The sequence below is a fragment of the Mytilus edulis genome, chromosome 14, assembly GCF_963676685.1.
Source record: "Mytilus edulis chromosome 14, xbMytEdul2.2, whole genome shotgun sequence".
In the NCBI taxonomy this organism is placed as follows: Eukaryota; Metazoa; Mollusca; class Bivalvia; order Mytilida; family Mytilidae; genus Mytilus; species Mytilus edulis.
Genome location: NC_092357.1, coordinates 56221681 through 56282628, shown reverse-complemented (window position 1 = coordinate 56282628; position 60948 = coordinate 56221681). Strand labels below are relative to the sequence as shown.

Here is a 60948-nt window from a genome sequence, read left to right as displayed (position 1 = left end):
CAAATATATGTGAAATTTTGTCTGTAGTACTAGACAGGATACAACTTTACTCATGCCAAGTATTTCTTTATCTGAAACAAAGATAAATTCTGCACAATTTTGTTGAAAAGTGCAAGCTTAACAAAGACTAAAAGGGAAAACAATGGTGGTATTACACCTGAATGTTAAATGTCCTGATTTTGCAGAAATGTACTTCTTGAACTTCAGTATAGTGTAATACATATATAATAGATAAGACCGTTTACAAGAGACATATAATAATGGTAAGTCAATGACAGTTTTATCAAAATTTGTAAGATCAATTTTGTAACATGTACAAATTAATATTAACTCTTGTTTTTGTTTTGGACACACTTCCTTTGTTTGTTTATATCAGTAATGCACTAATCAGTTTTATTTGGCAGTTTATTTCGGAATTTCTCGTTTTAATTTTTCTCCAACTTTAAAATTCACTGTTTTGATTCGATTGCCACTTTTAGGGTTTTCCATGGACGGAACGCGCGCGTCTGGCGTACCAAATTAAAAGTCTGATATTTTTGATGGGTTGTTCATGTTGTTATTAAGAGAAGACTTTACAAATTAACAAATAGTGCCTTATTGTTCATTTCAGTGGTTTTGTAACCTTATTGTTCATTTCAGTGGTTTTGTAACCGGTGTTTAGTGCTTATCCAAGTTCTTTTAACAGGTAGGCAAATATATTGTATCTATATAAGCGTCTTCAGATGGTGCAGAAATGCATGTGCTATAAAAATGATTTCCTTGCCCGTATTTAGCACAAATTTGGCATTAAAATTAGAACGACCATAACATAAGGAACATGTGTACTAAGTTTTAAGTTGATTGAACTTCACCTTCATCAAAAACTACTTTGATCAAAAACTTTAACCTGAAGCGGAACGGACGAACGAACGGACGCACAGACCAGAAAACATAATACCCTTCTACTATCGTAGGTGAGACATAAAAATAGTTTTGAAAGAAAAGAAATAGAATATTTGTGTGTAAAAATATATATGTTTAAAGAGAAAATGGTATACAAGACAACAACTTAACGTAAATAATCTTAAGAACATCTAGACGATCTAGACGTACGGAAACATAGTTTTCAATAACAGACAGGTGTCTATGCAATATTTAAAAAAAAAGTTCCGAATCGGTTGTGCATAATATCTTAACAGAAAATATCAAATAAATGTCAATAACACCAAATTTTCAATATCTAAACATACCACAACTTTTGACTTACAAAAGGAACTTATAATGTGACTATGTTTAGATACATTACAATTATATGTTTTAGACTCTAACATCTCAAACCTCCCAATTTTGAATAGTATTTTTTTTATTATAATTTTAGTCGTTCAAGCCCAACAACAGTCATGCGGTACACAGAAAGTGTAAGTATTTGTTAGTTTTGATTGTTGGCACATGTAAATATTACGGTAAAGTGGTACTTGGGGTCAATTTTATCTGTATACAATTCAAACCAGACAATTAGAAAAAAAAACCTTCATTTACTACAATTCATATTTTGAAAACGTCTTGTGTGTGCACTGAAGTTTCATCAATTTTATTATAAATCTCAGAGTATGAAACTGGATTTTAAGATGACTAAAAAAAATCAATTTAGTAAATTTTCAAGCATGTTATTATCACAAAAAAACTTTTGGAATGTCAAAAGTGTTAACAAGACCGTATAAAACACATATTCATGGTCTAGTTTTTGGTTAAATGTTTCTATATGCATTCGCTACATGCATTTGCTTTTATTTCAGCACAAACTACCACGAAGATAACGATCAATTACGTAGTGACCTATTGAACCCTGCGCGAGGTTTTTATCAGGAATCATTGACCTCAGCCAGATTTTTCCATCCTTTGACGGTATGAAAATATGTTAAACTTTTTTTTTGGGGGGGGGAGGGGGGAGGGGGGGTTCATATTCCATGTTGCAGTCATATTGCAAACCGTGGCAAATCTGTTTGTATGCATTGCCTAATTTGGTATGTATTCCATATATACCACCTAACATATTATAATGCATCTAACTACATGTTCCACTCAAAGAAAACTCAATCGTCACCAAGGATTAGAACAGTCACAAAATGTTCACAACTGCTTCAAAAATAAAATATTTTTAACCTTGATGTTATTTTTCTTTAAACTCTGGAATACATATATATTTTATATACAGGATGGATGGATGTATGGCTGTTTAACGTCCAGTGGCAAATTAAACGCATTTTCAAGACGACTGGCATCGTAATATAATGTAACGTTGTTTCAAAAACAAGCATTTCAGTTACACATTATGATGTTAGAAAAAAAAAATCTGTTCTATTACACGCTCTAATTTCATCATCATACTGTTTACACATAATAATTCTTTTGTTATTTGTATCGTTGGAGTACTGTTTGGTTTTACACTAAGATTTTTTTTCGCAACTTGTCATTGTAGAAAGATCATTTAGCATGTCTCCGAGATAACCAAGGTTCCAGTCTGATGTTGAGGATGTACAGTTTAAACGAGTTCGCTGATGGAGCTCCTATCACACAAGATTTCTTACAGAAACTTGAACAAGATTTCAAAGCAGCTAAAGATGCCGGGTGGAGTCTTGTTCTCAGATTTATGTACCAAAATGTAAGTTATTTGTTGATATGTTACTATATTTCTGTAAAGTAAACAAGAAAATAATTTGTCCGAACTAAAAATATACGAGAGACAAAGGTTATTGTGATATATACTTTATTAAATTAACTATACCTCTGTGGCAGAATCTATAAGACGCACGCAATACCTTTGTTTTTTTTTTAATAATAAAATTTTGTACATCTAAACAAAGCCAATTCAACAAATTGTTTTACACTTTTGAAACATTATGTAAATTCGTGCTTAACTAATTGACAATCAACGTGTGTAAAAAATCCAACGTTTCAATGTTTATTTCGTTGTCTATTTACCAAGAGTTTGGATACACAATACAACCCTCAGTCAGAACCAACAATAGCTCAAATCAAGGAACATATCAAACAGTTAGCACCTGTTATTACCAGTTATGATGGTGTTGTGGTGGCTGTTCAAGCAGGTTTCCACGGAGAATATGGTATGATAGCATCGAAATTTGCATTTAATATTTAGTGTCTACTACAATTTTATCTGTAAATAATATGATAATTTAATCAGGGAAACAATCGCGGCTGTTCTATTTTAGCAATTTTTATGAAAAAAGAGTCGCTACAAAAATCAGTACCACTAAAATCGCGAATTCGAATGCAGTCGATTATTTGTGATTAAAAGACGACGAAATAATTCCCCGATTTACTGTTAACAATCAGATACGTTTTCAATGACATTTTCAAACATCAACGTGAACTTATGTTTCACGAAAGTCAAACTCGTTAAAGAACATGTGCACTATCTATTTAAAAGATCGAACTAGAAGGGATACCATGGGTGTAAAATAAAAAAGCATTTTAAAGAAAGGACAGGAAAAAAGTATAAGACAAAACAGTGAAAAAATATATAAGCCCAAACCAAACCTCACCAAAAACGGCAAAATGACAAAAACCGACACTAAACAACGCCTCACCAAGCGATGAAAAGACATACACTAGCTCAAAACAAAGCCTCACAAAGAACGACAAAGAGTCATGTACCTGCTCAAAACAACGTCTCAGAAAAAATGACAAAAAGATAAACAACGTCTCACAAAAAACGACAAAAAAACTCAAACCAACCCTTTATCGAAACTGCGAAATGACAAACATGTACACAAATCAACGCAAAAAAAAAAAAAAAAACGGTGAATAGACAAATACCTAACTAAAACAACGCCCGTCTCACAATAAAGCCCCAACATAAAACCTGTGAAATTCCTCGTATGAACTCAGTAGAAATCGTCCAGCCTATTATAATGCAAGTAAACATTCGGAAATAAGTCTAGATTACTTTGGGATAGGCTGAGGATAAGCTATATAAAATGACAACTGCAATGATAATAAATTGTCAGTGGTAATTTAAATACAGAGATTTGTTCCCACAGACTTTGACCGTACAGGTTTACATTATGCACTCCACTTTTGACACATTTTTATAATGTTCCATACGTGCCCCCCTCTATAGTGGTATACTCGTATTCAGTATACATATTCAAACTAACAAAAATATCAATGCATTCGTATTCATGACAAAACAAATGTTATTAGTTGTTTGTCCTATGATAGGTTTTAAATGGATATTCTGATAAGGACCGTTTGATAAAAATATTAACTTGGAACATTTTTTATTACATTCAAACTGGACCACTTTTACGGTACTGCAATTTTCATTGAACACCTTTATCAAAAGCCACTTTACATTTTTAATTTACCAGGTTTATGGTACACACCTGGAACAAATAGTACGAAACAAGATACAGCTATAATTGATACGCTACTCACAGAACTTCCATCAACAATGTAAGTAATAGAATGTATATAGCACTAGTAGTAAAGTTCCAGTCTGAAACGGTAATTTTGGTCTGATCAAGTCTTTATAGACTGGATTTACCGCTAGAGAAAAACGTCAACACTTTTTCAGACTTTCAGACGCGAGTACGATATACTGTGTTAAGTCTGTTCAGTCATGTAAAGATAAACAAGACATATTATGGTTGCGTACTTTTAAGAACTGTTAAGACGGTTTCAGACGAAATCAGATTTGTCAGAAGTGTAAGAAACCAATTATGAAAGTAATCATACATGTACGAAATCAAACACTCGACGATATAGGTATTTTCAAATGTAAACAATGAGACGCAAACCATTGACGCTGTAAGTTATTAAAGATACAATTATGACGATGAAAACATCACCAATGTAAGTAATCACCAATGTAAGAAATTAACACTGTTAATAATCACCAATGTAAGTAATCACAGTGTTAGTTGTCAAAAATGTAAGTAATCACCAATGTAAGTAATAACCAATATAGCTACTCATCACTGTTAATAATCACCAAATGAATGTAATTAATCGCAGTGTTAGTTGTCAAAAATGAATGGTATCACCAATATAAGTAGTCATCAATATAGCTAATCAACAATTAATGTCAGTTTTTATCAATACATACAATTAAGAGTAATCAGGGATATAAGTTAATACACATAGAAGTAATCAACAATGTAAGTAATTACAATTTTAAGTAATCACCAATGTATGTACTCTACAATGTGTATCATCGACGATGTAATTAATCAACAAAATAAGAAATGACTAACTTAAATTACCAACAATGTAAGTAATCACAGTGTAAAAAGTCAATAATGTAGGTAACCATCACTTTAAGTACTTGATAAGTAATTAACTGATGATGTTATACACAAATGATGAAAGTAATCACCGATTTAAGTCATCAACAATATATATACATAGTCAATTATGTATCCTAAGATATAAGTAATCAAAAATGTATTTGATCAATAGTGCAATTAATCGACGTTGGAAACAATCAACGATGTCACTAATTGATAATTTAAATAGTTTAAAGTGTAAGTAATCAACAATGTAAGTAATCACTAGTAAAAGAAATTATGAAAAATTAGTACTAATCGACAATGTAAGTAAACACAATTATAAGTAATTATGAAAAATTAGTACTAAACGACAATTATATAACTGTAAGTACTCGACAATGTAAGTGATCGACGATTAAAGTAATCAACAATGCAAGTAGTCAAAAAAATAAGTTATCGCAAAATATAAGTAATCAACAATGTAAATAATCGCAAAATAAAATAAATCAACAATGAAATGACCAACAACGCAAGTAATCGAGAATGAAAATAATTGACAATGTTAACTTTCAACAACATAGGTAATCAACTATACAGTAATCGAAAACGTTAGAAATCATTAATGTAAGTAATCAGATATGTACATTACTACTAAATAATAATGCAAATTACATCGCAAGTAATCAACGATGTGAGTAATCAACACTATAAAATATCAACAGTGTAAGTAGTCACTAATATAAATAACAAACAATATAAGTAATCACTACACGTTATTAGTGGGAAATCATGTTCACAACTACAGTCAAATTGATTGATTTTCCTGCATTGTTGGGGTTCAGGACCAATATAACCGCAAGTTTCGAAAGCTGCAAATACACATATCATTTCTTTCTGTGTGTATTTATAGGAACAATTTGATAAAGGACTTTACGTTTTGAATTTTCCTTGGGATAAGGCATTTTTGTTATTTTACTTTTTTATACAGCCGGTAAGATAATAGTCTGATTCTTCGTTTCATATCCTCTTCAATCTTTGATATCACGTGAACCGTACTTGCTCGAAACGCGCGTCTGGCGTATATACTAAATTTAATCTTGGTATCTATGATGAGTTTATTTACAACCACTTGGTCGATGCCACTGCTGGTAGAGATTTATTTCCCTGAGGGTATCACAAGCCGAGAAGTCAGCACTTTTTGTGCTGACATGAATTGTCATTGATATTTTTATATTTATAAATTTACTGTTTACAAATTTTTGAATTTTTTGAAATACTACGGCTTTTCTACCTCAGGCATAGATTACCTTAGCTGTATTTGGCAAATCTTTTAGGAATTTTTGTTCTTAATGCTCGTCAACTTCGTACTTTATTTGGCCTTTTTAACTTTTTTTTGGATTCGAGCGTCATTGATGAGTCTTTTGTAGACGAAACGCGCGTCTGGCGTATATACTAAATTTAATCCTGGTATCTATGATGAGTTTATTTACAACCACTGGGTCGATGCCATCTGAATCTTTATTCACTGGGACGATGCCACTGCTGGTGGAGATTTATTTCCCAGAGGGTATCACAAGCCCAGTAGTCAGCACTTTTTGTGCTGACATGAATTATCATTGATATTGTTATATCTATAAATTAAATGTTTACAAATTTTTGAGTTTTTTGAAATACTAAGGCTTTTGTACCTCAGGCATAGATTACCTTAGCTGTATTTGGCAAAACTTTTAGGAATTTTTGTTCTCAATGCTCGTCAACTTCGTACTTTATTTGGCCTTTTTAATTTTTTTGGATTCGAGCGTCACTGATGAGTCTTGTGTAGACGAAACGTGCGTCTGGCGTATATACTATATTTAATCCTGGTATCTATGATGAGTTTGTTTGTCCATGCGCAGCTGTCTTGTCTTTTAACTAGGAAGTTCGATGCTCTCTTTCATGGATGACAACTCATTGTAACCACAAATAATACTAACATGACGTATTTAATTATACACAGGCGATAAAAGATAACTTGAAATATGAACATATAATGCATTTATAAAGACTACAATAGAATACAAATTTACAAATGTCATATACGGTTATTTATCTGAAACTAAAAATGTTGTACGGATAAAAATATTGCATTTCAAAGGAAACTGATAGAAAGTACAGAAAAGGTTTGGGATGACTACTACTTATTTTGACATACTGATTAAGTATAGGCGTTTGATGATTACTGTGTTTTTTTTTTAAATTGGAATCTCTCAATAGGTTATAATTGTAATTATTTCCAGTTCATACTGGATTATACTGGTCATTTGTTCATTCTGCTTTAATATTGAAAACTTGTCTTTTGTCATTTTAATCGATATTTTCATTCACATATCAATGCGATATAATTTCACAATTATAACATTTAAAATAATTCAAGGCACAAACCAATCATCCTCCATGCGTTTTTGCCGGATGGGCGGTTTTATTTTTAGAAAGGAAGTATAAACCCTTTCTTTCCGCAAAAAATAAAGAGGAAGAAGACATTGAATTTTAAAAAGGGGGCTTTTTACAATTAAGAAATATCGTTTTTTTAATAATTTTGTCTTAATCTTGAATTAGATTGTAGAAAAAAGGTAGGAGAAAAAAACAATCTTTCAAATAAAAACAAATAACACATCAAAGTATGCTTAAACAAAGGTGAAAGCACAGAAAAGGCAGAGGAGACCAACAAGCCACCATAAAGAAACTAGAGATTCAAGAACACGACCACATACACAAGGTGTTTTTTCTGGAATGAAATCGCAAGTTTGAAAGGAACTAAAATATATTACAAACAATATACCGGTAGTTTCATTGAATATAGAATGCTTCGCCATGAGTGATTTCGTACATGGCATTAAAGAGAGACGAAAGATACCAAAGGGACAGCCAAACTCATCAATCGAAAATAAACTGAGAACGCCGTGGATAAAAATGAAAGAAGACAAACCGACAAACAATAGTACACATGACACAACATAGAAAACTAAAGAATAAAAAACACGAACCCCACCAAAAACTAGGGGTGATCTTAGGTGCTCCGGAAGGGTAAGCAGATCCTGCTCCACATGTGGCACCCGTCGTGTTGCTTATGTGGTAACAAATCTTGTAAATAGTCTAATTCGGTAGGTCTTATTCATTATAGGGAAGGGGATTGTAGTTACGACGTAAGGAACATATCCGATATCATTGTGAAACGGTTATTCCATAACGGTCCAGTGGCGGATCCAGAAATTTTCATAAGTGGGGGCCCACTGACTGCCTAATAGGGGGCCCGCTCCAGTCACACTTTAGTGATTCCCTATATAAGCAAACAATTTTTTTCCCAAAAAGGTGTGACCCGGCCCCCTGGGCCCCCTAAATCCGCCTCTGCGGTCAACCAACTCGTGATGGCGTCCGTAAAATTTACGAAGAGATGATTTTGGAACTCTTGGTTTAATAGAATCCTTGTGAGCAGCAACCCTCTTTCAAGACAATCATGATAGGAAATGCATAATCTGTTCCAAAAGTTATACAAAAACAAAGTGCCACAATTTTCATAACTTTTCCAGGCCAGTGCAAGTTGCTCACCCAGACTACAAGACAGGAAAGATGACAATAGAGAGGATAGGTACATGAAATTATTTCAACTTTTCAACAATATTTTGTTAACCCTCAGATACTAGACTGAGTGTATTCTGTTTAACTTCGTTAGGCTTTCATCAAAAGATAATAACGAGGTTGAATATTATGTAGACGTCGTTTATTTTTAAAAAGAAAAGTTTCAAAATATTACATAGGATGTTGTTTCATCTACTACTGATAATATTTTATCATTTTGATATCCATATTATTTGTTAATAATTACATTAGATGTATGTTTCATTATAATACGTTATCCTGATTGGCTAACTGCACATCACGTGTTAATCCTTAAGCAATTGCATTACACAATAAAACTTATTCACGATAACACGAGGTCCCACAATAAAGTACACAGGCGAATTAAATAAAAAATTGATAAAATTCCTGTTTTCATGATCGTAGCTAAAAAAATGTAAATATAAGTATTGAATGCTTCTTTTTGTAACTCCATAGGGTTGTAAAAGCCTTGACCGTGCCCACATTTTTAGAATGAAGCGCTTCCGCGCTTCATACAAACTGTACTTCGGTCAACACTTTTACACCCCAATGAAGTTATAAAAAGAAGCATTCAATTCTTAAATGCATACATCCTATGCTTTATGATACATTTTTTACGAATACAAAAATGCTCCTCTATTCTCATCAACATGTTTCTTTAAAGGTATTGGAGGTCTTATAATCTTCAAAGTTTTGTAAAAAATAAAAATAATTATTAGAATGTTAGTGTCGTTACTATCAGAAACAAGAACAAAGCTAACTCAGTCGGTCTAAGAAGTACTACTATATTACTAGCCTGTCAACACTCAGTGAGGTTGTGAGTTCGAACCCCGCACATGGCAGGTGTGCCTGGCTCAAATCTTAATTGTTTTGGATTGTACGTTTTCCTTCCGAAGGGTGGTGGTTCTCACTGGGTAATCCTGCATCCTACACCAATACCATTTGACCGCCAAGAAATATCATAATAGTGCTGAACGTCAAGTTGCGGTAAACAACAATAAATCATAAACCAATCAATCAATCCTTACAATCAGAAGCAAGGACAAACATCCTCTTTTGAACATCACATAAAAGGTTCTTTTTCACATCTGTCTCATTATTTATTTTAACGACAGGTCACTTCCACGAATGTCTGTTAGAAGGTGACACCAATGATCTTAAACATGCCTTTCCGGATCTCTCTACCGATACTGGTGCCTTGTCTTATTTGACGAACGATACGGAAACCAGTGTCATTGGTGGGAAAACCTGTCACCCAGGGGACACTACAAAACCACCTAGGTACAAATTTCGAGCATTCGATATTTATGTTTGGACTATCTATGATAATTTTTGCGGTAGCAAATTTTTATTTTTGATTTTACTTATTAATGAATGATTTGATTTCCAAAGATTAAAATGTATTTGAGTTAAACCAAATATCTCGTAACTTTTCATTCATTTTTTAGATGATAATTGTTCCATTTATCAATTATTTGTTGCTAAATATTTTGTTCTATGAATAGAACCTTGTCTGCAAATTTGAACAAGTAAAATCAAGCTACTTTATCTGCTGGTAACAGTTTTTTTTATCTGTTGCAGAAATTTATGTATCGACTCAGAGAAGTTGTTCAAAAGTTTGCACTTAACCTATCTTAATATAAATGACCCGGATGAGGCTATAAAAAACTACAAAAAATATGGTTGTTTTAAAACACTGTCTGACGTCATGGGGTACCGACTGGCACTTGAATCAGTAAGTATGACCTCCCACGTATGATATAGATATTCGGATGCTCTTTGATTTATTGACTGTTTAACATAAATTTGAGGATTTTTGGCTACAACAATAACGATCATGACGACAACGATGATAAACGACGACGTGTATGACGACGTAATGATTGATGATGATGATGACCGTCCGACTACACCGATATTGAGGATGACGACAACGATGATGACTTCGATTACCATTATGACTATGACGATGATTATGATGACGACAATGACTATGATGATTGATGATTTCGAGGAGGAGGATGAAGACAACGACGATGATGATGAGGTAAACGATGACGATAGTTATAATGATGTTTTAATTTCTATGTTTTAGGTGACAATTCCAGACAGCGTTAATGTAAATACTCCAGTATGTGTTGGTATAACACTATCAAACAGAGGATATGCTTCACCATTTCGTCAATACAATGTATCGATTGTTCTTCAAAATACAGTCAATAACAGGTATTTAATCAGCAGAGTTGTATGAGGATCGTCAATACAATGTATCGATTGTTCTTCAAAATACAGTCAATAACAGGTATTTAATCAGCAGAGTTGTATGATGATCGTCAATACAATATATCGATTGTTCTACAAAATACAGTCAATAACAGGTATTTAATCAGTAGAGTTGTATGAGGATCGTCAATACAATATATCGATTGTTCTACAAAACTCAGTCAATAACAGGTATTTAATCAGCAGAGCTGTATGAGGATCATCAATACAATGTATCGATTGTTCTACAAAATTCAATCAATAAAAGGTATTTAAGTAACAGCGTTGTTTAAGGGTCTGTTAGATTTTCACAGAATAGAGAATTCTAATGAAAAATAGAAAATACAGGACCAAAAAAGAATAGATTGAAATAAGCCAAAGAAATATCGCATAGAGACTAACATGGTGCTAAACAGTTACTATAATTTCTGTGCCATTTGGTCTATTGTGGAAAGTTGTCTCAATGGCAATCATACCACATCTTCCTTTTTATATAAAGAAAAAAAATTATGTGCATGGTGCTTCATTAAAATAAGAGAATAGCCGACGCAATAAATAAAGTTATTGAAGAGGTAATGATTTTCACATCATAGTTATTCATAAGAAATGATGCCAATATTTGTTGTTTAATTTTTTCTCTTTTGATTCATGTTTTAATCGTACAGCATTGTATACGAAGCTGCCATTCCAACAGATACGACAAGATGGCTACCAGGAAGTGATATACATTTGGAAACAACCTTTAACCTCCCAACTAACACTCAAACTGGAACAACTTACAAGGTGCGTTTTTGTTCGCCTCTGACGTAATTTTGTTTTGATAGACTGGGAATTTTGAGACAAACTATTGATTTGACTGTTTTATGTTTTGTATGTTCTTTAACTGGTTTTCGAGGGTTGCGAATGCTCTCAAACCTTTAAATTGAAACGTTTGTCCACGTGCGATCCTTTCTGGAATTCACTAAATTAGTCAAGAGAGAATCTCATCGCTATTTTTTCGCCTTAATTTATAAGATAGTTCCCTTCTATATGTCCTATGTGCAGCAGTCATTATGCAGGGGTCAAAATTAGTTGTTTGATGCAGCAAAACCTGGCAACACCGAATCCTGCATAAACCGAAAACATGTATTAACGAAACATATATTTCTAAGAATCGTCATATCAAATTGTATGCGTTGGTTGTGAACCTGATAAAATCGAACATCAGCCAAAACAGAACAAAATCTCAGTTCCCAAAGGGGTTCGGTTTGAACAGGTTTCACTGTATAAATGACTTTTTAGAATCTCAAGGATTATCATGTGTATATATCCAAAATGAAAATGACGTTACGACAATGGTTTAGAACGTTTTTGACCAATAACAACGTTCTGATGCACGCTTTTGAAAATAATACCCAGAATGCATTAGATTCCGAAACGACAAAATGATATTTCACATCAGTACATTACAGACATCTTCTTTATCTAAACATAGGTATACTTGAAGATTTCGGAGCCATATCTCGGCGATAACACAGATTACTTTGTAGTGTTGGCAAACTCAAAGTTAGTCCCAGTTAACGGACTGAACAGCGTAGGGTCTTTTCAGGTAAAGTTTATTGGTAATATCATTGGTGTGTCTGATAAACCGGAAATTTACTTTTTTTCCCTAAAGTTGATAACAATAACTGTGGTTTGAAAGTAAAATTAACAGATTAGAAAAACGAAAATTGATGTTCTCCTATTCTGCAAAAGATCTGCACCAGTCCTGTATTTTGTAGAGCATTTTCTGTTGAATTAAAGATGCAAGACATTTCGAATCTATATTTTTATCATTGTTTTGATTTTATTACAATAACAGAAGGCGAGTAATGCCGCCAAATATTCCTTTTTTTATAATTTAATTTTGAATGTAACATGTCTTCTGATTGTCTGACAGTGTTTTGTCTACCAGCTCATAGACATTATATTGTCATATGCCCGTGGCGTCATCAACGTTTTTTCATGATTTACTCCGGCTTAAAATGGAATTTAAAATTAAATTATAAGAAATGACTGTCTATTCAAAATAACATAAAAAATGTGGTGCAGACTTTGATATAACCCGCTACGCTACCACAAAAGACAGAAAAAGTATTCCAGTCGTTCCTTTATTATTTTTAAATTCAAATCTTTATTGCCATAAAACTACAGAAAAGTTATACTAACAGATAACGTATTGAAAACAAATTTAACACTTTATATTTTTATTTCAGGTCTATTTTATATAACACGTTTCATCTGTGTTCAAGCTATATATGACGGGTTTGTTTTTATAATGAAAGAAATAAATATTACATGATATATATTAATTGATAGGTTGTGGCTTCTAGTGCAATAAATCCAACTTTTGCACCGACGTCAACACTACAGACATGGACACTTCCTAAAGTATCAACCAATCCACGAACGTGGCATCAGGGTATGTGCAGTTAATCCTCTAATAAAGGGCAACTCGATTAAACTATAACCTGTCTTGATGGATCATCTTTTCGCGATGCAGAAATACCTTTACTTTCGGAACCTTGATTCCATTACTACCTCACTTGTATCTAAGGTCATTTTCCTCTGGTTTCGATTATGGTCATCAGATATAGTTTATAATTAGACTGTAATATAATTCGACCAAGAACCCCTGTAAGACAAACCAAGGGAAACAATGATCATAAGATTGCATAAGAACTGATCAACGTCATCATAACTGTTTGTGTAATGAGAAGTAAAGAAATGGACGGTCTAAATATCACGTGATTGTATAACCCGAATAATGTCAGTCGTTATATTCAGCCGATCTCTGTTTAATCTCCGATTGTTACATTAACAATGTCTCGATAGGCTACATGCCGCTAGAGGGCGCAGAATTATTCGCGTTAATGATTATAGAAAAAAAAAACCATTATAATTGTTGCAAATGTCCTTAACGTGATTAGAACAATGTCATACCAAATTTATGAAATCGATAACTACAGACAAAACCATCATACGAAGCACGTAAAGATTGTTCTGCACAACTCTTTCTGAGATATATAGTGGGTCTCATTGAGGTCTAAGCGTGACACGGGATTGCCGATTTTTTGTAAGCGTGACACGTGAAAGTCAAATTATTGTGTCGTGAAATCGGGAAATGAGGTCTAGCGGGACCCGGGAATTAACAAAAAAATTAGAATTGCTTACGTAAATAGTGTAAGCGGGATACGGGAATCTGACAAAACAGTAAGCGGGATCCGGGATCGGAACCCCCCAATGAGACCCCCTATATAGGACTAAATGATGATTCCAAAATTGTTCGAGTGCCCATAAACCAAACATGTATAAAGAAAACAACAAAAATCATCTGGAAAAAAAGAAAGTAAAATCACAAAAATACTGAACTCTGAGGAAAATTCAATCGGAAAGTCCGTAATCAAATGGCAAAATTCTAATAACAAAACACATCAAACGAACGAACAACAACTGTGGCTTAGTTATAGAGTGTATTTAATGAACCAAAAGAGAGATTTTCTGCTCTAGTTCTATGAATGTGAACAGAAAAAAATAAAGCATATATAACGTACGTATTAACTAACAGTAGGCAAAAACTTATGCCGTTTTTAGGTTCATATTATAAAATTAAATCGTCATGTTATGCGGATAATTGTTTCGTGAATATCAATAAATATTTTAAGAATTAGATAGTTATAAATGGCATTATCAGACAATTGTTTTGTAGTGACGCGCTCCTGTCTTCAGATACCAAATGGACCTCCTGTAAGTTCAACGTCACTTCCTGTTACTACAGCGCCACCGGTTTTTACCACGACAGTAACACCTGCTACGACAACACAATTTGTCAGTACACTACCTCCACCGTTTGTTTCGTTTTCAAACGATACAAGTAGTGAGTTTTACAATTTATTAAATGCATCGCTTTGAAAAATACCAATGAAATACATTATCCTATTACACTTACAGTCACTTGTTTCATGTGCCTAAATTTTTTTTCAATAGAAAGCATTTATTGTTGTCTTATTAGGAGATCCAAACAAATAGTGTTATTTTCAATGGTATTTTAAACGCGATGTAATGTCCATAACATAAATCATCGTAAAGCTTCTTAACACAGAACAACACTACAAACAAAAGCAAAACAAAATAGAAAGAGAAAAAATAATAATAAACATGAATAGAAAAAAAAAACTCTTACGATAAAAACCATTATATCGAGCAAATATAATTACAATATTTTATTGAATACATTTATATATTATACTTCACGCTAAAATGCCATGTGTTAATTTACTCTATCACATGGCTGAGAGGGTGACTATTTTTTTTAATGTTACCCTCTCGTCTAACCCAATCAAAAATCGACAATTTAAAGGACAATGAATTGAGTTTACATCAAGTTATTAAATGCAATGCATAAGTTCTACGTTTCGGTTCAGATTTTAGTATTTGACTGTCAAAATAAAATAATTAAACAACATCTTGCTTCTTTTTTGTGTTTAATACCTGTAACGTTGTTATGTTCGTGACTTCATAGAAAATACTTTTATAATAAAATTAATCTGCAAAAGAAATAAATGATAGAACATTCAGTATAATAAATTAAATAACACATAGCTGAAAGAGCAGATTGGTACCCCTCGCAAAAGCATTGTCAACCATGGCTTCACCGCGGTTTACAATGTTTTCTCAGGGTAACAATCTGCTCTATCAGCCTCTTTGCTATGTGTTATTTATATAATGTTAAGGATACCACTACGTTGTTACTTGGTTGTTTGTTATAAGTTTTTTCGCTTCTCTGTTTCAAAATATACAGATTTTTAAAAGACTGTTATAAAATTATAGTAAATCAATTTAGGAACTAAATATGCTAAAAAAAATGAAGGGTCCGTACGCGTACGCTTGTTCTCAAGATAAAAGCTATTGAAAATTTGGCGGGAAATGATTCTCTCTTTCTTTTTCATACTTTTAACATTGGCCGCTTTTCTCTTTTAAAATATATGGAAAAAATAACAAGGATTTTATAATATTTTCAAATATGGCTTATCGAACTGAATGGAATAAAATTTTTGAAAGAAAAGTATGGATTAGTAGACAATAATTTTAATGTAAAATAATGGATAAAACCAGAGGATTTCGAAAATATGACAAAATTTTTAAAATGGGTGATTGGCACATTGTAACTTATATAAATAACATTTTACTTACTAGACCTAGCGATATGCAGGAAGTTTGATACCGTCAAGGCCCTTCTACAGTTCACGTACTTCACTCATCCATCTACGCCTGAATGTCCAAACACTTCGTCTCGAGCTAAAGCTACACCGGAAGTTATTCCGATATCATTCTGTAGCGCACCGACAGATACGAGCTACTGGAAACCAAAAGGAAGGGTAAGTATAAACATATAACACCGGAAGTTATTCCGATATCATTCTGTAGCGCACCGACAGATACGAGCTACTGGAAACCAAAAGGAAGGGTAAGTATAAACATATTACACCGGAAGTTATTCCGATATCGTTCTGTAGCGCACCGACAGATACGAGCTACTGGAAACCAAAAGGAAGGGTAAGTATAAACATATATCACCGGAAGATATTCCGAGATTACACTGTAGCGCACCGACAGATACGAGCTACTGGAAACCAAAAGGAAGGGTAAGTATAAACATATATCACCGGAAGCTATTCCGAGATTATTCTGTAGCGCACCGACAGATACGAGCTACTGGAAACCAAAAGTAAGGGTAAGTATAAACATATAACACCGGAAGCTATTTCGAGATTATTCTGTAGCGCACCGACAGATACGAATTACTGGAAACCAAAAGGAAGGGTAAGTATAAACATATTACACAGGAAGCTAATCCGAGATTATTCTGTAGCGCACCGACAGATACGAACTACTGGAAACCAAAAGGAAGGGTAAGTATAAACATATTACACAGGAAGCTATTCCGATATTATTCTGTAGCGCACCGACAGATACGAGCTACTGGAAACCAAAAGTAAGGGTAAGTATAAACATATTACACAGGAAGCTATTCCGAGATTATTCTGTAGCGTACCGACAGATACGAGCTACTGGAAACCAAAAGGAAGGGTAAGTATAACACATGCAATGTGATGGTTGGAAGTAGAACATGTACCAGATTTTTCTCCCTGTAGATAACACTGCATATAAATATCCTATTGAAAGTAACATTCACCGAGTAAATTAGAAACTGGTAGTATCTTAATCGTTATATGATCTTATATATCGTTTCTTTTCTAGGTGCCGACTTTACTAAAAAAAATATAAAAAGTCCGAAATATTTGGACTTCGTATAAATACAAATTTATACATTGATGGTAAAAACTAACATTGCACTAAACTATTAGTTGATTACTACAAAGTTCAGATTAATCTACGTACATTTTAAAATTTAACCATGCTCTTTTCCAGTGATTTTTAGAAGCTGGGATCCAATTTTGCATTACCTCTAAGTTGTTTCCATTTGCAATACTATTAAAATTGGTAATTGAAAAATGATTTGTCTAATTAAGTTGTAATGAATTGAAGGATTTTACATCCTGTATGATAATGATTGTAGTGCGCATGTCACGCAAAATAAGAATGAAACCGAATGTTTCAGAGGACAAGTACATTAAACGCCTGAACACAAATTGAGTTGCAAAATACAAAAAAAATGTTTCTGATGAAAAAATATTGTTTCTTTGAATAAAGTAAAAAATAAAACAAAATTGTTTATCATGTTTATCACAAGAAAAAAAAACTATCCCCAACAAGAGTTAAACTGTCTGTACATAAGTAGTTTTACCAAATATAATGGCAGGTGATTGATAACTGTGAGAGGATTCCAATGTACGCACGTATTGGTGTGTTCAGCAACCAGGGTTTATATGGCTACGACACTTCCATTCGTAAATGTGGTGTTTTCCTGGGATGTTTGAAATCAGGTTCAAAGGTGGTAGGAGTGAAGGTGAGTGCAGCATACATGTGCATATATAATTGTTGTTTATTTTTAAATCTGTCCTGGGAAAAGGGATAATAATTTCCTTTTTTCTCTAGTAAAGAGCATTTTGCTGTTTAAACAATAATGTTAATATAATAAACACAAACTTTTAAATGTATTTTCATGTTTTTGCGCTGGCAGACAACCATAACCAAATTAAGTAGAATTTTCATCAGGAAAATAGTATTCATCTATTAAAATATGATAATGGGATCATTGGAAAAAACCAAAGAAGCATAAATCCTTGTGGCAATACAAAAAACACGACATAATTCTTCAAGTTGATGTTTTGGTATTGATTTTCTTTAAGATTACTACTCCACTTGATCACGATATATCAAAATGCAGCTTTTATTTATCTTGATTCTTTCATGCTTAATTCGCTTAAATTGGCAGAAAGATAATATGTAATTGTTGGAACCATGTGCGCTTGAAATAAATGCTGTATTAACCGACCTTTCACTGTCGAGCATACTGTAAACCAACTTATTTTCGCGACTTTCGCGAGTAGAAAAATATCGCGAATATTAATCGTCGCGAATATGTAAAACTTTCATTATTTCTTACTTTACTACATCAAGTAAATTTGAGAATCACGAAATTAAATAGCCGCCAAATTGACTGGAAAGGGCTAAAAGCGAAATAATGTATCCGCGAAAATAAATTGGTTCACAGTATTTCATACTGATTCATACTGATGATTGATTGATTGTTGTTCTGTGACGGTCGAATTCAATTTACGAATGAAGATGGAGAGAACCGACATACCATCGGTAGGGAAAACGGCAATACAAGTACATGTATATTAAGACTGGAGTCGAGCGCACCTGCCGCGTGCAGAATTCGAACTCACAATCTCAGTGTTGAGTTGCAGGCTAGTGATAAAGTAGTTTGACTACGAATTGTAAAAAAGATGTGGTATGATTGCCAATGAGACAACCGTCCACAAAAGACCTAAATGACACAGAAATTAATAACTATAGGTCACTGTATGGCCTTCAACAATGAGCAAAGCCCATACCGCATAGTCAGCTATAAAAGGCCGCGAAATGACAATTGTAAAACAATTTAAACGAGAAAACTAACGGCCTTATCTATATAAAAATTAAGACCACTTTGCCACCGAGGCCCCTCAACGTATTTAAATGAAGAACAAAAATTACGGATCCATTATTTTCTGTCTACATATTTGATTTTCTTTTTTTCAGATTGGTATGCAAGTTTGTGGACGACCTTTTGACATTGAGAATGCTCGTTTTTCAAACGAAAAAGACTTGCTGAACCTATATGTGTTTTAAATCAAAATTAAATTAAAAAGTATAACGGCTTTTATATTTTCGTATGTAAACTTACATTAATATTTTGTAAAATCTACTTCATACTTTGAAATCCCTGACTAATATCACATATGGAGCAGGATCAGTCACCCTGCAGTAGCACCTGCGACTCCCCCTGATTTTTTGTGAGGTTATGTTGCTCAGTATTTTGTGTTTTATTTAGTGTTGTCCGTCTTTTATTATTTTTTTCATTTTTTTGCCATGCCTTTGTCAAAGTGTCATCAACAACCGAACTCTCCATTCAAGTCTCAATTTGTAAAAGAAACACCATCATATGTAAACCATTATAGGTCAAAGTACGGTCTATGACACGGAGCATAGGCTCACACCGAAAAGCAGACTATAAAGGGCCCCAAAAATTACAAATGTAAAAACATTCAAACGTGAGAACCAACGGTCTAATCTATATAAAAAATAAAAGAGAAACAGACATTTATGAACATCAGGTTCCTGACCTATATTTGTATATTTTAAATATTGTTGCTATTTCTGTAATGATGTCATGCATTGGCGTTATGAGAATAAAGATATCTTATATATTAATCACTGTATAGAATAGACACACGATGTTTCAAATGAGTACTTTATTGCGTTAACGTTTTTGAAATACAAACATGTTGTCTGTTCTATTGTCGGGTTGTTGTCGCTTTGTCACATTCCCCATTTCCTTTCTCAATTTTAATTTCATTATATTTGTGATATTTTGTTTTGATGTCTGATTCAAGTTTTTTTCCCAATTTGGCTATACATAAGGTCCTTGTATGGCCAGTTTGAATAGCTCTTCAACAGTTGTATATAATATATTTTTTCAAACATTTTGGCCTCGAGAGCTCTTCAACAGTTGTATATAATATATTTTTTCAAATATTTTGGCCTCGATTCTCACTTATTGACAATGACAGTCAAAAAGAGTATCTGGTACAGTAAAACTGGTACCGTTAATATTTTTGTATGTTTTATAAAAAAAGAAGCTGTGGTATGATTGCCAATGAGACAACTGTCCAGAAGAGACCAAACTGACACAGACATTAACAACTATAGGTCACCGTATGTTCTTAAGTTCTAAAGACAAAAATTAAGTACTTTTGCACGATATCGGAAATGCTTGTACCATGTCAGATTTATTTTCGTATTTTTTGTTTATGATTTTGTGATGTTTATAACACAAAACAAAATTTTCAATATCTTTGATTGGTTTTTATCACAGACTTAGATGTCTGGTTTACTGTAAGTTGTATGTTTTGTTTGTTCTGGCATTTACGTTCTATGAGTTTGGAGACAATACATTTCAAAAGACATTAACAAATGTTTTCAGACTGGTACGATGTATAGCATCTGATGAATTCTCTATTTTTGTTAAATTCGTAATATTTCGACACAAAACAAAATGTTCATTATCTTTTATGAAAAAAATATCACAGACTCTTTACAATTTTACTAGACGAAACCATGGTAACACGGTTGTAAACATGAAAAATAACAATTATCAGGAAAATATTCTGTCGTCTTTAAAAAAAATATAAAATTGGGCTATTCTACACGAAAAGAATTTTAGAAATTCTATATAAATGTGCTTCGAAAACTGCAATAAAAGTATTTTTAAAAATCTAAATAAATGTACTCAAAAGGCTGCCATAAAAGAATTTTTGAAAATCTAATTAATTGTTCTTCAAAGACTACAAAAAACAATTATATCCATAAAAAAATGATAATTTACCACAGATTCATTTGACATACCCCTCGCTTTCAGGCCAAGGAGTAAGTGATATTGAATCCTTTCATTATTATATATAAGATGATAAATTATAAAAAAAAATTATTTAAGTCTAGCCGTGACAAAATGTTGTTCTAAGCACTTTTTTCTACGTGAAACTCCAACATGCAAACAATAAAATAAAATGGTCAATATTTACAAATTGCGACTGGCGGTCTTTAACCTCTTTTATTTAAAAAAGAGAAAAAAAACATGCGAACAAATGAACTTTTAAGTATAAAATTTACATTTCTGCATCTAGGGAGAAAAATCGAATGATTCGTCTCGCCTCCGTGGCTAGCGTGTTTTTATGTTGTGATAGTAAAAGTTTGTTGTGTCTCGATGTAACTGTAAGTTTCCATGGAAACTGGATACCTCGTTGTATTCCAGTCCCTTCATATAAACCGTTATATGCTACTCGGAGTACAGTTGCCCGATCCCATGATGCAACATAAATATGACCACTACATAATGCAACGCCTGATGGAAATCCTAGATCCGGATGCATAAACCGCCAACGGATGTCTCCATCGTAAGTTAGACAGAGAAGTTCAGGTTCCGGATATTTTTGGTCCGTAATGAATATTCGCTCCTTTACGCCGTCGATTGCAACATATGTGAATTTAGTGCGATCAAATGAATGTTCCTCGTGCTTTCGCCATCGTCCATTGTGTTTGACGTAGATTTGGAGTTTGGTGCTGCTGCAAACGGCTAGATGACTATTGTCATGGCTGATTGATTTGGCTTTTAGACCTGTTTGGAACGAGGCTCCGTATTTTAATTCTCCTTGGCCATACACGTTGATGGCTAAAAGAGTGTCGATATCCGGCCGTGTGACAAGTAACTCGGTATTTGAGATAGTCGTCGTGTCGTAAGGGGCCGGTGTCACAACAATTTCTGAAACTTTGACATAAGTTGTATCATAAAGTGACACTGTTTCGTTGGCATGATCAACAACTACCACATTGCCATTATCTAATATGGCTATTCCAGTAATCCAAGATGGCTGTTTACTGTGTTGCGATACTTCAATGTGTGCCCCCTCATTTATATAAAAACCGCTATTCCCACGTGCCTCAGCATAATCGACGGACGAAGCAGACCGAATGCGTTGAGATTGCACTGTGCGAGGGCGGTCATCCCGATCTCCTCCAACGCCAAAAGATGGACACGATGAATTTGGTGAAAAATCTCGTCGTCTGCTTGTTGCCGATTTGGATGGTCTTGGACAACGTTGGCTTGGTGTAGGCAGAGAAGCAGAGCCTGATGATGTAGAACATGGTGTCTGTGGTATTCCATCGTCTCGGATAAAGTCAACACTCCCAAAGGACTGGAAATCAGTAATGAAATTTTCGATTGACGAATTCATTTGGAAGTCAATGGTGCTTCTAAACGATTTCCTCGAGAGTTCTCGTATTTTTCTGCTGTTTGCTTCGTATTCTTTTTTCACGTTTTCCAAAGTATTTGTCATATCTTCCGCGTCTTCTTTATCTCTCGCTTCCTGCAGACTTTGAAGTGATCTTTTACATTTTTCATTGGCTTTTTGGCATTTGCGAATATCGGATTCAATTTTGTGCACCTCCTTTGATTTGAGTTTCGAAAGCTGGCTGATAACCTTTTCTTCTTGTGATTTTATAAGATCGGTTGCCTTGCGACTTGTTGTAGTTATTCGACTCTTAATTTCCTCCTCTGATTGGTCAATTCGGCTTAAAATTCCCTTTCTACTGTCCATTAGATGTTCTATGTCGTTGCACTGATCAAATAGGTAGGATATATAACGCTCCTCAGTGCTATCTGTTGAAGGAGTTACTTTGCGTGGAAGATCTTCCGCTTCTTCACGTGATAGAACTTCGTCACATTTCCGGTGCTGCAACGAGCATAACGAGCATATGTAAAGTTCATGATCAACGCAGTAAAATTCAAGTTCTTTGTTCGGGTGGACGGCACAAGGGTTTAGGTAATAAGGCCTCGGCGTAGTATATGCAGAAATCATTGATACAATGTTGTGATTGTTTGGTAAACTTTCAACCCATAGATGTGGAGAAAATTCTTTCCCCGTTGGAGCGAGTACAAATCCTCTGCAAATTGGACAATGATATCCCATCCTCCGCGCAAACTCAGAGTGGTGAAGAATATGATCACCGATACATTTCTTGCAAAACGTGTGTAGGCATGGCAACGATTTCGGTTCATCAAAAATGTCGAAGCAAATTGTGCACGTGATTTGTTGTTCTGCTGTTTGTATAACTGGGTCCGCCATTTTGGTTGTCTTTGGAAGCAGCTGAAAATAAATGTGAATTTTAGAGAAAAAAAACTTTAATGGTGCGTGATTTGCAAAAATAAAAGATTTAAGTAAAACAGAAATGAAAGTCTGACAGAATAGAGAAATTACATAACGGTAATTATAGAAAGAAATAATAGTACAATCATTTACATGAGAAATTTAGAGTCAGTATTAATTTGTTAGCCAGTTTAATTTTAAAAATAAAAAACCTACAATAAATAAATAATATAGACATTGAGGATCCCCTTTTAAATTCCTCGTAGAACATCTTTTCAACAACGTTATTGTTTGACAAACTCAGGACACTATTATCAATGAAGCACGTAAATTGTGCACAGGGACTTTTTAATATATATATATATACTAGAATAGTACAACATACGTGTTCTTATTCCACATCTTGTGCAGAGTCTAGTTAAAAGAGGATAGCAGGCGAGGACCGCTTTATTTAGCTACATGTATGATTTATGCATTGATAGTTTAACGTTGATTAGTCCTCCTCTTTGTTTTTCAAAATCTCGGTCCGCATTTGTTGTGGTCCAGTAAGGGAGCTACCATTTGATTTTTATGGGGGGGGCTAGGATGAAAAATGTTGTCCTGCATTTTTTTTTTATCTGTAATCTCTGTCCTGCCTTTTTATTTTTCACTCTGTTCGGTCCTGCCTTTTTTTTTTTTAGTTTATCCTGACTTTTTTTTACCTAAATTGTCGTCCTGACTTTTTTTTTTCGCAAGTGTCTCATCCTGCCTTTTTTTTTACTCAAAACTCCTGTCCTGCCTATTTTTTTCAAATTTCATCCTAGCCCCCCCATAAAAATCAAATGGTAGCTCCCTAATAAACAGATGAGGTATGATTGCAAATTATACAACTTTTTAGCAGAAATCGAACGACGTAGAGTTAGCAACGATAGTCATAAATTGTAGGTCGCAGCACGCCCTCCAACAAGCAAAATAATAGGGCATATTTTAATCAAATGTGTGTATTTAATTGTGAATGAATGCACTGCTCTGAGTCTAATAGGACACCATGATCAGATGATTGCAATGACGGATCCAAAAATAGGGGGGGAGGGGGTAGTGCGGGGTTGAAACTCCCTGCTTTTGACGATCCATTCACCCCCTTTATCTGGGTTAGGAACCTCCTGTTATAAATGGCTGGATGTGCCCCTGGATTAGAATAATACAATATGTTTATGTCTGTTCATACAAATTAGATTCTTCGACATGATAATGCTTCGACATGTTCAAGTCTCTCGGTCACATTGTTGTTGTTTACATTTACATCTTTCATATTTTCAAAATTGTAAACCAATTTCTACTAGAATTAGGTAATACATTTGTACCAACAGGTGTAAGAAAAACATAAACATACCTGATCATCAGGAATTGGCGTCCATTTTAATTTTCTATTTAAAATCCACTTCTGTGTATTGATCGGATAGTTTACATTTAAATTCTAAAGGTGTATTGATTAAGAAATCGATAATATTGACAAATTGAGTTTAGGGTCACGATTTTTGTATACTATCTATTTTCTTTAAATTGTATAACCTTTTACACATTACATGCATTAGGATTTTAAAACAATTTTATAAACGATATGAATCTGTAACGGCTTTGGTCTCGTACAAAAGTATTATTCTATTTTGTACACTGTCGATATGATATATCAAAGTTTATATTGAATTTTAAATGTGTGCATGCATGCATTGTTTGCAATAATTTTTCCCAATAAACTGTGACTTCCATTTTCACTGAACAAGTACACATTTTTGTTTAAGGGCCAGCTGAAGCCCTTCTCCTGGTGACGGGTTTTCTCTCTGTGTTGAAGACCCATTGGTGGCCTTGTGTTGTTTTCTGCTCTTTAGTCGGGGTGTTGTCTCTTTTTCCCATTTCCATTCTCAATTTTTTTATTATATATTTTACGGGCAGTTGGGCAGTTTTATTTTGAACTGGAGAGCAGGTTTTATGATATAATTTTGTTTATATCTTTAATTTCCCATAGTATCTAACAAATCACCGTAAATGTTATTATCTAATATAATAAACATATTATTTGAAATTGTACAAAAGCTAGCTGAACTATATGATGCAATATTCATAATTGATGTATTCATTTTGGCGTCACTGATAAGGTCTTTGCATAGGAACTAGACACATTTATTCTAAAAACAGTTGTTGGCATGACACGGGTTATGTTCTTCTCATATATGTTATGATGGTATGATACTAAACCCCTAACGGGAAGGATTGTGTCTGATGTTCATATGATGAAATCATAATCTTTCAGTCAGTTTAATTGAAGTCTGGAGCTGGCATGTCAGTTAACTGCTAGTAGTCTGTTGTTATTTATGTATTATTGTCATTTTGTTTATTTTCTTTGGTTACATCTTCTAACATCAGACTCGGACTTCTCTTGAACTGAATTTTAATGTGCGTATTGTTATGCGTTTACTTTTCTACATTGGTTAGAGGTATAGGGGGAGGGTTGATATCTCACAAACATGTTTAACCCCGCCGCATTTTTGTGCCTGTCCCAAGTCAGGAGCCTTTGGCCTTTGTTAGTCTTGTATTATTTTAATTTTAGTTTCTTGTGTACAATTTGGAAATTAGTATGGCGTTCATTATCACTGGACTAGTATATATTTGTTTAGGGGCCAGCTGAGGGACGCCTCCGGGTGCTGGAATTTCTTGCTACATTGAAGACCTGTTGGTGACCCGCTGCTGTTGTTTTTTATTTGGTCGGGTTGTTGTCTCTTTGACACATTCACCATTTCCATTCTCAATTTTATTTTCCGACCTGCTCATTTCTCTGTTATTCATTGATCAACATGGAGTTCGGACGTCAGTTGTTCTTGCGATGAAAGATGACCATGCCGAATGATGACAAGAAGGATTCCGTTTGTCTACTTATCATTTATAAATCAGGGAAACAGCTAGATCCCCACCAAATCTCGTGCACTACGATGTTTCTAAACTTTCGATGTTTCTAATCTTTCGACAGTAACTAAAATTAAATGTTAGAAACAAAATGAATGAGTCTCGTCTGGAAAATGTCATATCCCACTCATTATAGTGGCAGAATCTATATGATAATAACTGCATTTTAACGCTTGTATTTACAGAGATTAATTTATTTGAAATAAATTAAAATTAAAGTACTGAACTTAACATTTTTTGTTTTTGTTATTTCATAAAACAAAATGGGTGTATATTTACCTCCCTGTGGTGGTATATTGAACCCCCTCATATACGACTCCAATCCCCCAAAAAGTATATGTAGCTATTTTTGACTCTTTTATATAGTAAAAAAAAAGTAGTATCCTTTAACTTTACTTTCTGCTATAAGAAAAAACCCCAGACCCAGTGAAGTCTACCTTATATCTTGAAGTTATCTAGAATTTGAAAATGAGGGTCGGTTGAAAACACAACTTTACGACAAAAGGGAATAGTGAACTTTACATTTCTATGTGTCAACGTTTCAGCAGCGCCTGTATACGGAGTATATATCTTCCAGTTGATACAATATTCCACGGCTTGGTGTATCTCGTATCATGATTTCCTTGATAAAGGCTTGCTGCATGCTCGTTCCAACGGAGTATATATTTTCCAGTTGATACAATATTCCAGGCCGGGCTTGGTGTATCTTTGGGGCTTGGTGTATCTTTGGGGCTTGGTGTTTTTGTTTCAAAGATGGTAGCGGAAAAGTTCCTTATGTCGTAACTACAATTCTGTCCCCTTTTCCCGAATGTGACCTACCGATTAAGACTTATTACCATGTACATCACGGTATGCTTAGTCTTTAGTTTTCCATCCTGTGTCTGGTGTACTATAATTGTTTGTCTGATGGTCTTTTTCTTTTCTAGCCATGGCGTTGTCAGTTTGTTTTTCGACTTATGAGTTTCAATTTCCATCTGGTATATTACACCTCTATTTTACACAGTTATATATATAAATATCAAATAAGTATCTAATAGTATATAGTTGGTACAAAATGTATCAAAATTGATTTACGATGATGTTTTGAACATTTTACTTAGCAATGATATATCACCCTCTGTCATGGTTAATTGAACCCTTCCTATACACCCCTTAATTTATAAATTTAACTAATCAATTTGAGAAACATTTCTTAATAAATTGTTCTCATAATTCAAATATTAGATTAACACATTTTAATTGCATTAACAGAGAAAGTAATTCATTTGCTAATCTCACTGACAATGACAAAGTTATATACTTAACCCATCAACACCAACACAAGTGAATAAACTAGGATCCTTTATAAATAGCTTTATGCACACGTGAAAATGTGAAAATGTTTTGCCGAAAACTAAAAGGGACATAACCACTACCTATATTTACTTTTTCAAACAATCATCATGACGTGGATTTTATGCCAGCTACATTGATTTTACAAAAACAAGGACGAATAATAATCAGGTAGATATTAACTCCTCGTGAAATCATATATTCCACTATTTTACTTAATCTGTGGAACAGTTTATTTCTTCAAAATTAATATTTCTTACAGTTACTCCTTTATAACATGTCGTCCGACTGGATCAAGGAAAACAAACATGATGTCATCATCATGCATAAAATAACACTTTTACATATTACTAGTATGTAGATAGACCATGACAGTATTATAATACTTCCACAGATAGACGACTTAACTTTTGACAACCGTCAATTATGGTTGGGTTTATTTTTAGCTTTATATTCGTTATCTATATCGTTTGTTTAAATGTGAGCATTTACTTCCTGGTTGATATTATAACAATGATCCTCAAGATAACATACAAAAAAAAAACGCGCAATCTATTGTTAACTAAAAGTTGGCGACTCCAACGGCCACTCCATACGTATTGGGGTTAATGAATGTATATAACATTCTCTAACTCTTGGTTGTCTTATGTCCTTCAGTTGGCTTTTCTTTCTTTCCCTTAAACAGAGCCCAGAGGGAAACACTTGCATTTTTGACTATCTTGAAACGGACACCAGAAATATCTCCAACAGCATGTTCTTTTCTTCCAAATCCTGCTACCAAAACTTTGTCGTTTTCTTCAACGTAATTCAGATAATTATAAACCGTCATTAGTTACGAAGGCGGTGATCTTCTTGCCGTTCTTTTATATAAGCTGGTTTTTTTTTTGGAATAAAAAACTATCATTGACTGTAGGCATAAATAAACGATGAATATAAAAAAGAAGATGTGGTATATGATTGCAACTACTTACATTGGGTCTCATTTGGGTGGTGGTGGTGGGGTGTCTGATCCCGGATCCCGCACAATACAGCATCGTCAGCTATAAAAGGCTCCGAAATGACCAGTGTAAAACAATTAAAACGAGAAAACTTACGACCTAATTTATGTACAAAGTAATGAACGAAAAATATGTAGCACAGCAACAAACGACAACCACTACATGCCCCTGACTTCGGACAGGTACTGTACGTACACACAGAATGTGGCGGGGTTAAACATGTTAGCGGGATCCCAACCCACTGGTGAAGAGTTGTCTCAATGGCAATTATACCACGTCTTTTTTTCTTAAATTAAAAATTCATATTAATTCTTGCCCAATAATATTAATTGATAAAAGGGTAGATAGATGGCTCAGAGCGCACATGCATTGGACCGAAACAACTGGGTGAGATGAAACGACCAGGATTCCTTAATTCTACTAAGCTTTTTTTAATGTTTGATTCTTTTGTCATTGCAGTGGGTAAAATGACAACAGTAACACAAGAAATCAGATGTGGGCCGTGCGACTTTCGAGAAATAGCAAAGCCAGCAGTCGTATGGTGTCCGTCTTGTGATGAAGGACTGTGCGACGAATGCAGCGGCCATCATAGCGCAGCGAAGGCCTCTAGGGGTCATAAACTTATAAATAGCGACCACTACAAAGAAATGCCGAGAAAAATGATTGAAGAGTTGAATAAATGCCTCGAACATGATGAAAAGTTTGAACTCTACTGTCCAAACCATGAAATTCACTGCTGTGTACAGTGCGTGAAAGAAAAACACGAAAATTGTACCGGTATAACGCTACTCAATAAAGTCATTGAAAACATCAAGTCTTCCGCCATGGTATCAACAATTACGCAACAATTGGAAAAAAGAATGGAAGGACTAATGAAACTTAAGAAAAATCGGACAGAGAATATCGATCGAATAGAAAAACAGTCGTCAGAGCTGTGCACTGATTTTCGACGCATGCGTAAGGAACTGGATCTAGTGCTAGATGAATTTGAGAAAACGTTGAATGAGCAAGCAACTGCAGTCAGGAAGACACAATCCATTATTGTATACAATACGATTGCTCAAATTGGGTCACACGAATCTGTATACAAAAACATGCATTCAGCTCTCCAAAAGGTTCTAGCATACGGAAGTGACTTTCAAGTTTACTCAGCGATTAAAAAGATCGAAGAAAATATCATGAATGAAGATAAAAAAACTGAATTGTTTTTAAAAAACTTTCATGGTTTACAAGAAATAAATGTTGCTCTCGAATGCAGCCAACAGTTGTCTTCTCTGCTGTCTAAAGACGTTTCGCTCGCAACTGTCACGACACCTAATTCCACGTTAGAATGTGATTTGAAAGTATTTGACAATACAGAAGCACAAAAGATATCAACATCTACAAGGACCACCGTGTCAGAATTGAAATTAAAACAGTATATACAAACAAGAATGTCAGCTTATTTTATGCTTACCACTGATATAAACATTACAAGCATCGTCCCGTTGCCTTCTGGACAGACAGTCATAACCGATTACGGAGGTAAACTAGGTATCATGATTTTCAGTAGTGATGGTGCTTTACAAGTCAGGAATACGAACCTGGGTACACCGCATGGTGCATGCCTGATTAGTGATTCTGTTATTGCAGTGTCGTTCCCTTTGAACAATAATATTAAATTATTACAAATTAACGGCTTGTCTTGTACAATAAAGAACACTTTTAGATTCGAGCAAATGTGTTTTGGTTTGTGTGTGAATTCGGAAGGAAACATTCTAGCCGCTACAAGAAAATCTGGTGACGGCGGTTTGACTATCATAAATATTAATGGAGAAATTATGAAGCGTATTCGTCTAGGAGTGCCATCAATTAATTATGTTCAATGCTGCAAAAACAAAATAATTGTAGCCGAATTCGAATCGGATAAGATTATCATGTATGACCATGAAGGAAATAAACTACAGACGATTTCTTTCGAAGGCGAACGCGACATCAGGAATATCTGCTTTGATAAACACAGTAATATGTTTGTTAGTGGATTGAAGGCAGCAAAAGTTACTATGATTTCAGAGAAAGATGACCATAGGCAAGATATTTTGGGACAAACGGATAGGTTTCATTGTCCAAAGGCAATTGTTTATGATCAGAAAAACAATACAATTATAGTTGCAGATAAAGACGGGCAGCATTCTGCTATTTATGACATTGTATACAAGTAAAACTTTTACAAACAACAAACGATAATTGTCTCGTTGAAGAGACAATAGACCAGGTCTTATTGAAATATTGCTTTTCTTGTTAAAATCGTCGTTTTAGAAATTACTAGGAATATTTGAAATAAAGGTAAACAGGAAAAGAATAGATGAACTTCTCTATTGCAATAAAAACAAAACTTGTCGAATATTTTTTTAGTTTTGTATGATTGATTGATTGATAAAGATCGTTTGCTTAATGTCATTTGTAGTTTTGATCCTAACGAACAAACAGCTTCCTAATTTATATTATTAATAAATAAAATTCGCAAAGACAAAAAAAAACCAACAAAAAACAAGTAAAAGAAACTAAAAGAAATTTCAAAACAAATGAAAATGAATGGATAATGTGTTCATTGGACACAGATGATGCCCTCTCTTGCGTATAACGTTATAAAAGGACATTACTAGAGTGACGCACCCCAAATTCAAATTTGATAAGTTATGAAAACATTTGGTTGAGGCAAACTTAAATTAGAGAACGGAAACAAATTCTGAGACGTACGGACGGACAAGGATAAAACTAACTGCGTCAATCGCCTGGGCATGCAGGCAGCATAAAACCTCTGTTTTTACGGTTTTATTGGCCACATAAAAAAAAAATAATACACGCACAAACTCAAAAACAAAACCATTAGAAAAAAATAAAATTAACTGGTGAGATCAGATTGAGAGAAGAGAGCCCGTAACTTAATTATCTTACTGACTTATAACAAAGAAGATGTGTTATGATTTACAATGAGACAACTTTCCACAAAAGACCAATTAAATGACACAGAAATTAACAACTAAAGGTCATCGTACAGCCTTCAACAATGAGCAAAGTTCATACCGCATAGTCAGCTATAAAAGACCCGGAAATGACAAATGTAAAACAATTCAAACGAGAAAACGAGTACATGATCGTACATGTATATTCCAACCGATTAAATGATTTTGACTTGACAACAAAATTATGTTTTTTGGAAAATATCTGGTAACACGTAAAATGTGTTCTTGTATGCATGACCAAACCTATTGTTGTTATAAAAAAAACCTAAAAATTACTAAAACACCGAACTCCGAGGAAAATTCCGAACAGAAAGTCCACCTGTAACTAGCAAAATCAAAAGCTATAACACATACCTGGCTACAAATAGACTTACAATTAGTCTGGCAAAGCTGCATAGTTACAAAATTATTTCCATACATAAATTTTCAAATGCTCTCGAAATCTTCTAAAATAAACAATACATGTCTATCATGTCATGGACTATACATATAAAAATGTGATTGCCAATTTGACAACTATCCACTAGAGACCAAATGGTGTGGAATAGAAAAAAAAACAACGGATATAATTGGGTATCCATCATCTTTTTTAAAACGACACAAAATTAGTGTACACATCTTGTAGTACTGCAACTGACATCGAAAAAGACGCTTAGTTAACGAGTTTAATGGTCCGGAATAACACACGGCTGCAAATTGTTTTAAATGATAGAATAATATCTATATTTTAATTTCCGTCGGGTCGTAAAAAGTTTCTATGGTCACATTTTTGTATTTTATCCCTTTAATGGGGGTACCCCTCAATTTACGGTTTTGAGTAGTTACCTTAAAATCCAAAAATATATTTTTTGGTTAAATTTCCCGCTATTTTCGTAAATATTTTCTATGCACATATCATCAAGGATCATCGGAATGATGAAGACATAAATATAATACCATCTCCAAGTAAAACTTAAAGTTGGCTGTTTTTTAGATAGAAATTTAACGCGTTTTTCTTTGAAAACGAGAAAACATATGATTCAAAAATAGTATTTGACATTTAAGAGGACAAAACATATTATTTCGATACTGCATGCAAATTTTGTTGAACAAATTCCAAACAATTTTGTCAAAAACTCAAAAATAAAAACATCATTTAACACGTTAAAAATAAAAAAGGGAAAATAAATAATTCCCATTTTGGCCCAATTTTGATATTAACTTTTTACATGAAGAATATGTACATTAATTTGTACAACAGGGACATTAGATACAAAAATAATCATCAATTCTATAAAATTCGTCAGATTCTTCTCATTTTATTTGTAAGAGAGTTTTGATACTCAAATATAGTTACTTCAATTTGTATAAAACAGATTTTCTCCACATTATTTGGTACGTTTACTTCTATAACAGTCTTATCTAAAGAGTATTGACACTCTTTGTTGCATGCGGTTCTTTTATTTCTTGACTTCAAGAGTACGGTCTAGTACTATGAGTAACATTTATAATACCACAAAGTATTACTTTTCTTGTTATAGCTCTTTTTACTAAAGAGTATCAATATTGCTCTCATTTTTTAAGAGTAGCAATACTCAATAAAGCGGTACCTACCTCCAACGTTAGAAAACTCCGGTGATTTTTTTTTCTAGAACCATTTTTTAGCATCTAGACTAGAGTTTTTTTTCTGACAGAGTATCGATACTCTTTGAAACTGTTTTCTACTTTAAGAGATTCGAAATTCTTCAAAACAGGTTTCTACAATGAAAATAATGATAGTATTGATACTTTTGGAAATAGGTTTCTAACTTAATATGCTTTTAAAAGATTTTCTACCTTGAGAGTATCGGTACTCTTTTAAACAGTTATCCACCTCGAGAGTATCGATACTCTTTTAAATAAGTTTTATACCATGAGTATATTGAGAGTATCGATACTCTTTGAAAAGGTATCCACCTCGAGAGTATCGATACTCTTTTAAACAGCTTTCTACTTTGAGAGTATCAATACTCTTTTAAATAGGTTTCTACCATGAGCATATTGAGAGTATCGATACTCTTTTAACACATGTTTCTACCTTGAGTATGATGAGAGTATCGATACTCTTGCAACACATGTTTCTACCTTGAGTATGATGAGAGTATCGATACTCATATCTATTTTTCGTTTTTAAAAAACATGGAAAGATTTGAAAAAATAAGGACTAATATAAGACTATCTGAGGTATGTATTGCTTCCTTCGATCCACAGATACGAATGGAGTACACTAAAAAGTCACAAAAGTTGAACTTTGAACATTAAATCTTTTAAAGCATGACAGTGTATAGCATCTTGATGGATTGAGTGAAGTTCTCAAGAAAACATGCAACCAAAATGTAATAACCCCTGGCGTGAGACGGACAACAACACATTCAAATGTATCACTTCTAAGTGGTTAAACAAGAATATAAATGAAGTTCATATTTTTTATAACCTAATAACATGAACCCCATCAAAAACAGGCGGTATCTCAGGTGCTCCGGAAGGATACGCAGATCTATTCCACATGTGGCACCTGTCGTGTTGCTCGGGTTAAAAGGGTCTCAATGACTATCAAAACAATAGAATATATTTTTATATTATCTCCAATATCCATCTCATCCTCATCTCCTATTAGGAATATAATATTAAGTAGTAAGGGCCATTGACAAAAAAAGAAAGATTATACTTTCATAGAACATTTTATAAAGATAAAGATGAATAACCTTTTATGCTTGAAAATTCAAACTTTCTCAAATGTATTATAACTAGATCAACTATGCCACACGCTCCAATAGTTAACCTAGTATATTCTGTATGATTCCACGTTTTATGCATGCAAAATATTAGAAAAAAAAACAAATAAATTCATTGTTGTATATAAGTCCATATTTTATTGCTTGATCATTATGAACGCTATTTTGAAATAAAGATTAAATATTATATCTTGTATTTTGTGTGTAAACATAACAATTTATAAATCATGTTTGCTTTGATCATGTTGATATTAATAAGTTAATCTGATAGGATTATTGTGTATAATTTAACGAAGACCAATCAAATAACATGATAAAAACAAAAACAAACAAAACGAAGAGAAGAGAAATGAAATATTATACATCGTTATACAATATTGTATCTGTTTGACAACTGCACGTTAGAAATAATTGCCGATAGTAATCGATAAGCTCTGCCGTCAATCCAAGTACGATTGATGCCATGCAGATTTTGATATTTTACTTTTAAGATGTGTTCTCAACAATATTTTCTGCAATGTTTTATGAATAAAAAAAGTTTCACAACACATATGTTCGAAGATGGATAATAAAGTTCCTCAAGACTGATTTCCATATCTGGATTAAAAGGTCCATCAATACTGATTTCTTCAGATCGTGTGTACGTGTCCCTCATCATCAATTATTGACAATAATCTGAAAAAATAAATGTTATTTTTTTGACAAAATGTTATCAAAATATTTGCAGATGTTGCGTTCTGCAATGACTTGCATTGTATATTACTGTCTGAGAAACTTAAGAAACCGCTTAACAGTAAAACTGTCTAAAATTGAATCTTTATCTATATATCAATTTGAATTAAAAAAAAATAGAACGGTGCATAATTACAATGCATTTAGGAACATGAAATTCAAGAACCCGATCATGTACCCGATATATATGCAATTTTTTGACCATCACAACCACTCTTTCAGAGGTCTGTTGACAGTCAACTTTCTGGTCTATCTACTATAGTTTTCAAGAGTTGGTTTAAATTTTCTGACCTATACATGACGTGCTTACTCATATAACATATACCTATTGTATATTTTTTAAAGATTTTCTCGTCCTCAGTATGCACGTAATAATTGCCACTGGACGTTAAGCATGCCTCACTATATAAACAGATGTACGTGTTATTCTAATGGATAGTATTAATTGGTTAGCAGATCATTTTGTTTTAGTTTTTGAAATTATTCTGGTAAAAACAAATAAAAAATGTGCAAAATTGAGCTTGACGACATATTCAAAAGAAGAAATGATTCGTATTTTCTATCATGTCAATATTTAATTTATATTTAAATGTGATAATACAGATACACATGTACGAATACACAAGCATGCACTATTTTCTTTTTTCGCCTTCTTGATTTTATTCTAAGCTTTGATGGGTATTGACTTAACTTAGATCGAGAATGGACGAAAAAGGCAATTACTACTTATTCCACCTTTTAAATAAAAACAATCAATTTCAAACAGAATACAAAGTGTGATATCATATTAGTATTCATGTTATATGTCATGCATGTATACAGGCCGTTGTTTTGTTCATTTTATTTACATGTACAACCAACCCATTGAGATTGTGTATGTATTTTTTATAACTTATATTGTTATTGCATTAAAATATTGACAAATATTCCCTTTTGTATTTTGTATTGATTGGATAAGAACACCTATTTTGTCATAAACACTGTGGAATTGGTCATATGATGCAACATATAGATGACTTACCTCCGGTGTTTCCTGTTCGCCCACTAAAAGCTGTCTTACATCGGATGGCACGGGATCAGTGCCATCCACAGAATCTTCAAGTGCATTTTTGTCATATGGCTTGAACGAATTTAGTCGCCAAATACATCCCTCTGGAATATTGTGTCAGTTGGTATTTGTTACTCTGCATATTCTGTATATAAAAAGACAGTTTATTCGTCCACCATAATCTGGCTTCTTGCGTCAAATACGTTGACCAGACAGAATTGCCCTTTTTTAAAACATCCATGTCTAAAAGGTGAAAAGAGGCCATCAGTACTGGTGGATTTGAATTTGGTAGCAATGGTAACCCATTTGGTCTCACTTTAAAAAATCCTCTTCGGAGAGTTTTCCATGGTTGTTCTGAATTTTTTCGATAGTATACATTCACTGACTTGTTTGCCTCATCATATCTGTATCTAAAAATATTTGACTTGGAATGGCTTTTAACTCCAGCTATGCATGGGTCTAGCCAACCGCTCACATTATAGCACCCATGCAGTTCCTGTGCATTATACAAATGTTGATGTAGTCCAGGAAGAGTTGTGGCATCCGTGTGCCTCAGTCTATCGGAAAATACACTAAACATTTGGTCAATGTCTTCATGCGTATGACCAACATACAGAAAGGACAACTGAATCTACAAAGTATTTTTTTACACTATTACAGTATTAATACTTTCCATGGTTTTAATATCATAAATAAATGCTAAAGAGTGTATGTGCTGTTTTATATATCAGTTATTTAAGATAGAAGGAGTGGGTAGACTAGAGATTTTTTCACATTGAGATACTTATCTATGAAATTGATAAGAAGGATGCTTCTGGTAATTTTTTTAAAGTCTTGTCAGTTCTGTTCATATACATGTATATATGCATGTACGCCCGTGCTTTTCTGAAACGTGTTATTACATTTGGACAGTATGTTTGTTTGGATTGGGAAAAAAACCATTAGTTTTCGCAGCTATTTCGTCATTCAGTGATTAAAAACAATTTACGTTTATATACATGTTGATTTGACAATAGAATCATGTATAAAAATTGTACAGCATTTTCAAAAATACTCTGGATTCCGCCTCAACCGCGACTTTCAAAATCTAATCGGATCCAGGTCCTACCAAATAAACAATAATTATATATAGCGTTTACAGAATATCTTCAGGAAATGAACATATGTATTTTTTTCTTTCTTTTTTTTTCTATTCACCCCGTTACAGCCTTATCAACGTATATCTTGTATCTTTCTTTTAATCATATTGATGTAACGGACTTAGTACATGTATTCTTAAAGGCCAATATGAAACACTTTAGAATATGACTTCTAACTTTTACATTAGGGCACGCATTATTTTATTTGGCTTACCTCATAGAAAACTCGACGATGGACCAGAAGTTCTAGAAATGAAAGGATAAATCTGTTTTTTGTTTTCCCTAAAGCAATTATCTGCCTGGAGGTACAATACTGGAGGTAATGGACGTCCCTAGAATCAAAATTATAATATTATAATAAACATGGAAATAAAGTAATTATAAATCATATCACTTTGAATCACGTTTCACTATTGATGTACTATCGGAAGTACATGTACTGTAATACTGTATTGTATTTATATTTATCTTAACAATGTACTATGACAAGCCGTATCCTTCTTTATTCTAACTATATCTAACAAACTTAGAAATACATTTCATTTAGTTTATAAGATATCGTATATAGTTCATGGGATGACTATTACAGTTTACATGGTACTTTATTTATGGTTTATAAAATATTTCATACAATATTTAAGATATCTCATTTAATGTTGTTTATAAAATATCTTATAAACTATACATGATATCTTAACATCTAAACAAAAATATATAAGTATATCTATATATAAATGTTACATAAAAAATATTTATAAGATACCCTATAAAATATAGGTACTCCCGTATTAATTATAATGCCGTGCATTGACCTACATGTATAATGGTTTACTTTAATAAATTGTTATTTGGATGATAAATTGTCTCATTGGCACTCATACCACATCTTCCTATATCTATATATCAGATATCTCATATAATATATATAAGATATCTTATATTATATATTATCAACTTTTTATAGGATATCTTATGATACAATGTATACGCTTATGAACTTTATACGATATCTTATGCACTTTATATAAGTATAAATGTAATATACTTAATAATATGTATTCTAAAGTTTGTAAGATATAAAAGATAATAAAAAAATGAGATCTTTGAAGTTATATAATTTAGATATTTAACCTGTCAAATTGACGTGAATCTATTTGACCCAAATGCTCATATTATTTTTTATCACGTATTCAAATGTATGTATAAATTACAAAAAGTCCAAAAGAAACCATTAGCAATGTATTAATGGACTTTTGTTCATCATAATGTACATGTATCGGCTCTCAAGTATTATAGACAAGATGCGTACACCTATCTTAATTTCCATAGCAACTGCCGATGGTCATACTACCCGATTGACATAAATAGACAGACACGCACGTGCAAATGCATTTTTTTCTTCGTAGGGTAAAAAGATTATTTTGACAAAATTGACTGCTACCTACGAAATTAAAATAATATTTAAACTTTTTTTTTTATATATTTTATCGAAATCGTAGTTATGCCCCTTTAAGATAAGATTTCAAACATCGTACCCATTTGCACATTGTACCTTAGAAATATGTATAAATATAGAACAATATGTTTCATTTTTAAGAAAAGATCGTAACAAAACTAAAAACAAGTTTTCTTTACTTAACACTATCAGTTTTTCATAATCATATCAATGTCACTCATATTTGAAATGAAAATTAGTTAACTTTATTTTTTTAAGATCAACATAACAAATTCATATTAGCTATTACTTTGACATGTAATATAAAAGATGTGCTATTATTTTGACCTGTTATATAAATAAAGGAGGTGCATGTGCTCCGTATGAGGAAACTGTGTCAATTACAATCCACAAATAAACTTAGTGTATGTCAACATCTGTTACAAATTAATATTTACCTTTGAAGCCTCCCACAGTAACTTCATCAAGATGTTCAACGTCAGATTGGAATCATGTTTATACTGTTAAATATCAGTGAAAACAAATTTTTGATGTGTGCCATGGTTAATGGCACCAGTTACGTGTGTTTTCATTGGAATGGTTGAAGCAAGGTCCTGCAAAATAAAAACATGTTTACATGTTTTTCTCTCTGACCTAAGACAATTAATATTCAGCTAAATTATAAAAATACAATACATGATTGCTTTCCTTCAATCAATTTTTACCATGACGAGTTTAAAAAAATATCTTTGTTGAAAAATCATAATAAAATAACATACAATTTTGTCTCATTTTAATATCCTGTCGTGCTTTTATAATATACATGTATACTACCATAACTATGAGTATATAAATAACACATTCAGATGATCTTCTGTTTTGTTAAAATTACTACAACTTATAATAATACGTAAAAAATACCAACACTTGCATTATTACTAGTATAAAAAGTCCATGGTTACAGAACTGACTAGTAATTTATGTCCCCAGACTAATTTTCCTAGGAATTCAAGTTCATCGTATTCCTAGATAAAAACGTCCATGTCCTTTTTTTTTATCATAAAAATATTTATGAATCAAATTATTTACATATGAACAATGGAACTTCAAATGTTCTATAATTATATAAGAGATGTGCATTTTGATTATTAATAAAACTCATATTCCCAGGCTAATTTTCCTAGGAAATCATGTCCATGTCATTATTATTCCAAGGTAAAAATGTCCATGCCCTTTATTTTAAAAGGTTTGAAAAATGTTGTGTTTTATCATTGATTAAGAGTTTTGCATCAATTTCTATTGCCCCAGACTAATTTTCCTTGGAAATCATGTCCATGTCATTTATATTCCTAGGTAAAAACTCTCACGGCATTAAAAAAAAAATTGAGGAAAAAGTTAGTAAAAAGATTTCTTACATTTAAACGTAGACGATTTTACATGTAACATTAATTTGTTTATAATATCAAACGAAAAGTCTTATTACATACAGACAGGTAATCAGAGCTTTGATTGAGGAATAAATATCCCCTTATCTAAGATAATTTTCAAATTCTATAACAGCACATATAAAAAAGAAGAGCAAACATGCTTACTTACTTTTCCTTTTCTATCTTTAAAATGTGGTAAACTGGTCTTAGTATTGTCCATTCCATCAATTATCAAACTGAGATACCTGTCAGGCCGCCTACGAGATATCGTTCTCCGACGGTAATATGCCAGTTTCTCCATTCTTGAAGTAATGAAACAGACATTAGCTGTGCTTAGAAACATTATTAGCGAGTATGACCAGAAATGTACTGTGTCTTTTTTCTTTCGTTTTTGTTCTTTGCATCAATCTGACGAGTCAATAAGAGGAGTATAAGGCGCCAGTTTAACCACGCCACTTTCTGTATGTGCCTGTCTCAGGTCAGGAGCCTGTTCTTCAGTGGTTATCGATCATATTATTTTTTCATAGCTTTGTACATAATTCAGGCCGTTAGTTTTCTCGTTTGAGTTCTTTTACATTGTCATTTTAGATGCATTTATTAGCTTTCCTATGGGGTATGGATTTTGCAGATTGTTGAAGGTCGTACAGTGACCTTTGCCGAGGTGTTGACTCATTGGCAATCATACCACATTTCTTAATAAAATAGCGAATGCAAGTGTTGAACAAAATGACAATCAAAAATATAAGTTCTCATTAATTTTAATTTTTTTTATTTCATTGTTTGTATTGTATTATGAAAATTATTGATGTTGTAATGTTTATGCTTTTGGGCCCATTATTGGCAATCAAAATATCTCCTTCTTCTTCTATATGAATTATCCAATTTCATTTAGGATTAAAAAGAAATGAACACACAGTAATAAAATATTGCCTTAAGACATACGATAACTTACATGATCCGATGAAGATGGGGCTTGTTTTTCTCTGAAAATAGCTTGTCTTTTCTGCGGATTCAGTTGAAGCTGTAGTGCTCTGTCAAGTTTTACGCATGTTGTGCACTTTGTAAAAAGATTTGTCTGAAATAAATATATATTTTTTTTATATAAAATGCACACTGTTTAAAAATATTACAGAAACAATTAACCACTAAAAACGTTTCTATATTTATATAGATATATATTGTCTCTTAGCTAGAAATGTTTGTACTGCCGTCTTTTGGAAAAATTATAAGTAGACAGAAAGTAAGGAACAAACTCGACACAACTAAAGACCTGATTCCCAGAAGACCTTTAAATTGCATATAAAAGCTTATTCCATCGTAGAAAAGAACAAGATTAAAATGATAAGAATTTTTTCAAAAACATGGACAGTTGAGAATAAAGATATATATAAAGTACATGATTATTATTATGAATTTTGTTCGTGTCTTTTATTCTTTTCTCAAAAACATACGTGTACTTATAATGACTGATTGGGCTGCTTTTTAGAATTGATGAATTTTGAGAAAATGAATTAATCTCAATCAAAATGTATCATAAACAAAACTTACTGATCTGATTTTAACATGACCATAAAACTTCCTCCAAATGGCGTAAAAAGATGTTGTAGACATGAAATTATTGAAATCCATTATCTGTTCGTTTCTATATGCTATATAGATTTCTTTCTTCCGCATTCCAAAAGGCAACCAGACTTCTTGTTGATGAGGTGGCCATTCTCCACGTTGAGCAATGTATTCTCCCAACCAACGGATAGCTGCTTGCTTTTGTTCACTAAAAGACTGGCCCGCTTTAGAGTTTCTTGTTAGGTTACTATTCTGCCATTTTTTTCTGTATCTGTAAAAGCTACTCTTTGTTATACTATGTCCTTGTAACCATGCTTGTTGACAAACCACATTTCCATTTATACGAAAAGTAAACCTTTGATTACATGTACTTTCAGATGATGGTTGAAAGTCTTCAAATTTTCCGGAAAACCACTGTTCCCTTTCTTCCATGTCTAGAGTCCAATATAATGTTCTTAATTTCTTTATAACTTTTCTTTCATAGAATTTTTTAGAAGTACATATTCTTTCGCATCCACACTTTTTCGTAGCTTTCTTTAAGGCCAAAGAACCTGTTTTTTTCATTATCATAGACGTTGTGTTGGCTTTATCTGAAATGGTAAAATGAACCTTTGTTTATAGTTTTATTTTTTAAAATACTCATACTAGAAACCATTATTATTTTGAAAATTGATTTGTCTTTTGTATAACATTAGTTGCGAATGAAATACTTCTAGTGATCTATAACCGGCAATAATAAATTGGAAGATTGCACCTGTTTGTTCTTTTTTTTATATGATGCTTACATGTGTTTGAAGAATATACAGCCGTTAAATATAAAAAGGAAGAGGTGGTATGATTGTCAATGAGACAACTTTCCACAAGAGACCAAATGACACAGAAATTAACAACTATAGGACTATACCGTTCGACCTTCAACTGTGAGCAAAGCCCATGTTATTGGTTAAAAAATTCATTTAAGGGATTGACAGCAACGGGAAAGTGTAGAAATGGTTCATAAAAAAATTGTACTCCATAAACAATATAAAGATAAAAAGAATTGTTTTTATTAACTAAAACATTCAAAATAAACTATTTCTTCTATTACATTAATATATATATTGAGTTACTTAATTATTGTCTTCATTTGTTTTTGTTGTTGTTATGCTGTAAAGTTTATATGGCAATACAACTTTGAATTTGAATTTGATTTTGAAAATTTATTTTAGATTTATGTCAATTATTTATAAAATACAAGAAGCAATAAAAACGTATCAAATAGTGTTGTTGATACTGATAAATATACCGGATTGATTCTTTTATAACTTGAATTTAGTTAATAAGTTGTTAAACCAGAAAAAAAAGTTACTCCTCGTACTATTTAACGATTGAACAAAATGCTTAATAAAACAAACTGTATTTGTAATATAATCGTATAACACCAAGAAATTGGTTTTAATCAATAATGCAACGAACCTCTACGTCCCTTTGAAACTGGTGTACTAGTCTTGAAATTAGGATGTTCATATTCCAAATGCCCAACAGGTTCCGACTGTGTGGAAGATCCACTTGTTGGCAGTGTTGAGCTAATGATGGACAAATTATCTGTACTATTAGAATCCGAATTCCGTTCAAAAAGATCTTCTTCGCACAAAACAGGTGCTCTTACGGGTGGCGGTGGTTCATCATCAATAAAATCATAAACTGCTGGAAACCTTTCAGCAATTGGCGACGGTATGTGGATGTGCCTTCTCTCCACATTATCTTGTATAAGTGATAATTCTTCAATACTGTTTTCGCAAATACTTGATGTTTCTAAATCACTCTCCTGAAAATTTCTTCCATTAAATGAACCCACACTGTTTGCCAAAGTTTGTTCACTAGATTGCACAAAGACCGATCTTTCTTCAATCGAACGCTCGTGTTCAGTAACATCCAAGGTTTCACTATTTTGAAAATTATAAGACACTTCAAAACTTGAAACTTCTGTTATGCTTGAATCGTTTACAGTATTTTCCATTGTAATCTTATATATTTTAATTTTAGTTTGAGTAATAACGAACCACCATTTTGAAAGTACCTCGATGAGGAAACATAGTACCTTTAGTCACATGACCCTTGTATCATCTCCATGTTCGTGTAACATTAGAAGTTACATTATACTTCACAGAAATGCTTCGTAAACTTGTCATAAGAAATTCATCAATTTTACGTATAAAGAAAAGATTATGATAAGCAGCAGATTGCCTTTAATCTGATAAAAACACCAACAAACACAGTTGTTTGCACAAGAAGATTATTCAATGGACCATAATACTATTTGCATTCAAAACACTTAATTATATGCATGTATTAACGTCTATGTATTATTCACATTATCTTAAATATCATGCAGAACCCCAAATACTCTGGAGAGGGGGGAGGGACACTTACTATGTAATGAGTGGCATGAATAAGTCACTATTTCATGCTCTGTGATACATGAAAATGAATATTTTGAATTAAAAAAAATCGTGTCTGAAAATCATTTGACGAACTGATTTGAACCAAACTTGTGGTAATTCTTGGTATAGATACTTATCATCCATGCGGTCATGTTGTGGAACGAGATCTTTAAATTAGTATCTGGTACCGAGATGTTATATAAATATTTCAATGAAGGAACACATACTGTTCAAATAAGATATACAGGGTACCGTAGTGTGATTAAGAAATGAAATAACATAACACAAACTTTAACTAAACACGTAAAAGTTAATTAGATGTGTGATTTCAAAATAACGAAAGAAATGTCAACGTAAAACTGGTCTGTGTTCATTTGTAATACCAAACAATTCTATATTTTATTTTTTTTTATGTTGATTATCCCAATTTTTAAAATGTTTTGAAATTTGGAAATTTTTTCCAACTTGAAATCATTATAATGTTGAAATTCTAAAACTCTTAAAATTTAATAGTTCAGTTATTTGTTTTAGCGTTGAAAATGCTAAACTAAACGCGTAGCTTTGATCATTTCGCTTATTGAGAGCTTGAATTTTTTTTGGTAGTTTTTGATAAAAAAAACATAAAAAGACTAAAAATATGAATTTTAATCATGATACAAGTAGCTCTTGCTTGATTTATTGCAGGCTATGAATATAAGATAAATTCAACTGAATTTTACATTTTTTTTACATGTAGGTGCTGTGCTGTTACACCACTGTCCATTATTGAGGCGAGGGTTCATTACCTGCAAACATGTAAAATTCCGCAACATTCTGTATGTGCCTGTTCAAAGTCAATGATAGCTGACATACTAAAAATTTTTAAACTTTATTAATTATACATTCTCACTTTAGGTATTATACAGTCACGTTGTTTATTTCTGTATATCATACTTGTTTTTCATTCATTGTATCGTACATGAATCTAGGTTGAATTGTTTTGCCTTTGTCATTTCGAGGCCTTTTGAAGCTGACTATGTGGTAAAGGTTTTAGATCATTGTTGAAGGAAATACGGTAACCTATATTTTTACCTTTGGTGTCATTATGTCTGGTTGGCAATAGTACCACATCTTCGTATTTTTATATTTAGATTCATAACAATCCAAATTGTCTTCATTAGAATATCACGAAGATTATACTAGACATATGATTGAGGTGTCCATTACATAAAATACGCATTTAAAAAAAACAAAAGGTTCGTTTCTGATTAACTCCCTTTTAAAAATATATTTGACACAAAAAACGTGTCTTTTTGGTTTAGGAGAAGTGGATATATATGCTAATGTGATGAAGAGAGGCAGCGATGCATAATGATTTAAAATTAGTTTTAAAAACATCTCAACAAGTTCCTATCTTATTTTGAGTTCAAAGACATATATAAGGATTTAGTATATTGCGAGGATTTCAGTTAACATTTCCTCAAAATAGTCTCTTGCCATAGAAATCACATGTGAAATAGGTCCTTAATTTTTCACATAGTGGTAAAACGTACAGTTTAAATTACCAGGCACACGAGAAATGTAAGCGTGTGCGCTTCTGTATACGATATAATTATGAATTTCATATTAAATATATTCATTTTGCATGAACACCCTGAGGGGTTCATATCTTTCGGTGAGTTTTGATATCGCTTCTTTGAGCCATTCGGATATTCTAAGCAACACGATTCTCGGAACGTGTCGGAAATGTTTTAAGGCATGTAGAAAACAAAATGTGAAGATATGAAAGATAAAATGAATGAATCCAGATTATGAAGAAAATTGAGTGTTGAAACTTTTTTTGTGATTGATCAGAGCAAATTGTTTTTAATATGTATCAAGTTTGCCGAAACAGGGAATTGCAATATAGGATTAAGACTGTGAATGTAAAACACTAAGACAAGTGGTGTGCATGTACACTCCCAAGTAATAGATAAAATACTCAAGCCTTGAATTAAAGGTAAATTCAAATGGTACATTAAGCTATATACATTTGTCTATGTACAACTAAAATACAAAGCAATTACATATTTTCAATAAAGATGTTTTATCATTATCATTATTTTATTAACAGTAAATTATTTCAAATTCAAAGCAAAATAATTTAGCAACCATTTGGTGACACATACATTATGTAAGTTGGATCAAGTTCACGTATTAAATTTCTTTTTTCTCAAAGAAAGCTTTATTTAAATATGTTCAAGTCAGAAAACCATACACAAATTCTGAAGAAAAAAAAAATCCACAATATTAATAACGAGCCTCTTTTGAAGTCGTAAATATTATGTACATATGTAGAGTACGGTTGACATAAGTTGTACATATTAAATCAAATTGAAAACTTTCAAAATTTGTCAAACGTCTTTGTAAAAAAGTGGTATGGTCGTAGTGAGAACGTGATGAGCGTAGAAAGATCTTGATAAGCGTAGTGAGGTCGCAGAATAAGCGCGGTGAAAACGTCGTATAATCGTAGCGGGATCGTTGTAGAAGCGTACTGAGGACGTAGTAGCATCGTGAAAGCAATGGAAATTTACATTTGCATGCCGCTCATACTGCGACCTCACCACGATCTGAATTTATTTTAGATCGCGGTGAGCGTGGTGCGATCGTGGTCTAGTGGGACTGGGGCTTTACGTTATTTTCACTATGCTACTAGGTCCTCATTACGTTTCTACAACGATCCTATTAATTACGATTAAACCACGTTTTCACCACGCTTATTCTGCGACCTCACTACTATTATCACGATCTTACTACGCTCATCACGTTCTCAATACGACCACACCACGATTTATCCGATTGCAAAACGATCTCATCCCGCTTTTTTCTGCGAGCACGCTCTTACCATGATCATTCTTCGATCTGATCACGTTCATCTCGCGATCCATCTACGCTCTTAGCAATACCATGCAGATACATAATGTAACGTCAACATCATATTTCATATAAATACTGGTCTATTCCTTGTAATTGTCATAATTAATACGTAGAGTTCTCGAAAACAACACAGGCATACATGCCATCAAAATCTATCATAACTCGTTGGCGTAGTGGTAGGGGTAGAGGTATAGCGAAGTAACCTCTGACACGAGTCCTGATCCAGTAGAGATGTCGGATCAACCAATCCAACTAAGCTTGGTTTAACATAGATGTGTCATGCATGCATGCATAGTTGAGCTGTTGGAAATATGGACACTTGTTCTAAATTGCATTATATAGTCAAACACATATGATTTATCTTTCTATGATGGGATGTTATACTAATGTTTCAGAAAAGGGAGAAGATTTGGTACCATAAAAACGTTTAATCCCGCTGCTGTTGTTTGCACCTGTCCTAGTCAGGAATCTGGTGTTCTGTGGTTGTCGTCTTTTATGTGTTTCATAACTATTCTCGTTACTCGTTTATTCTATAGATTACACAATTGGGTTTCCCATTTGAATTGTTTTACAATAGTAGTGTTTGAGATCCTTTATAGCTTACTCTTCCGTGTGTGACTAGGCCCCGTGAAGACCGTATCTTGAATTATAATGATTTACTTTTATAAATTGTGACTTGAATGGAGAGTTGTCTCATTGGCACTCATACCACATCTTCCTATATCTGAGCACAACATGGAGAGCTTTTATATGTTTTATTTGACAATGACAATGAACATGTCAGGTCGTAAGACCAGCGTAAAGAAGACGGCATGAACTTGCAAGAGTCGTGCTATGGTCTTGAACAACATAGTATGAACTTGGTATTGTCGTAGTAGAAGCGGTGCTGGGTTACATGGAGAACGTGATGGTCGTAGTAACGGCGCTGTGAGACCAGAATGCAATCTCTCCGACTAGTCTCTCCGACTATAGAATCGAACTTTCACTACCGTCTCTCGCTACGATGGTACAGCAACTTTGTGATCTAACCATGACCCCACTACGCTCTCGGCACGTTTCTACTGTACGATTGGAGTTTAGCCACTACCACACCATGATTTTTTTAACATGTTCAAAGGTCACGCTCATCATTATCATGAAGACCTTACCACGACCGTACCACGAAGAGGAAGACAATAATAGGCTGCTACTATACGCGCTTGCCGTCCCCAGTACGACCTCACTTCGATTTTACTGTCTTTACTCTGATTTCGTTCAAGAAGAATCTCATATATGATAATATATATAGATACATGATGCTTGAAGTATGATTTATATATTCAAATGAGACATAGAATAAGAATAGTTGAATTTGTCAATTATGACTCCCATGATTAGCAGAATAAATAAATTGCAAATTATATTATGATATAGGCGAAAACATCTATTTTGGTCAATGAAAGGCTTTATAATTTCTCGCTACGTTTTTTTTTTCTATGGTCGGGTTGTTGTCTCTTTGACACATTCCCTATTGCCATTCTCAATTTTATTTACATCATATATGGACGAAGTATAGGAATTCCGACTGCCGCTTGAAATGAAGGTATTTTGGATAGGATCAGACAATTCCATCTGTAGAAAGGTTAACGAGTTCTTAGCGTGCATATACTGTTGCACTTTACTAACATGCGGCAATATATTTAATGTCCCAATTCAGAAAGAATGAGACTTTAAACATTCACATCCAAACAAATTCCCATTTATGGCATGAGTTTCCCCATACATGAACAAGACCGTTTTTGGTTCTGATGTCTTCATGGTCATCTTCACTGCCTCAAGGGAATTCCTAGCTCATACATTTGTAATAGTTGTAATCTCAATAAACATTAAATCAAAGTACTGAAGTACTGAACATCGGATGACCGCAGGTTCTTGTGGATGGTCAAAAGCACATGTCACAGAAACAGATCACATCTCTATACCTGAAACTTGGGTTAATTTACAAAGATATGTTTTTCTGATACAAGTTCGTGCTTGGATGATGAATAAATGACAGGAAATTCAACCTCACCGTAATAACCATTATATTGTAGTGCAAGAAATCAGTATACCTTGGACTATTATACTTGTAAAATAATAGTCGTAGAGAATACACTGGTTTGTTGTTATATATATTATTAATATTACGATTGCATGTATGTACCGATTATCAGGTTGTCTGCATGTTGATATCGTAAAATATCAGCTGCGAGACATAATATTAAGCTTTTTGTCGAGTAAAGACCAGTGGCAAAAAGCCTTCATATTATGTCGAGCAGCTGATATTTTACAATATTAATACGCCGATAACCTGATAATCGATTTATCGGGCTGCATTTGCGTCTTTTGGACAAGTATTGTCTTAGTTTCACCAGCAACCGGAAGTTGACTTGATAAGTTTGGGTCAAGGTCAAACTTATCAACGTCGGTTCAAACATTATGACGTCGCTGATATGTCCGGGTCAAAGTTATTTGGGACACTTTTATTTTTCATCTACATATATAAAAATTAAACCTGACAGGACATGGTTGTCTAGTGAAAAGCAAGAAGGTTTTGACTTTATATCAATTAAAGACTTAAGCAGGAAATCATTTTTGATATGTTTTATATTTCACAAGGAGACAACAAGTTTACCAGGCTAAAGTTGGGGTAATTATGGATTATCCCCTGGTAGTGTTTGTAACTGGGCAATAATTACTTTTATTTATTTAATTTTAACAATTTTCATAATTAATTTAAATTAAATATTCATTTAAAACATTTCACCTTTCGAGACGCTAATGTTGAAAAATGGGACAGAAATAAAATAACTTACAAGACATAAACATGTAAAAAATAAATATATATTTCAGCTTACTAAAAATATTTTCATAGTGTTACTTTGACATCATTTCTACTAAGTCCCACACATAATTGTTCATTTGATATGTGTCATTCTGATGCGGTACGAGAAGTTTTCATGTCGCTAAATAGTCTTCTTGTCGCTTAATTTATTCTTCTTGACCGTTCTTGACGCTACTTGTCGCTAAAAGTTCTTCTTGTCGTTATTAGTGAGACCGCTATTTTTAGATTACAGGTGGTCATTTACACTACACGTATAACCTGTGTAGTGATTTTTATTTTACGATAAATTTATGAATGAACGATAATTTTATGAATGAACAAGAGCACCTGACCTCTTTCTGAAACACCAATTAAACATATAAAATCGTATTTATTAAGATATAATTCAGTCAAATTTTCACCACTAAATCAACAACTGAAATGATTCCATATTTTGTTGAAACATCGTACAACCGGAGAACAGAAATCGCAGGTATGAAAATGCACTTTTTTCACTGGTGTTGAAAACCCAACACTAATTTGACTAGAATTTATGAATGACGGAAATTTAAGCGATAACAATACATCGGAGTGACCTCAAGGTCATCCTCTGTAAAAAACGAATAACGGTGCATTGACAGAGTAAAAAGTGTCTCAGGTTTTACATATTTAGCTGCATCGTCCGTCAGCAGGCAGATCTTCTCCCGTTCTAGCCAAAAGTAAAAATTTTGATAATGTACCTAGTATATGAATCTTTAGGGAACACATTTAAAAGAGGATGTTGACGTGTGTGTTTTAATTATTGCGAAACTCAATGTTGTCGAACGTTATGTGTTAATAGATCAGAAAAGGTACAGAAAGAGCTTAACATGTGTCATGAAACACTCCAAAATTATTGTGATGGAGTGTTTAATCAGATTTCGAACAATGCGCTTATAAAAAAATCAGGACAAATATTGTATAATAAATCTGTCAACAAATTTATATATATGGTAAATTGCAAGTTTTAATATTCAGTAATTATCATAAATAAAACAGCTTTTTGTAAAATGCCTAGAAAAAATAGCCTTTATGTAAATAAAACATTTTATAAAATGCAAAAACTTAGAAAATGCCTTTTACATGCACATGTATATAACATTGAGGGTTCAATGTTAGTTTGACATCTGTCACCAATCCTTAAACGCATTAGTTATAGTTGTTTCTCTCTGTAAATGTGTCAGTATAGATATGATCTCTTAGATAGATAACGGAACCATTGTAGATTTAGAAGGGATTGGCACTAGCATATTCATTTCAACCACATGTCCCGCGGCTTGGACTAATACGCATTGATTGATGTCATACACTTTACCGTTATCTACCCTACCAAAACTCATGACCGAAGCAACACGTGTACAGAAAAATTAATGATGAATCTGTTACTAAGGACTGATACTTTGTTACCTGAAAAAAGGGGGATTACATTTTTGGGAATAGAAAGGGGGTATCAAATGTTCGATACATCATATGACAACTACACTTTAGTACTTATCTACTTGTGTAAACCGCAATCCGCTCGGCTGATTTGTTCAGATACAAATTCTAAGTTTCAACATTTTATATTACGGGAAAGTAATTTTTATATGTAATTTAATTTACTTCTTTTTAAAGAATAAAAAATAATGTGCTGAAATCGAACGAATGTGTGGTTAATGTCAATGAGATTAAAACAAACACCTGTCCTAAGTCGTTTGTATATGGTTCATAAGTTTTTCTAGTTTCTCGCGGTTTTTTTTATAGATTAAATTTTTGTTTTCCTGTTTTAACGGGTTTACACTAGTTACTTTTTGGGCCCATGATAGATTCCGAATTGAAGACCGTACTTTGGCCTATATTGGTTTACTTTTACAAATTGTGACTTGGATGGAGAGTTGTCTTATTGGCACTCTTTATTATCACCTCTTCTTATATCTATTATCTATATCTATATAAAGTTCAATAGAGTCACAAACAACTCCCCTTCTCTAAGCTTTATTTGCACTACTGTTGTTCAAATATAGTATTAACGGAAGTTGGATGGATGTATTTTTTGTTGTGAATAATATAAAATATTGAAAAGTGTTGGGGGAAATTTATAATCAAATACTAGACTAAGTATATCTCCCTTAAGAGTGACTTTCAATAACCGTTAACAGATATAAAACTTCTCCCAAACTTCTCAGAGAAGGTCATATGGTGACCTATAGTTGTTGTTAGTTTCTGTGTCATTTTGATCTCTTGTGGACAGTTGTTTCATTGGCAATCATACCACATCTTCTTTTTATAGCCATGCCACCACAATCTTCTAGAACACGTGGGCGTGTTTCTAGGGGTGGATGTAGAGACAGAGGGAGCTCTGATAGTAACGAATTATGTTGAAGCAGAAATTTCGGACCGACCAATCCAACCTAAATTACAACCTTTTGCTGGTTCATAAAGCTCAAATGACGATATGTTAGTGAACGATAGCAGAGATGACACAGATGTGTCAATAGATATAGGAAAAATGTGGTATGAGTGCTAATGAGACAACTCTCCATCCAAGTAACAACTTATAAAAGTAAACCATTATAGGCAAAGGTACGGCCTTCAACACGGAGCCATGGATCACATCGAACAGCAAGTATAAATGGCCCAAAAAATTACTAGTGTAAAACCATTCAAACGAGAAAACCAACGGTTAAATCTATATAAACGAGAAGCATGGTTGAGCTGTTAGAGAAAATGAAAGAACTGCATACAGACAAGCAAAACCTAGAGATATATAATATATTTTATGTGAAAATGACAATGAGAATGATGGTCGTAGTATGAACGTAGTCAGGTCGTAAAGAGAGCGTGATGAGGACGACAAGGGCGTGCTAGAATCGTACTATGGTCTTGAACAGTGTGGTGTAAACGTGGTATAGTCGTAGTGAAAGCGTAAGTGGGTCGCGGTGAAAACTTGATGGTCGTTCTGAGGTCGTAATAAATCGCTGCGAGATCGTAGTGCAGTATCTCCGAATAGAATCACGATTTCGCTACGCTGTGACTGCGATGGTACACCGACCTATGCGATCTTACTACAACATTAGTGCGCTCTCACTACGCTTCTATACTTTAAAAAGAAGATGTGGTATGATTGCCAATGAGACAACTATCCACAAAAGACCAAAATGACAAAGAAATTTTAACAACTATAGGTTACCGTACGGCCTTCAACAATGAGCAAAGCTCATACCGCATAGTCAGCTATAAAAGGCCCCGATAAGACAATGTAAAACAATTTAAACGAGAAAACTAACGGCCTTATTTATGTAAAAAAATGAACAAAAAAAACCAAATATGTAACGCATAAACAAACCACTGAATTTACAGGCTCCTGACTTGGGACAGGCACATACATAAATAATGTTGCCAAAGGCTTTACTCATCAGATGGACAAAAATACAAGTGGACGTGGCCGGGTACTAGTCAACAAAAGAAACGATACACGACTTTGGAATACATTTTATCAAAAAGTATTAAATATAAAACAAAATTGAGATACACTATTTTAAAAAGCTTTCATTTGCAATGCATGCACATATGCATATCGGGTTGTTGTCTCTGACACATTCCCCATTTCCATTCTCAATTTTACATATGATAATGAAAATCAAAACTTGTTGGAAAGTATTTAAATTCCGTGTAAACGATCATATTAGTTTTGCGGAAAGTTGAATAAAAAATCGACACATAATTCGTGTATAGTTTTTGTTGTTGTTGACTAGTATACTACGACTTGATTACGCCACGACCGCACCACAATTGAAAGTTGGCCACGCTCATCACGATCTTGAAGACCTCACCACGACCGTGATACGACCTTACTGCGATCTATACACGATCGTACTACGATCATCAAAATTTGCATTTTTTTCACAAATCGTAGTGCGATTGTGGCCTAGTGGGACTGCGGTATATTGCCTATATCCCCTGAGCCGAACTCTAAGCCGGGAATGTCACAGTATATACCCTGTCTGAGATCTGAATAACATAATTTTATTATAATGTATATATAAATGTACATGTATGTAAGCTGGGCTATATTTTTTTACTCAAAACTCCTGTCCTGGCTTTAATTTTCAAATTTCATCCTAGCCCCCCTCCCTTTCTCTAAAAATAAAATGGTAGCTCCAGAATGTCATAAATGTGTATCTAATACATACATGTATAGAAGTCTTGTAGTTTATCAAGAAAAAGTTCGGTTGAACCAGAAGAAAGACAAATCGTATCCAATCAAATCAGATGTGATCGTGTCATAAATTCGTTGCTAACGACACTCGAATATGATAATAAAATTGAGAAAGGAAATGGGGAATGTGTCAAAGCGACAACAACCCAACCATAGAGCAGACAACAGCTCTTACACAAGTAAATCTGTGACAAGGAACATAAGAAGTATAAATCCCTAATCTGAGCTTTTGACAGAAGTTGGTGACTTTATAAAGCAATCTTTACAAAAAATGAGGTCCATGTCTATCAAAGGTTACAGTACCATTTATAACTATGTTTTGTACGTTTATATTTGTAGTTTTAGAAATGTTTGTATTTGTGTTTGCTTGACATATATGGGTTTAAATTATTACTAAATACATGTACTATTACTGGCAGTAAATCATATCACTCATTAACGCAGTCATCTGTTACTGTTCAGTATTCTCTAAACAAACTATACCATTCAACCTTTTATTAAAGCAATTTTTACTTTGGAAATTTGACCCCGATTAGATTTCAAAAAGTCTATTCACGTGTTTATTTCATCTCATATAATTATGTTCTCGAACTCTGCATTGCATATTGTGAGTTTAAACAGACACGTAAATTATATAATGGTGTGCCATGTTCATGAACAGTTGTTTGATTCATAGATGTAATACATCAAGTGGTTTAAAAAATAATCTGAGACAGGCGGACTATTGCTTTTTTCATTTTAAAATTAAAGTTTAGTGTGGCGTCTATTTCGATATTCTAGTATACATTATTGAGGGGGGGGGGGGGCAAGGGGTTTAACTGCTATGCTGTTATGGGGCAATTTAATTCTTTGTCATCTGTTATTTTGAAAATATATTTGCTGTTAGCTGTTATTGTCTTATTCTTTGTTAGCTGTTATTGGGCTTTTAGTTTTTTTGTTATCTGTTATTGTGATAATGTATTTGCTGTTAACTGTTATTGAAAATTGGAATGTTAGCATTTTTTTTGACAGTCAATATTTGGTATAAATTGAAGATCATTGGCCATTGGGGTCTACCACTACTAATATGTTTGTCCCGTATTCAGAGAAGGATTCCATTCAGTGGCGGATCCAGAGGGGGGCGTAAAGTGCGTACGCCCCCCCCCCCCCCCCCCCCTTTGCTCGGACTTTTTTTTTTTGTAAAATGATTAATCAGACTAGACTTCGTGAACTTTGCCATTTCCCGTGTACTACTATTTAATTTTAATGTGACAATTCTTGACTTATAAAGATATTTTTCGCTGGAATTTACTGATTATCAAAGTCATGTGATTCGCTATGGTTGAGTTGACCTGCAGTGCGTCGAATAAAACGTCTCTCAGTCATTTTGAAATTCAAATTACAGTAACACATTGAGTAGGCTGAGGATGACAATCATGACACCTTCAAAGCGACACTTGATTTAGCAAGAACATAGAATGAAATTCAAAACAGTGTGGCTATGGCCATTGATTGACACATTAAATTCATCCATTGACTGGGACAATTTAGGTGAACGTTTATATGTAACGACCACTGCTCACTATGTACTTTTTAAAGACACTTAAACTATGGGGTCACCAAAGGTTCTCAACACCTAAATAAAGTAATTCGAAAAATTAATCAGAAATAACACGATGTTTTGATTTATATCAATTATATAAATCAAAACATACAGGTTATTCCTGATTAATTTTTCGAATTATTTTATAATTAAAGGCGTTAAGAAACCTTTGGTGACCCCACAGTTTAAATGTCTATCGTAGGTACGTCGTTAACAGCGGTCTTTACAGACAAACGTTCACGTAAATTGTCCCAGATAATGGATGAATTTAGTCTATTGACTTCTATTTCACTATTCCACCAAACAGAAAGTAATGCTCTATAGACTATTACACTCTCATGAAAAAAAAGTTCCACAGCAATATAATCTAACTACGGAAACATGTTTAACCCCAAACGCCCCAGTCTTTTTTTTAAAAATAATATAGCTGATTAATTATCCCCAGTCAGTATAAGCTCTATATAGAATTAAAGTCGAAAAATTTTGTACGCATGAATTTATAGTGCCAGCATGTCCTCTTTTTATTCAAAGTATTGAATCGAAAACAAATAATAGTAGTTTTTATACTTCAGACTGAGTCGTGTAATAAAATCTTTTGACCGCATCAATCTAAACTGACCTTATTTGCTCTTTCGTTCTTCAAATCTATATAGCTGTACAGTAATTCAGTTATAATTTTAGGTAAAGAGGGACTGTAATATATACAAGTTATAGCAATATTGGAAAACAATGACCTCAAAATTTTGTTCGCATGAATTTATAGTGCCAGCATGTCCTCTTTTTATTCAAAGTATTGAATCGTAACCAAATATCAGTAGTTTTCATACTTCAGACTGAGTCGTGTAATAAAATCTTTTGACCGCATCAATCTAAACTGACCTTATTTGCTCTTTCTTTCTGCAAATCTATATAGCTGTCCAGTAATTCAGTTATAATTTTAGGTCAAGAGGGACTGTAATATATACAAGTTATAGCAATATTGGATAACAATGACCTCAAAATTGTGTTCGCATGAATTTATAGTGCCAGCATGTCCTCTTTTTATTCAAAGTATTGAATTTTAAACAAATATCAGTAGTTTTCATACTTCAGACTGAGTCGTGTAATAAAATCTTTTGACCGCATCAATCTAACCTGACCTTATTTGCTCTTTCTCTCTGCAAATCTATAATGCTGCACAGTAATTCAGTTCTAATTTTAGGTCAAGAGGGACTGTAATATACAAGTTACAGCAATATTGGAAAACAATGACCTCAAAATTTTGTTTGCATGAATTTATAGTGCCAGTATATCCTCTTTTTATTCAAAGTATTGAATCGTAAACAAATATCAGTAGTTTTCATACTTCAGACTGAGTTGTATAATAAAATCTTTTGACCGCATCAACCAAAACTGACCATTTTTGCTTTTTTTTATGCGAGTCTATATAGTTGAACAGTACTTCAGTTATATTTTTTTTACTGTAGCATATATAAATAACTGCAATATTGGAAATTGAACAAACATGACTAACTTATGTCTATGTGCGCTGATAACACAATAACTACAGAAGACCCGTTACATCCAAACTTAATTTATTAAATAATGAACCGTCACAAAAAGTGACTTTTTATTTAGTCAATAGTTCATGATGTTTTTTTTTTAAACAGAACTATTTAACGGCATCATCCAACACTCACATCACTGATTCATATACTTTATTTTAAAATGAAAAGTACATGTATGAGAAGTTCTCTTCTTGGAAAGGTATACTGACTATACCATGTATACTGTTAATATAATTTGAAGAAGGAAAATGATTGGTTTTGTTTGTAGCCTTACGTCCAGTGGCAAATATTTCATTCATGTTCAGATCGAGTATATTTTTCTGACGTTCCAGACTCCCAGATATTATTCATTATCGTTATGGATAAGTTTGGCAACGAGATAATGCAAATCTGAGACCTCAGTGCAAATGTACATAGTTTTCTTGAGTTTAACAACACTGTGTTCATTACTATGATATCATGATATCCCATAATTCATCCACTGTACAATTTTCGTTTGAGCATTTGTCAAAGGCAGTGTCTGCGCGTACCCGCATGCGGGTACGAATAGTCAAATTGCCAGTCTTGGCTGCGCGTACCCACATCCGATTTTCTATTAAAATGCCATCGGATCGGGAATGAAACGTGAAATATATACGGAAGTTATCGATAATATAGGGATTTCGTGTAGAACGAGTGAAGAGTATGAAAAATAATATTTTCAAATTGTATTTATTAAATAATGATACATAATAAACATTGCAAAAATTAAATGCACAATGATGGAAAATGAAACTGCATGTACATTCCCTGTAAAAGAAAACATGATAGAAATTAATACTATTATAAAATTTAAATGAAAATTTTAAGAATAAAATTTTAATAATTTAAAAAAATACCCATATGATATTTTAAAATAATCTTTTAGTAAAATGTAAAACAGAAACTGAAATTTTAAAATATATAAAAATTCTAAAATTTAAGCTTGAGTTTATAAAAATTAAAGAAGCAAGTAATGATATCAATTTAAACCAATTATAAAAGATTCATGTAAATAATTAAGGTTTTGTCCGTCTTTAGTTACGCCAAGTTTAATGTGGAAAGGACATTCCATTTGGAAAGTACTGAAATTAGACATATATATACTTAATATCACGAACGATTTACAATACAAAAACTATAAGTAATCGACATTATAAAAAAACTTAAATGAAACGCGGCAAATTCGATTAAAAACTACAATTTTAAAAAAATACCTTGTATTAGGCCTTTTTCTTGTCGAATTTGTTTGGAATTGCTTCCCACCATGAATGCAGGAAAAATTTATTCTGTTGTACTTTAAATCTTCTTTAATTTTTGTGCTCCCGGTTCTTCTTTCTTTTCTCTGCGGCTTCTATAAATTCTTATATACAATTGTATAAAATATATATGTGTATATTTATGAAAATTCTGAGTAGTTTTAATCAATTTATTCACTAATTGCAACAAATTCCGTATATATTTCACGTTTCATTCCCGATCCGACGGCATTTTATTATAAAACCAGATGTGGGTACGCGCAGCCTAGAACGGCAATTTGACTATTCGTACCCACATGCGGGTACGCGCAGACACTGCCTTTGTCAAAACAGAATCTTAAATCATGAATGTAAATCCAAGGCAAACAAGGTAAATTAAGATTAAATTTACTTGAATTAAATGCAGAGTTATATTTACGAAGAGACTGTTAAAAACGGGGAACGAAGAAACGTAAACAATGATGTTTCATTTGCAATCTCATAAAAATATTTCTCCGATGAGTTGGATAACCTCCTATCCACTTCGATATTTGTACATGTAAATTTTGATCAGTAAAAAATATAGAAACATCTGCTATTATATATAGTAAAGTAATTGGAACTGATTTTTTCTTCTAAATTCTAAATTGCCCTTTCTGCAGTGACGCCATTTAGAACTGTTCTACAGTCCTGACTGATTTAGTCAGTTCTGCTGACAGTTCTACGGTTAGAACTGATTTGGTCAGTTCTACCTAGAACAGTTTTAGACAGTTCTACCCTAGAACTGATCCTGACAGTTCTACCTAGAACTGATTTAGTCAGTTCTACCTAGAACTGATCCTGACAGTTCTACCTAGAACAGTTCTAGGGTAGAACTGTTCTAGCTAGAACTGTTCTAGGACAGGTTAGAACAGTTCTATGACAGAATATTCTGACAGTTCTAATGAGAGGTTAGAAGTGATCTCCACTGTAGCTTTGGATCCATACTATCATTTTATGATAGACAATTAATAGGGAGAATAAAGCATCGAAAATGTCCCACCCTTACACCTTAACAGCAACTACAAAATATGCATGCCCCATGCCAGTAACCGTTTAAAAAGTGCATATTTCACTTATTTTATGTTTTTAGTCCTAAAAAGTGCCCAAAAAAAATTTCTTCTCGCTCCGCTCGGCAATCTTTAAAAACTACGCCCCCTCTTTCATAAATCCTGGATCCGCCCCTCCCATTAACATATACCCATCACAGAAGTGAGGTCCAGGACAATTCAAGTATATCTTATGATTATCCTTTGTAATAAATTCCATTTTTTTATGAATGTGTATTTAGAATTTTTTGTATGAGAATAATGTTCCTTGTTTTCCGTACGAACATATTAAATTAAAACAATTCTTAATATGACAAAAAACATATGGCCAGGAATATCTGACAAGGATCTCAATTAAGGACTAGGTCCTAACAACCACTTAACTTTTTATATAATATGGTACATAGACTCAGCTCTAATTCTTTTCAAAGCAGAACCAAATGCATTGTACAATGAAAGTTCCAACCATGTACTTGGGTCTGAAGCTGCACATAACTCATTACAAACAGAGATTTATTTCGTTTCAAGCCATTGTTTCCCTACTAAACTATGTATTCTACTTACTAGTACACTTGGTACAATCAAAAACCTCAGCTGATAAAAAATTGTTCAAATAAGGCCTTTGAAAATAGTGGAATAAATTGCTTTTAGAGTGTCAAAATTCGTTCAAAGTACTTGATAAATTGCATGCTTTTAATTGGTACTTTTGATTTTTCTACCCTATATACCACTTTGCCTCATAGTTTTATTAAGAAAAATTCACACACCTCATTAAATGGTCATTTAGAAAAAGTCAGAATATCAAACTCTTTTAGGTCACTTTTTTGATTAGCAACAAAGGGAGCTTCAGTCAATATATATAAACAATACACCAACGTTTCATGAAAACTGCTGAAAACATTTTTGTGTTAATGTCTGAAAACTGGACAATCACCCCTTTTTAATTAATAAAACCCGTTCACTCGGAAACGTAAAATCTAAAATTTATAAAAATTGAAAGTTACCTCATGTTAATAGATATAAACAATTCACCAAAATTCCTTGCTTTCTGAAAGCATTTTTAAGATATCATCAGAAAAATGAAAAAAAACACCAATTTTATTGAATAAGAACCCATTACCCAGAAACTTAAAATCTAAAATT

The 60948-nt window shown here is 33.1% G+C and overlaps 4 protein-coding genes across 4 annotated transcripts; 2 read left to right on the top strand and 2 right to left on the bottom strand.

Moving 5' to 3' along the window:
• Positions 1–223: 223 nt before the first annotated feature.
• LOC139502708 (uncharacterized) lies at positions 224–19524 on the top strand. The gene is made up of 18 exons (XM_071292272.1): positions 224–263; positions 640–685; positions 1358–1397; positions 1776–1884; positions 2459–2641; positions 2966–3104; positions 4374–4458; positions 8840–8898; positions 10025–10190; positions 10491–10644; positions 11005–11135; positions 11837–11954; positions 12646–12759; positions 13509–13611; positions 14899–15066; positions 16386–16567; positions 18013–18159; positions 19401–19524. The coding sequence occupies exons 1-18, from the start codon at positions 261–263 to the stop codon at positions 19488–19490; spliced, it is 2037 nt and encodes a 678-aa protein (XP_071148373.1). The 5' UTR covers positions 224–260; the 3' UTR covers positions 19491–19524.
• A 1390-nt stretch (positions 19525–20914) lies between these two features.
• On the bottom strand, positions 20915–25059 carry LOC139503601 (uncharacterized). Its single transcript, XM_071293411.1, has 2 exons — positions 24936–25059; positions 20915–23563 (listed from the first exon to the last, which is right to left on the bottom strand). Exon 2 carries the CDS (start codon positions 23540–23542, stop codon positions 21527–21529), a length of 2016 nt encoding a protein of 671 aa, XP_071149512.1. The 5' UTR covers positions 23543–23563; positions 24936–25059; the 3' UTR covers positions 20915–21526.
• A 2861-nt stretch (positions 25060–27920) lies between these two features.
• On the top strand, positions 27921–31272 carry LOC139503600 (uncharacterized). Its single transcript, XM_071293410.1, has 2 exons — positions 27921–28006; positions 29293–31272. The coding sequence occupies exon 2, from the start codon at positions 29301–29303 to the stop codon at positions 31032–31034; it is 1734 nt and encodes a 577-aa protein (XP_071149511.1). The 5' UTR covers positions 27921–28006; positions 29293–29300; the 3' UTR covers positions 31035–31272.
• Positions 31273–34706: 3434 nt separating this feature from the next.
• Positions 34707–44661, bottom strand: LOC139503599 (uncharacterized). Its single transcript, XM_071293409.1, has 7 exons — positions 41921–44661; positions 41325–41447; positions 40542–40674; positions 39404–39559; positions 37725–37842; positions 36345–37002; positions 34707–35266 (listed from the first exon to the last, which is right to left on the bottom strand). The coding sequence occupies exons 1-3, from the start codon at positions 42503–42505 to the stop codon at positions 40630–40632; spliced, it is 753 nt and encodes a 250-aa protein (XP_071149510.1). The 5' UTR covers positions 42506–44661; the 3' UTR covers positions 34707–35266; positions 36345–37002; positions 37725–37842; positions 39404–39559; positions 40542–40629.
• Positions 44662–60948: the final 16287 nt, after the last annotated feature.

What these genes read in the sequence shown, in the direction of transcription:
- LOC139503601 (XM_071293411.1), bottom strand. Translation starts at nt 23,542, where the DNA reads ATGGCGGACCCAGTTATACAAACAGCAGAACAACAAATCACGTGCACA.
- LOC139503600 (XM_071293410.1), top strand. Translation starts at nt 29,301, where the DNA reads ATGACAACAGTAACACAAGAAATCAGATGTGGGCCGTGCGACTTTCGA.
- LOC139502708 (XM_071292272.1), top strand. An exon ending in ACAGAACTTCCATCAACAAT is followed by an intron (nt 4,459 to 8,839) that starts GTAAGTAATAGA and finishes TAACTTTTCCAG; the next exon opens with GCCAGTGCAAGTTGCTCACC. An exon ending in TCCACGAACGTGGCATCAGG is followed by an intron (nt 13,612 to 14,898) that starts GTATGTGCAGTT and finishes ATTGTTTTGTAG; the next exon opens with TGACGCGCTCCTGTCTTCAG.
- LOC139503599 (XM_071293409.1), bottom strand. Translation starts at nt 42,505, where the DNA reads ATGATAATGAAAAAAACAGGTTCTTTGGCCTTAAAGAAAGCTACGAAA. An exon ending in GTCATGTTAAAATCAGATCA is followed by an intron (nt 41,448 to 41,920) that starts GTAAGTTTTGTT and finishes TATTTATTTCAG; the next exon opens with ACAAATCTTTTTACAAAGTG. An exon ending in CCCCATCTTCATCGGATCAT is followed by an intron (nt 40,675 to 41,324) that starts GTAAGTTATCGT and finishes CATTACTTCAAG; the next exon opens with AATGGAGAAACTGGCATATT.